Source organism: Nelumbo nucifera, chromosome 6, assembly GCF_055504915.1.
Source record: "Nelumbo nucifera cultivar China Antique chromosome 6, China Antique-T2T, whole genome shotgun sequence".
NCBI lineage: Eukaryota > Viridiplantae > Streptophyta > Magnoliopsida > Proteales > Nelumbonaceae > Nelumbo > Nelumbo nucifera.
The window spans coordinates 53726287-53798375 of record NC_142654.1 but is presented as its reverse complement, the minus strand read 5'-3'; the positions used below and the strand labels follow the sequence as shown (position 1 = coordinate 53798375).

Here is a 72089-nt window from a genome sequence, read left to right as displayed (position 1 = left end):
TTATAGTTGTGTCTCTGTTTTTGTAGGCGGACCTCTGTTTTGATCAACTTGTTTTAAAGTTGAGTGAGACAATTTTTACATATTACAAAAGCTGGGCAGCAAGGTAGTTCCTGTTCCTGCATATTTTTTTTCCTGATTCTTTAACTTCCATCAATCAAGACTTTCAATTATTTATCTGTTAATGTCTTTATTTGGTTGTCTAAAACCCTTCAACACTGAGCTACTTGATCCATCGTTCCTCTTTGCCTTGGAGAATGGTGAAAAATATTCTGTCATACCTATGAGATTCAATGCACTGTTAAAGATGACTAGTGTAAAGGTGAGAGTTTGTCTAGTTCTTTATATCTCACTACAAACCTTCTTTCCATTCTGATATTCATTTGCCTATCTAATTACAAGGTTGGTTCTATCACAGGGATTCAGACTATCAGCATGCTTGATAGTACTTCTCTAGTGTTGGGATGATCATGATACCTGAAATAGTTATGAAATTAATTGGGTAAAAGCAACAAAGGAATAACCATGAAATTTTTTGATATCAATACCTGAGTTTTCTAGTTGGATAAAACAGTCAGCCAATTCTCTTTCTGCTGTATTCTTATATGATGGAGTTGAGGTTGTATTCAAATTGTTGTTGTCCTTCATGTCAATATTGTTAAGTGGCCTTTCCACATCAAGTTGAGGTGGAAACAGGATTACTTATATTTAAGCAAAGGAAAAAAAGAATATTATTCATTTCATTCAGCTAAGAGGAATTATTTAAGCCTAAACATCTGAGAACGTGCTATTCTTTTCTCGGGAATTATTTAAGCAAAAAATTAACATTTTTGAATTTTCTCGAGTAAACAACGTTGGCCTCAATTCTTTAACAACGCAATGGGAAAATTATTTGTGGAAAAGTAATCAAAATAATAAATCTCAATTAAAACAAAGAAGCTGGAATAGCTCAGTTGGTTAGAGCGTGTGGCTGTTAACCACAAGGTCGGAGGTTCAAGCCCTCCTTCTAGCGTTTTTCCTTCATTCTTTTTATACTAATAAAAAACTCAATTGAGATGTTTAGCAGAGCTTCAACATAAAAAAATTCTATAAATTTATTGGGAATGTTAACTTTATCTTCTAAAACAATTCCAAACCTGGCCATTTGGCAATCCAAATTCATGGGTGGGTTTTGATTGGTCAAAATTCTTCTCATACGGCATCATAAATTTTCCCTTCTTTTTTTTCAAATTAACATGTTAAGACAATATAACATCTGAGCATAAAGCTCTTGAGATTGCAAACCGAGTTGAGGCTTTGATGCAAGACTTTGTTATTATGCTTGAAATAGAGGTACCCTGAATTGTCACAGACAACATTGGATACATGCGAGATTTAGTAAGGTGAGTCATGAGTGTGCTTATGCAGTTAACTACTTTAAATAATTCAACGTCTTGAGTCATGCAAAAAAGGTCCTAAATGCATCATTTGGTTGGGTATTTTTTTGGGAAAAAAAATAGATTGGAAAATTTGTTATTAGTGGATAATAAGTTATGATATGTCAAGGTAATTATTTAATATGGTTTGAGTTTTTCTATTTAAGAATTGATCTGAAAAAGCAGGGTCTACCAAACATGATTCCGATTCCCATACAAGGTTCAAAGTATTGATACGTATCGGCCCGTATCAGCCGATACGTATTGTTTCGAGACCTCGATATGCCCCTATAGTGGGTGTATCAGGGTTCTGACTGGTTCAAGGGGTGGAGGAGCTTTAAACTGCCCCCCCCCCCTGAACCAGTTTAAAAAAAAATAGAAAAAAAAGTAAAAAAAAAAACAATATCGATATCGCCCAATACGCCCTACCAGCGTATCGATATTTTGAACCTTGTTCTCATAATTGAAAATTAGTGCTTTGTACCAAATACGTGCACAAATTCTCAGAATCCAGAAATCCATAATCCATTCTTTTTTGGATGGATTCTAAGGATGAGAAATAGGAGAGTTGATGCCAAATGCGACTTTAATGTCTGTTATTTTTTTGGTAGACAAATGCCAAGCGGGCTAATACAACATTGAGATGTGGGGTAGAGGTGTAAACCGGATCATGCCGCCCGTGGCCTGGCACGATTTTGAGCCGGCCCGACTCGGTTTGATGGTCCATGGGCCATACCGTGGCACGACATGATTGTATGGGCCATATCGGGCTTGGGGTTTCAGGTCGACAAAGCCGGGCCGGCACAGCCCGCATTGTCGTGCCATGCCGCTCGAGGCCCGCAAGTTGGCACGGCTTGGCCAGGGACACAACCCATATATATATATATAATAACATTTATATATATTATATATAATATAATATATTATATAAATTATAATTATATAATAATATATAGTATATAACATATTAATAAAATAAACAATTGTTTTCAATGTTATATACTATTTTATTTAATTTTTGTATATATAAGCAATTGTATACATCAAAGTTCATATAAAATTAAAATTTTAAGTTTTTTTTTCAATTTTTTAAATAAGTAGCTTTGGCCCAGTCCACAGCCCAGCTTGGCCCAATGCTCGGCCCATGGACCTACCCGGCCTGTGGCCATGGGTCGTGTCGGGCTGACCCCCAAAATATCCTAGGGGAGGGAGGCATGGCCCACGGGCCGACACAGCACAGTCCGCACTTTGTGCGGTCCGCACCTTGGGCTAGGTTAGCTTAAACCCAACCCTAAAAAGGTTAGGTTGGGTCAATCAAGTTGGTGATTAGGTTAGGGATAGGGTTAGCTTTTGCGAGCTCAATTTCACTTCAACTTAGTTAGGATTGACCTCTTGAGCAACCTAACCCAACTTGAACCCAACTCTACGATTACTAATAGTAGAGTTTTTGGGTACCTGGGCAACATGCTTATTCGAGTAAGTGTTTCTTGGGCAAAAGATGCCTGAGTAACTTTGATGTCATTATTCTTCTGTGTTTTCACTTACTCAGGTAAAGAGACAAGCATGAGGGGATTACCATTTTTGGGGGGCAAGCAAGCAACTTACCCACCCTTTAGGAGGGTATCGGTTTCTCAGGTAATCGATGCTCTCTAGAAAATTTGATTATCTTGGAACCCATTATAGAGGTGTAATAAAGCGAAGAAGTTAGTCAATTAGCTGATTGACCAATTTACCCCAACAAGATATTAACAAATATATATAATCCTGCTATCTATTGTCATAATTCTCTCATGCCCTAATCACAATAAGTTGTCATCAATGGTTTTTATTAGAAGTGCAAATCAAGCCATGCTAGGTCTGGCTCGCTATTGTAGGCTTGGATTATTAGGCATGTGGCTCGACACGACATGACACGATAAAGTGGCTCGTGTTGGCACTGGCCCGCTGATAACTCTGTATTTTGATGTCTTAAGGGCATCATTTCAGGGTATTTTAGACCTTAGACTAGCTAATTTGTACTTTTTTTCGGTTAAATTCAATATTGTGACCTCTGAGGATCCCTGTGCAAATTCTAGGTAAAAACTGGGAAAATTACAGAATTTCCTACAGATTTTGGGAAGCTAGTGCAAATTCCAATTGAGAGAGGGAGTGTTTTGTGAAAAACTGAGCACAAGAGGGCGCCTCCTATCTGCTAAACCCAGATAGGCGCCTCTCCTGTGAAATAACTCTCTCTTTGAAGCCCTAGGCGCCTCTCCCTCATCTCTTTATCTCCTAGCTGCCCCCAACTCTGCAAATCCCCACCTTTCACTGCAACCTCTCTCTAATCTCAACCATCCAAGCCTTAGTAGCCCCTCATACCCTTAGATATCTCCCTAGACAACATCCTAGCCTTACACATCACTCCTTAAACCTCAACCAATCACCTTAGGGCACTACATCACACCAACTAATCACATTTCTCCAGCTCTAGGCACCCAAATCTGCTCTCTCCATTCTGGGCGCCCAAATCTCATCCCTACATAATATTGAACGCTCTCTCATTCTCTTCTCAGACTTAGGATCACCTTAGAACAATCCTAACCCTCCATTCTCAACCCTAAGGCACCCACATTTCTGCAAAAACCCAACTGTTGCCCCTTTCTTTCTCTCTAATCCCAAACCTATCCTTTTTTCTCTATAAAAAGGACCTAAGGGGTCTTGAGAAGGGGTTGGATTCTGCCCCCAGGTAAGAGGGAAGGCTATTCTTGAGAAGTTCAAGGGTAGAGGAAGAGGAGAACGCCCAACTAGTTTCCCATAGTTTTAGATTTATTTTTTATGCGTGTTTTTATTTTTCGTTCTTTAATTTCCAGCTTTTATTTTATTTCTACAATTTATTTTTATCAAATTTAATTATTGTCTTCCTTTCTGTAGATCTGAAATTCGGCCAAGTAAGACGGAAGGCCCAACTCGAGGAGTTCGAGGGTCAAAGGATAGATCTGGAGACTGCTACCTCTGATTAAGTTGCAAATTTTTTATTTAGTTTTTTTTACTTTTGTTATTTATTTATTTTTTTGCAATTTTTAATTTCAGCATTGTTAGAATTTTATTTTAATGGATTCCAATTCAGTTAATTAAATTTTGTGTTTCTGCAATCTCAAATCTTGTTCTTTTGTCCAGATTAAAGTACGTAACAATTTTTCCCTCACTTCCCTATGGGATACGACCCATTTCTCACCACTAATTGCGTTTTTTAGTTATTTTGAGAATCAAAAAATTTATAAATATTGAAACTGGTGTTCTGAAGTGATTAACGACACGCTTCCAGACACACCACCTGCAACATGACACAACATGGTCTGGTTTGCAGCAGGTTGCATCAGCTTGCCCAGTAATATAGCCAATGGGGGTCCCTAAAGGTTAGTTTTGGCTTTTCTTTTTTTTTTTTGGGGGGGGGGGGGGGTGTTACATGCATGAATAGTGATGACCCCCAAAAACTATAAACAACTAGTTACATGGGTATTTATGCATTTTGTCTTTGAGGGAGAAAAATGACTATAATGTTCCACATAATTATATAACAACTAGTTTGGGGTGGGCATTTAGGTAAAGTGATAATTAGCTTTATGAATGGCCAAAATACCCATCCCAACATCTAAAAATGGCTAATTTTTCAAGATATATTGGTTAACTAAATTAATTCCAACTCCTTTGAATTCCCTTATCCTCTATCATTTTCATCACACCAATTCTCATACTTTTCTCATACTCTCATATACTCTCTATATACACTCTCATACTCTCTCTAGTTTTTAATTCTCAATAGTTGAAATCAAGTTGAGATTTTGAATAAGCATGTTACCCAGGCTCTTCTCAAAATCAATTTCCCAACATGTTTAGGTTTGATGATATTTAGTCACATTATGACAACACTGATATGGATGCTAGTGGTTCTATGGTTAATGTTGTTGGAGTTGCCACCCCTAGTACTACTACTAGGGGGAAGAAAAAGGTTTGTAAGCTAACTAGCCCAGTCAGGAAATTATTTACCATAGAAAATGTTGAGAGGAAGGAAAAAAGAGTTGTCTATCGTAAATGTAGGAGTTATTTTAGTTATAGTAGTAAGGGTGGTATTAGCCATTTGGGTAGACATATGGCCACTCATGAAAAATGAAGATAATACAATCACAATCACAAATTGGGCATGGGTTTTTTTGGTAATTTTCAATATTCTTAAGAAAAAAATGAGATAATATTTATCAAAATGTTGTACATACTGAACAACAATTTTTATTAGCTGAAGACGCTATGCTAGAAAGATTTTTGCGACAAATACTATTAGAGTATATGCTTTAAAATTTTTTATTCATTAAATTAAAGTTTAATTTCTACTTTATCAACACTTAATTCTAAAGTTCAACTTCTGATATTTGGACTTCTAAATATAATATAAGTTATATTTGTGTTACTGACATTTTATTGATGAAAATTAGCTTTACAAAAAAGAAAATTTGTGTTATACTAGACTTGAATGGCACATACTATCACAATAATTGTTGCAAGTATTTTAAATACTTTAAATATGGAATTGAAAATAAAGTTCTTCTATTAGTTTTGATAATGCTAGTAATAATTAATGATTAAATGATAAATATTTTAAAATCTCAATTAAAATCTTGTTTAAATGGAAAATTATTTCATATTAGATGTGCATATCACATCTTAAATTTATCTGTTCACGATGTTTTAAATATTATTTTCATCATATTTCTAAAATTCAATACTCATTAATTAAAATCTTGTTTAAATGGAAAATTATTTCATATTAGATGTGCATGTCACATCTTAAAAATTATATTATATATTATTTTCATAATATTTCTAAAATTAAAAATTGTATTATATATATATTTCTAGCAGGGACTCGTGCGATGCACGAGAAATCTAAAAGATTTAATAATTTTATTTACTATTAATTAATATTAAATTAATAATCAAAATTTGTTGTTAATTAACTAAAAGAATTCAAAGTTATTGCTAATATTTAAAATTTTGATAATTGTATTTTTCATATAATGGTGATTTACAAAAATAATTATTGTTAATTTAATATGAATAAATATTTTTAATAAATTTAGTTTTATTAATAATTTGTAGTAATTTTAATAATTATTATTTTATTATTTTTAATTAAAATTTTGATTAATTTTAAATAAACAATAATAATTACAAAAGCTAATAATAATTAATTTTACTAATAATTAACAATTTTATAGGAATGACAACTGGGTGGGTTTAGAGCGAGGCACCCCATCTCTGTCCCTACGCCAGTCAAGACACTCTACTCCATCCCCGCCCTGTCCCTAGTCAGGCAGGTTCAAGGCAAGGCAACCACTCCCCAATGTCGGGCGAGTTTAAGGGCAAGGCACTCCACTCCTCACCAGGATGGGGAACCCTCGAATTTCCCCGCCTCGTCCCCAGTATTGGGCGGGTTCAAGTAGAGGTGTAAATTGGGTCGTGTTGGGATGGCATAACACGACCCACATGTGGCTCGCACAAAGTGTGGGTCGTGCCGTGCTGGCCCATGGGGTGTCTTGGGTTGTGCCTCCCTTCCCTGGGATAATTTGGAGGGTTGGTTCAGCATAACCCACGAGCTAAGCCCACATAGGCCTGTGTCATGCCATGGGCCAGGCCAAGCTATGAGAGGTCCATTTAAAAAAAAAATGAAAATATGTTTAAATTTTTACTTCATATGATTTTTGATGTATACAATTATTTATATATACAATTAGACCTATTCATGGGTCGGGTAGCCTGACGGCCGGGCTACTCAGCTTGGCTTGACCCATTATTTTTCAGGCTTGGACAAAATTTCAGGCCCTTGAGCTCAAGCTCGAGCTTTCTCAAATAAGCCTGACTTGATACTATTACATATATAAAAAAGTACTTATGTTATATATAATAAATATAATATATATACATATGCTTCTTAAATTTTTAATAAATATAAATTTACTATTAGGAAATATAAATTAGTTTATTAATTTATTAAATTATTACTAAATTAATATAATATTAGTTTATAAAAAGTATACCGAAAATAAGACATTTTGTGTACAGATTGGGCTTTATATTAGGGTTGGGCTTGGGCTAAAGATCTAGGCCCAATGGTCGGGCCGAGCTTGGATTCGGGCTTACACATTTTCTGTTGATAAAGAGGCTCGTGTTAATTATAAAACTATGATTTTTTACAAATTAAATTTTTTATTTAATTCTAGTCTAGTATAAAAAATATATATATCATTTCTATATATATTAATATAAAATTTGTTATTTAAATATTATATAATAATATTTACCATATAAGCATGTAACTTCCAAGTTGAGCTTATTAGGGGTTATTTAGCTTGAGCCCTATCCGCTAAAGCCATCATTGGACTCCAAAAGTTTGATACCCAATTAGACTTTGAATCTGATTATCCCTTATAATGTGTGGGCATGGTGCATATCTCAGCTAAACCTAACTCAAAAGAAAATGGTTGCTTGAGCCTACAAATTTACAGATCTAATAGTTAATTAAGTTATAAATGATTTGTTACTTTTTATTAATTATTAAAATATTGTAATTGTTAAATTATTGTATTTATTTAAAATATAGTAATTTATGGAAATTATCATATTTTTAGAAATATTACTAATTTATTGGCTAAAACTAATTAAATGTAATTTTCTGGTAATCAAATATAACTTTTTCGTAATTAAATGTAATTTTCTACTATTTATAGATTAAATTATAATTACTACGAATTACATTTTAAAACAATTAGTGTTAATTATATTACTATTAATATTTAAAATTCATTACTTTTTCATTATTATTCATAATTTTTGCAATAAAATACATTTAATTTATTTTATAATTATTTTTAGTATTTTAATTAAGCTTTAGGTTTTTCAGAAACTTTGGATTTTGAATTAATTATTGGTGTTTTTTCATTATTATTCAGTGATTTTTGCATATGAGTATTTTTAAATAATTTTCAGCATTTATTTTTGCATATTAGTCACTACAAAATTAATTTGCATATGCTTTCATTAAAAATAAATTAAATAACTAAATAAATACCATAGTTAATAAAAATACATCTAATTTTCAATATTTTACAATAATTTCTGGTTTGGGTATTTTTTAATAAATTTTAATAATAAAATACTTTTAATTATAATTTTTAAGTATTTTCAGTAATTACCCTTATTAATATAAACTATTGTTAATTTTCAATATTTTTTAATTATTTTTAGCATTTTAATTATGTTTATGTTTTTCAGAATTTTAATTAATTGTTGGTATTTTTTCATTATTATTTAGTAATTTTTGCATATGAGTAATTTTACAATAAAATACCATTAATAAAATATGTTCTACATTTTAAATTTTCATTAATTTTTATCATTTTTAATGAGTTCATTATGCACAAAAAAGGTCTCAACTCATAAGTTATCTAATAATATTATTAAAAGTTTAAAACTATCAATTAATATTTTTATATTTAAATTTCTTATTTTTATTAGCATTTATTAAGTTTGATTTTAAGTGAAATTGGAACACACTTTTAATATTTAATAAGTTTTGTTAATATTTATTTTTAGTGAAAGTTTAGTGGATTTTGAAATTAATAATTATTTAATTATTTAATCTCAACCTATTTATATTTTTACTATTCTCTCTCTCTCTCTCTCTCTCTCTCTCTCTCTCTCTCTCTTAAATGAAATAATAACATGCATTAAAATAAGAGGCCTTGGAAAACCCAAAGGTCTCTCTCTAATAGTGTGTAGCTTTATTAATCTAATCAAGATAAGCAATGATTATTGTTTTATATTTTAAAACAAAAGAAAATAAGAACAAATGCAAAAAATGGAGAAAAATAGATAAATAGCTTCTCTCAAAGGCGAGACATGCTGACATGGACAGGCCAATTTTAATATATATATATATATATATATATATATATATATATATATATAGATAGATAGATAGATAGATAGAGAGAGAGAGAGAGAGGTAGGTAGAAAGATAGATACATAGATTGATACTTTACATATGGAATTGAAAATAAAGTTTTTTCTATTAGTTTTGGCGATGTTAGTAACAATGATTCAATGATAAATATTTTAAAATCTCAATTAAATGGAAAATTATCTCACATTAGATGTGCATGTCACATCTTAAATTTATGTGTTCAAGATGCTTTAAATATTATTTTCATCATATTTCTAAAATTATAAATTGTGTTATATATACTAGAAGTTCTAGACAACAAAACAAGAATTTAAATATTTATGTCAAAAATATAGTTTAAAATATAAGAATTTTGTATTAAATGTTCAACATAGGTGGGATTTCACTTATTCTATGTTAAAAAGTTGTATTTAATACAAATATATTTTTACTAATTTTTATAATGAAAAAATGACACATGATTTTATAACTGATGATGAATAGGAAATGGAAATTTGTATAAAAAATTTTTTACAAATTTTTTATAATCCAACTAATGAATTTTTGAGTGTTTATTACCCAACTTATTGTATTTTAATTAATCATTTATTTATGATTAGAGAATATTTTGAAAAATATAGAAGTAATTTAAATTTTCATAATATTATTAAAATAATGGAAGTTAAATTTTAAAAAAGATATTGGGAAAATATTTTCTCCTCTGTATTGCTTAGCTACAATATTAGATCCTATGATTAGGAAAGATGGTTTAGTATCTTATTGTGAAAATATGAATACTAATATTGGAATTAAGAAGAGGAAATTAATAATTTATTATTTAAAATGTACAATTTATATGAATCTCAATTATTAGGGCATAGAAAAACTTGTACAGGTACAACTTCCACTTTTGAAGCATCTAGTTTAAGTAGTGGAAGAGAAAGATTTTGGTTTTTAATAAATAAAAGGAAAAAATCTGCCATCACATCATCACCAAATTTATTTATTGAACTTAATTTTTATTTACAAGCTATTTTTTTCTAATTTAAATGATTCCCTCAACTCGGAGGAATTAAATAATTTTGATATTTTAGCCTGGTGAAGTGAACATGGAAAAATTTATCCAATTCTTAACACCATGGCATGTGATCTACTAACCCCTCTAGTGTGTACATTTTTATTAGAGTCTTATTTTAGTGGAAGTATTAGGGTGTTGGATAGAGAAGATGCATGAATGATGAAAGCTTGGAGAAGTACATATGCTTGAAAGGTTGGTTAGATGTTGAAGATAGACTACAAGATAAAGGAGGACATGACACTTCACCTGATGTTCCACTAGAAGTAGATGATGTAGATTAGGGTCAAGGAGAAGGAGGTGGAACTTGAAGAAAATGATGAAGTCAATATTTACTATCTAACATTTTTAAAGTTATTGTAAATTTTGTTTAAATTATTTGTTATTTTTTAATACCATTGTGACTTTTTATTTTCAATTTTATTATATTGATTTTATATTTTATTCCATTGTATAGTTTAACTTCAAATGAAATAAAATTTCTAAAATTTTATTTTCAATTTGTTGTCTATTTTCTGTTTTGTTAAGTATTTTTGTTAAATCTTTATTTTTCCCAAAGTTTGTATATCATCTTTAGACTTAACAAAAAATGAAAAAAAAAACAGAAATGTAAAGAAAAAAACAAAAAAAAAAGAATGGTCTAGCTTAGCCTAAGCCCACAACCCGGCCCAAGCCTGTGGCACGACACGGCTCGACCCATGCCCGCCTAGGCTTGTACCATGGGTCATGCCAAGCCTAACCTATTAAGGATCCCAGAGGAAGTAGGCATGGACCATGTAGGCCCGTAGGTTGGCACGACAAGACCCGCTAAAGCATTGACGACCTACAAAGTTGTGTCATGTTGGTTGGCACACCCCGATTTACACCTTTAATTTTCATTACATAATTTTATGCTTTATCATTATAGATTTCATGATTTTAGATTTTTAGGTTTTCAATAGAAGATTTATGATAATTCATAATTGACTCTTTGAGACATTCTTTAAAAGTGTGATGCATATATCATCCTCAAAATTGAGTTTAGGTATATTTAATTAAGTCCAAGAGTTTTTAAGAGCACGGGAAAAGGTCGGATTGTACCCAACCCAAAACCAATTGAACCTAAAGCCAATTTGGGAATGGGTTAGGTTGGGCTAGGATTAGGTTTGATTGATTATGGTGGCATTTGATAGATCTGAATTCAGGTCTGAAATTTAAAAAGAAGTAGAAATGATTTTGTGCTTTTTAGATTAGAGGTTTTGAAAGAGATCATTTGGATTGGAGCAACTCTCCAATTTGAAATTGTGAAGTTTACTATTTTACTCTTAGAAATAGATTTTTTGAGAATATTATAAATAATAAAAGAATATTAAATAAAAATAGTATTCTATTAATAAACAAATATTATGATTTTTTGTTATAAACAATTATTTATTATTTAATTAATAATAGTATTTACTATTATTATTAACTAGTAATAAATAAAATATTTTAGTTATTACTAATAAACATATTATTAAATATTAACTCTTATTACTATATAAATATTAATATTAAACATTATTATTTATTTAAATTCAAACGATATCATTTAGAATTTTATAATAATAATTATTTAATAGTAATATTTTTATGATTATTAAATAACTAAAGTACTATTAATTTTAAATAAATATAATTACTATTATTATTATTTATTTGAATAAAGAAATAATATTTATTAAGTAATAATAAATATTTATAACAATATTGATTTATTATTAGTAAATAATATTGAATAAGTTATTACTATTATTGTCAACATTCGATTTTTTCTTAGTCTGCTGCCTAAACCTCAATTCCCTCATCCTGATCAAACCCTTATGATCCTTCCAAAACACCCCAAAACCCAAAAATCCCAACTTTCAGCCCAAAAGCCCCCAAATACATCGTTAAACCTCTCTGATACCAATCTGATGGCCCTGATCAACCCCTACCTACACTTTTACCCTCAAATCAAACACTACAATCAGACTCAAGACCTCTCAAAACACTTAGCCATGAAAATTTTGAACTCAAGATTCCTCTGTTCACCCCTCCATCAAACCAAGATTCCGTTACGACAACTCTCGTTAGCTTAAACACTCGAAACACAGATTCCCTTGATCTTAACGCATCCAAACCGATAAAACTATGGCATTAAACTCTAGATACATCAAAACACATTCTCATAAAGTTTCAACCCCAGATTCCCCCATTTACCCTTCCATCAAACCAAGATTCCATTCTAAAACATCCTGTTGACCCAAATTCCTATGATCTTGACCCTCTAAGACTAATCAGACTTGACCATCAGATCCTGGACACCTCCAAATACCCACTTGTAAAATTTCAGCCCAAAATGCATTTGCTTACCCCTCCATCGTACCTAGATTCCACTTCGAAGGTCTAGATCGATTGAATCACTACCCTTCTAGATTTGTCCGATCCAGGCCCTGTTAGGCCAATCCAACTTTACAATCACCTCAGACATCACAAGAACCCTACCCTATGAAATTTCACCCAAAACTGCATTTGCCCCTTCATCGCACCTAGATTCCATTTCGAAGCTCCAAATTGACCAAACCAATGTTTTCCTAGATTTTCTTGATCCGGGCCCAGTTGGCCCAATCCAATCCTACAAATCAACTCAAAATGTTTGGAAATCCCACCCTGTAAAATTTCAGCCAGACATTAAGGCTAACTTCTTTCAACATTTCAGCTCCCTAACTCACCAATCCTCTATTTCATAAGTCGGTCAAGAAGAGTGACGACAACAGCGACCCAAGTCCCCATTCTTCACTCGAACGTTAGCCACATCTGAAACATTGTCTTCACCAATGAAACTCTTGATTATAGGCCCGATTCAGCATTGCACTTAGAAGAAAATGATCTAGAACGAAGGTAGCTTGGCTTCCCCCTATTGCAGCGTCCAATCTCAGGCTATCCACGATTCGATAATCTCTTCTCTTATTGTAATCCACCCCCTTCCTTTAGCTTATTTTTGGTATTTGGATGGTGGTCGGAGTTGGTAATGAGACCGTCGTTGAACTAGGTCCCATTAAGATCTTGAAGCCTAACTAAATATATCATAGTTTTCTTCTTGGTTTTCAGTAGTATGAATTCGTTTATCTGTTAAGACGGAATGCCAGTTTATTCTATGCATTTTTACCTCTTCTTGTGTTCCTTGGGTTATACCAATTAATCATGCCTTTCATTTTACCTATTCTTGGCTTCGAGTGCCATGTGTCACCTCCATGGCCTGCCTTATCATCTCGGCCACATCAACATCATGTCACCTCCGCGGCCCACCTTATCTACTCGGCCACACCGGTACCACGTCATGTGGATAAGCACAACCAAGACAGGAGAATGGATTAAGGCAACTATACTGGGGATTAGATTTCATCCCGAAGACCTTGGCGGATAACCTCATTCCGACAACCCCAGAAGCTTCATCCGACCAAGACACGGACCTTTAGCTATAAAATGGTGCCTCCCGCTCAAGGTAAGGGATCCAACTCTTGACTTCGCTACTATTACTCTGCTCGAACCAGCACCGTTCTCTAATAGCTCAGCCTGACCACCCACCTTCTTCAACCGACTTGAGCATCGGAGTATGTACCCAGGGATAACTCCTCGGGCCTCTAACCAGTTTCTTGTTCGCAGATCTTGGTTTATGGCTTCGTCCTTCCACCTTGGCTTTGCCCAATTAGCAGGATTATCTGACTGCAACCTTAGTTCAAGCACTACCTTGGATTGACCAGCATCATATTGGTGTAGTCTGTAGGAAATGCATAAAAAGCCTTCCCAAAATCCCTCTTTACCGCACAATCAAGAAAGATGCCGAGAAACACCTCTAAAAGATTGACAGGCCGATCCCCATCTCAGGGATCCCGTTCTAATCGCAGCCCTCCGCACCATGAAACCCAACAACCTCAGGAGCAAGCCACGGTTGACCCTGTTCAATTCCAAGCAATGCAAGAAAAGGTTGACAAAATCTTGGCGATGATGCAGTCACTGGGGTCTACGGTGCCACCCACTTAGACCGTCCCCCCTCTTGCCCTGATGCATACCACGGCTGATCCTCACCCTAAGGACACCAAAATGCATCGGTCGGACAAAGACAGGGCGTGGCCTGAGCAAGAAAAACAAGATGTCTCAAGAAGATCGAGCTCATCTACCCGGTCCCGCGAACACGATAACCACAATAGAACTCACTAGTCTGCTCGAGTTCCAGCCAAAGAAAGGCTCAACAAACGGACGCCGCACCAGCTGGTCTCCATTGCCGAGTCCAGTTTGGTCAAGGACCGCCCAACACCACCCAAGAAGGAGAGGGTCATGCACGTTGCGACTCCGGACAACAGGGACACCAAGATCCGAGAACTTAGACAACGCCTAACTGAGTTAGAGCGCAACCAGGCTTAAAGAAGTGCAGCCCCTCCTATGATCCAACCTTTAGGGCCGACCAGCTAGCCCGCCAACGAGCCACCCTTCATACAGGATATCATGGACGAGCTCCCCCCAGCTAGATGGCGAGCACCACTGTTCGAGAGGTACGATGGAACCACGGACCCCGATGACCATATTGCGGCCTTTAAGCCCAAATGATGTTGCACGACTCATCCAAAGGCTTAATGTGTAAAGCTTTCATGGAGACCCTCAAAGGAGTAGCCTTGACTTGGTATTCCTCTCTCCCCCTACGCTTCATCTCCTCTTGGGAGCAGCTAGAGAGCCAGTTTTTGGCACAGTTCACAACAAGATAAAAACACTAGAAGAATTCAACAAACCTCATGCAAGTGCAGCAGAGGAAATGGAAATCCCTCAGAGACTACCTGGCGAGATTCAACACTAAGGCACTACAAGTTCGGAACTTGAACCAATCGGTGGCCGTTACAGCCATCCAGTACGGTCTTCGCCTTTCCCCATTCAACTTCTCCATCTCAAAGAACCCTCCTCTAACCATAGCCGCACTAATGAGTCACACCTAGAAATACATCAACACGGAGGAAGCACATGCATAGTTAAAAGACGAGGAAGAGTAGCCCGACAAGAAGAGAAGGGATACCGAGGAACACTAAATAGAGAGGGTGAACTGGGACCACAAGAGACAGGATCGTTGGCCCGACCGCAGACCGAGGACACCTTCACCAACCTATAGAAACCTCACGGCGCTAAATATGTCCCGGTTTGAAGTTCTTATGCAAATCCGCTATTGTAGCTACATCCGGTGGCCCGAGAAGATGAAGACCCAAGGTAACAAGAGGAACTGTGACAAGTATTGTGAGTTCCATAAAGACCACGACCATGACATAGATAACTGCTACGATCTGCACACCACATCGAGGGCCTGATCAGGCGCGGGTACCTTGGTGGATTCATCGACAAGGACGAGAAGCCAGCACAAGAAGAACCACATCCAACAGCCAGACCACAACCTCAGGCTCCCCCAGTCGATGTCATTGCCATGATCTCAGGAGGGATTGCCACTGGAGGAGAAAGCAACTCGGGCCGCAAAAAGTATGCGCAACTACTCGAGATCGACAACAGAGAGCAAAAGAAAAGGCACGAAGACTTGATCACCTTCACAAAGGATGACCTCCGGGGGGGTCCAGACCCCGCATGACGATGCCCTGGTGATCACAGTTGAGGTGACCAACTTCGAAGTGCGGCACATCCTAGTTGACACAGGTAGCTCAGCGGACGTCCTCTTCAAAGACGCATTCAAAAAGCTCGGCATCAACAGAGACCGTCTCGTTCCCGTCAACACTCCCCTAATGGGATTCTCCGGGGAGTCACTCATGCCAACTAGGAGGATCACCCTCCCTCTTCTGACCGGAGACAACAACATCACTGCCACGACCATGGTTGACTTCATCGTCGTACAATGCCATCCTCGGCCGACCGACCTTGAACGCTCTACGAGCCTTTGTCTCCACATTCCACCTCGTGATGAAATTCCCGACCCAATATGGTTTGGAAGTAGTGCATGGAGACCAGAGGGCTGCACGACAATGCTACTTGACCTCCTGTTGAGGACCACACCCTACCGCAGAAACATTGACGACCGAAAGTATAGATCTGGGGGACGACATGAAAACACAGCGTGACCAACCCATCGAAGACCTCATCCAGGTGCCACTCTCCGAAGAAGACCCCGAAAAGATGGTCTAGGTCGGCTCTCTCCTGGGAGATTGTCTTCGAGATGATTTAGTATAGCTACTGAGGGACCACACCGACGTGTTCGCTTGGTCAACAGTAGATATATCGGGGATCGACCCGAAGGTCATCACCCACCGCTTGAACGTCGACCCACACTACTGACCCATCAGGCAAAAGAAGAGGAGCTTCATCGCAGAACGGTGGCAGGTGATCAACGATGAGGTCTAGAAGTTGCTCGATGCCGGCTTCATCTGGAAAGTAAAGTACCCGGATTGGCTGGCCAACGTGGTAATGGTGAAGAAGGCCAACGGGAAGTGGAGGATCTGCATTGACTTCATCGAACTGAATAAAGCCTATCCCAAGAACATCTTTAGCCTGCTGAGGATCGACCAGCTCGTCGACGCGACGACGGGGCACGAACTCCTAGTGCTTTATGGATGCATTCTCAGGCTACAATCAGATTCAAATGCACCCAGACAACTAGGAGAAGAACGCCTTCATCACTGACTGCGGATTGTACTGCTTCAAGGTGATGCCATCCGGCCTCAAGAATGCCAACACTACCTATCAGCAGCTGGTGAATGAGGTATCCAGAGATCAACTCAACTACAACGTTAAAGCTTACGTAGATGACATGCTGGTGAAAAAGCTAGAAGGCCGAACACCACTTAGCCAACCTCAAGGATGTCTTCAACACCCTCAAGAAATATAGAATGAAGCTGAAACCGACCAAGTGCGCCTTTGGGGTTGGCTCCAGCAAATTCCTAGGGTTCATGGTTATGTAGAGAGGAATTAAAGCCAACCTATAAGAAATCCAGGCCATCCTTGACATGTTGTCACCTCGGACCCACAAAGAAGTGCAGCGCCTCACCAGACAAGTAGCCGCCCTGAGCAAGTTCATGTCAAAGTCCGTAGACTGATGCCTACCCTTCTTCAAGACCCAAAAACACGTAAAGGACTTCCAATGGACCGAGGAATGTGAACGGTCCTTTCAGTAACTAAAGAGGTACCTAAGCTCGTCGCCTCTCCTCACAAAACCAAGTCCAAGGGACAAGCTATTGCTCTACCTCTCGACTGGGGATGAGGTGGTTAGCTTAGTACTAGTCAAGGAAGAAGACCGGGTACAAAGGCCAATCTACTACACTAGCAACGTCCTCAGCGGCGTAGAAACCCGATACACCAACTTAGAAAAAGTGGCCTTGGCACTAGTCACCTCGGCGAGAAAGCTCAGACCATACTTCCAAGCTCATAGCGTTTGAGTGCTTACCAACTAGCCCCTCAAGCAAGTCCTACAGAGGTCGGAAGCATCTAGCCACCTAGTCAAGTGGAGTGTGGAGCTAAGTGAATTTGACATCAACTATGCTCCTTAGCCCACCATCAAGGCTCAATCATTGGCTGATTTTCTCGCAAAGTGCACCTTCACCACGCAGGACTTGGCCCTGACACCATAGATTTGGACCCTCCATGTGGACGGTTCATCCAACAAACAAGGTCGGTCGCCGCAGACCGACCTCGACTCAGTGGTACAAATGGACACCTTGGCCTAGCCGAGTATTGCGCCGACAACGCTTCTCATCCTCCCTGTCCAACATGACCCATCCTGGATGGACCCCATTGTATAGTACCTCTGGGATGGCACACTACCAAAAGACCAAACAGAGGCCAAGAGACTCGCGCACAAATCAGCTTGGTATTGCCTCATCCAGGGACAAGTCTACCGCCGCTCACACACTCTCCCCTACCTAAGGTGTCTTCCCCCCTACGAAGCCAACTATGTCCTCAGGGAGATACGCAAAGGTATTTGTAGAGACCACCCCGACGCCCGAACCCTAGCTCACAAGGCACTCCGGTAAGGGTACTTTTGGCCAACCATGAAGCAGGATGTAGCCCAGCTCGTCAGGAAGTGCGACAGTTGTCAAAGGCATTCCAATCTCCACCATCAGCTAGCAGTCCCCTTGAAGCCGATCACTAGTCTGTGGCCCTTCGTGCAATGGGGAATGGATATCCTCAGCCCCTTCCCCACCGCGGTTGCACAAAAGAAGTTTCTCTTAGTGGCAATGGACTACTTTACCAAGTGGGTGGAAGCCGAATCCCTGGAGCGCATTACCGCACATAATGCCCAAAACTTCTTCTAGCAAGGTATTTTTTGTCAGTTCGGTATTCCTCGGGTTCTTATCACTAACAATGGAGCACAGTTCACTAGTAGCAAGTTCGAAGCCTTCTGCGTAGACCTGAAGATTGACCACATAACTACAACCGTTCATTGACTGCAGAGCAATGGCCAAACCAAAGTGACCAACCGAACCCTACTACACAGCCTCAAAACCAGACTCGACTAGGCCAAGGGAAGGTGGGTTAAGGAATTTCCGAGCATTCTATGGGCATACAGGACCACACAGCAGACAACCACTATAGAGACACCCTTCATCCTAGCCTATGGGGTCAAAGCCATGATCCTCGTAGGAATAGGTTCGCCAACTCTTCGGACCGAGTTCTATGACGAGGAGTAGAACGATGAAGACCTCCGCGCGGAATTAGACCTGGTGGAGGAAGCATGGGACCGAGCATACATCAAGATGGTAGCACAACAACAGAGAATGGCCAAACCGGCGATCTCGTTCTCCGCAAAGTCATAGTGATCGCACCAGGAAAAGGAAAGCTTGGACCAAACTAGGAAGGACCATACAGAGTTAAAAGAGTCCTCGGACTCGGTATCTATAGACTAGAAGACCTCGACGGAAGACCCATTATGAGGAGTTGGAACACCGGGAACCTAAGAATGTACTACTAGTAGTTCAAGATTAATAAACTCAATTTTCTACATTAAGTTGTTTAGCATTCATGGCACGACACACACGGCATGCACACATGACATGACACATACCGCACAGTACACGCCGCACAACACACTCCTCCCAGTCCAATGCTTAACGACTGGAACAACCACGCAATGACTTGGCTGACCCACGACGGCTAGAGCCCGTAACGCATAGCCATGAGCTAGCTCGGCAGTGTATAGCCGGCCAAACCAGTTGACTCGACCGAGAATGGCTAGAGCCTAATGCGGGGAAGAACGCTCCTGCCTCCTAAGGCCAGAGGGCAAACTCCACACACTTCACTGACTAAACATCAGAGCAGAGCTAGCCGGGAAAAGACCACCCTAGTAAGAGCCCAAAGCTCCCCGAGACCAAGTGCCACTAAGCATCCCCAATCGATGAGAGCTGGGCTCAAGACCTCAGCCAGGGTAAGACTGAGGCTTACCATTGAATTCGGAAAAAAAAAAAAATGAATGCTACACAAACTCGGAACCAAAAACATCCTTTTCATTAATCATCAAAAGTTTGTACCAGGATTAGGGCTCGACATACCGAGCCGCTTACACCATTAACAGGAAAAAAAGACAAAAAGAAGAGAGGATCAACATCATAGAAACAGAACAGGAACAAAACAACAGTAGCGTCTCAGCCCACGATGGGGCACTCCTCAGTCTCTCCAGCCTCCTCGGGCACTCCAGCAGCCGCAACATCGCCCTCGGTAGGTGTCTCGGGATCATGCGGACTCAAACCCTGCACGACCTCAACCGCACCAAGAAGCCAACGCAAGACTCTATCTTGGTAGAGATAGAACCCCGTCTCCCAAGAGGTCGAAACGAAATCATCCATCTCATGCTAGTACTCCTAGGAGGCCTTGAACCGAGCAACCGCCTCCTCCTTGGCCCGAGACACCCACTCATCGGCCTCCTTCCTTAACGCCTCCTGCTCACCCTTCAGACTGGCGATGTAGTCCTTCAGCTTACAAACCGTATCAGACCGCTCCTCAATATCGCGCCTCAGCTCGACCACCTCGGCCTCCAATGCAGCCAGCTGGGCATTTGTGGCTTCGAGCTCGGCCACCCGAGCCTCTGACCGCTCCACCTTGACTTGCCCAACCTCATAGAGGCGTCTCACCGTTCGAAGACGATCAACCACGGCGATCGCCAAACAAGCATTCTGCAAAAAGAGAGCAAGTATCAATAGGAGTAACCAACCAAACGAAGTAACTGATACAAGCAAGAAGACTCACTGAAGTTGCATGAAGCACGAGAGTGCTCTCCAGGGCGCTGCTTGTGGACTCGAATAGTTCACGTCGCATGGTCGGCGTTAGTAGACCACAAAGTAGCTACTCGACCGCCCCTTCCCTCCCCAGCCCATCCTCTGGTCGGATGTTCCACCGCAGCACATAGACCACGGAGTTGTTGCCCTTCGACACATTATCTCGTGGAGGGGGAGAGCGAACAACAGAAGTACCCTCCTATGGGTCAACCACCACGACTTCCTTGATGGACAGCCTTGCCCTATTTTGTGATCGAGTGCATTCCATGGACATCGACTACACCTCCGTAGAATGGGGCTGGGTCCCTTGAGCCCCTCGAGACCGCGCTCTATCAGCCGCGACCCTCATGTGACGGTGGATCTCCTCGTGGTTCGCCATTTCGGCACCTGTGTAAGTGAAATGATGAATTAGTACAAGTCACATAGCTCGGAAAGAAAGACAGTGGAAAATTGGCATGACAAACAAATTGACCTCCTTGTTCATCAATCCAACACTGATCAATTTCGAGAAGGACGTGTAATCCATCACATTGACCCCCTCAATCGTCCCTATTGCCACCCTTTCTTCCTCAGTGAGCCAGTCCAGCTTGGGCTGCTTCACCTTGGTCCTCGGCTCTGGAGCTCGATCGGCAGAGGCAAGCCTCCAGGATAACACATGAAGAAGAATTTCTCCTTCCAGTGCTTCACGGAAGATGGGGTCCCGACCGGCACCTTGATGCACTACTTGGTCGAGTAGTAGTAATACCCCTGTTGGTGATGCTTCAGTTGAAGGAAATAGGTGATCATCCTTAGGGTGAGCTCAATATTGTGGATGAAACAATACAACATGAGACTGATGAAAAACCTGAACGAGATAGGCATCAGCTCTACCGGCAATACCCGGTACCACTTAAACACCTCAAGCCCCTCGTGCAACGGAAACCTCAGCCCAGCCATCAGGCTGTGCTCATACACACAGATCTCCCCGGCTGAGCATCTGTAGGGCTCTCACCAGCCATCGGACATCTAGTCTCAAACTCACCAGGAATGCAGTACAAACCTCGGATCCGGGTCATGTCTCTGGGCGTCAAACAGCACGACGACGTGGTACCGAACCGACGATTGGCATGTACAGGAAGATCGACCACCCTAGTTGACGACCTCTACATCCTTGGCTTTAGTAAATCTCTCAAAGTGGAACCCCCCAACGTCCTCGACCTTGGTCCCTTGGCCACCAGCCTCAAGAAAGTGAAGCGGAAGCAAAGGAAGCCGAAGAAGAGGAAGAAGATCGGGAAAACTCAGTGGACGAGGAAGACATCTTACCAAACTCCGAGAGTTAAGACCGCAAACTGAAGCAATCACCACGCAACCGAAGACTACCTCTCATTGAGCTGTGAAAGTGCTCCCTTCGCAAATGACAAAGGGGAAATGCTCTTCACCCCCTTTTATAGATATCCTTGTAGTCCAGATCAAAGTAGATCAACGGCACAGATTAGGTGCTGCTCTCTGACACCTCGGGAAGACGAAATGATGTTGTCGTCCTTCGCATGCGTGAAGCCTCGAAGAACGAGGCAATGCTTTTGACAACCCATTTCGGAGATGGTGCGAAAATCGACCCGGATGGTTCAGTCCAAAAAATCGGTCCAACCCAAGCCATTTGACCCCAACGACATGCTCAATAAAAACCAACTTCAAGTTCCTTAGCCGAGGACCGAAGTACTCTTCCATGACACACCTCGGCTGAGCACTTCACTCCTTGACTTCAGAACTAGGGGAGTGGTGTTTGGGTTATGGTTGAGCTGGCTTCGAGTGCCACGTGTCACCTCCACGACCTGTCTAATCATTTCGACCACATCAGCATCACGTCACCTCCGCAACCCACCTTATCCACTCGACCACGTCGGCACCACTTCATGTGGATAAGCACGATCAAGATAGGAGAACGGATTAAGGCAACTCTGCTGGGGATTAGGTCTTATCCTGAAGACTTCGACGGATAACCTCTTCCCGACAACCCCGGAAGCCTCATCCGACTAGGACACAGACCTTTGCCTATAAAAAGGTGCCTCCTTCTCAAGGTAAGGGATCAAACTCTTGACTTTGATACTATTACTCTGCTCAAACTAGCACCTTTCTCTAACAGCTCAGCCCGACCACCCACCTTCCTCAACTGACTTGAGTGTCAGAGTATCTACTCGGGGACAACGCCTCGAGCCTTTGACCAGTTTCTTGTTCAAAGATCTTGGTGCACAGCTTTGTCCTTCCACCTCGGCTTTGCCTAGTTGGCAGGATTATCTGACTGCGACTTCAATTCAAACACTACCTCGGACCAAGCAATATCAGTAATCCACCCCCTCCCTTTAGCGTATTTCTGATATTCGGATGGTGGTCGGAGTTGGTAATGAGATCGTCGTTGAACCAGGTCCCATTAAGATCTTGAAGCCTAATTGAATCTGTCATAGTTGTCTTGTTGGTTTTCAGTAGTATGAATTCGTTTATCTGTTAAGACGGAATGCCAGTTTATTCTATGCATTTTTACCTCTTCTTGTGTTCTTCTAATGATGCCAATTAATCATGTCTTTCATTTTATGTTGTTTTCTCTCTGTTCCCTTGGAGATCAAATCTGGTCCGTGTAGAAAGTTAATTAATTATGAAATGAGAGAGATAAGAGATAAAATAAAAAAATGTATAAAAAAAGAAAAATAAGGAGAGATAGGAGGGGAATATTGGAGCATGAATTATCTTTTTGTTTGCAGATTTAGAATGAGAACAGGGTCTCGACTAAGAAGACATGTTAACTCGGTTAAAAAATTTCTAAACAATAAAAAATAATAAAACTAAAAAAGAACAAATAAATAAATTGGACAAAAGTGTGAAGTGGGGTTTCTTGGTCCAAACATACTTGGGAGACTTTAGGGAAGATAAACTACTGAAAGAGAAAAGTAATATAAAAGATCAAATGAATATAAAAATAATAAAATAAAAAAATAATGTAGAAGATTAAAAATGTTAGAAATTAAAAAACAAACAAAAATATAAAAAAAATGATTAAATAAATTCAAAAGGAAAATAATAAAGAAAAACATAAAAAATATAAAATAAAAAAAAATAAAAAAATAAAAAATAAAAATATATAGAAATAACTAGGTAATTTCTCTTTTGTGATGGTTCGTTATTGATATATTTTGTTCCATTGATTATTAATTGTTCTTAGTTATTTGAAGAAATATTTTGTTAGGGCTTGTGCATGTATGGAACCCATGTGGGCCCCACCTATCGGACCCGGGAGAGGGGCACCTAACCCCTCCCCTCTCCCATCCAAGTCTTAACCAGACTGGTTTAACTAGTCCCGGAGGTCCCATCACCTCTATTTCCTTAACTGATGAGTGGCAACTCCATTTCCAACCCAAGTGAAACGTTTTCCCGACGCTCATAATTATTATTATTATTACTATTATTACCATTATTAATAAATATTATTTCTAACTACTATTATTTATTAAAATAAGAATATTATTTATTATTAATTAAATGATAAATATTTAGTAATAATATTTATTATTGTATACTATTTTTAATATTATGAAATAATATTTAACAATATTATTGAAATATAATAATAATAGTATTATTATTATTGTTGTTGTAATCATTAAATAGATGACAATAATGAGAGCATTAATGTCATTTTATCACATATGAAATGTGTTTGATTTTAGTAAGAAATGAAACTAAGTATTACCAATTCAGATATGAATTTGTGTTTGGCATCTTAAAATCAAAAGTTTTTAGACCTGAAAAGTATTACCAATTCAAATCTGAATTTGTATTTTAGTTCTTCTAATTAAACCTAAACCCAAACATTAGTGGCATCTTAAAAGCAAAGTTTTCAGACCTGAAAAATGTTATCAAATGCCACATTTGGATTGGATCAAAGATTATGGGGTGCTCACGGTTTGATTAACCAAACCATGGACAAATTTTTGAAACCGATCCGATACCACTAGTTAACCGGTTGACCAGTTTTGGATTTTGACCAATTTAGTTCTTCAGTATATATAATATTATATATTATTAATAGATCATTATAAAATAGATAATTATAAATATAATATATGTATACATTTATATACATAATGCATATATATTTATGTATAATACATAAATAATATGTAACATATATTAAAAAATATAATATATAAATATATATCGATCAATTCAGTTAACCGTTGGTTTTTTTTAGGTTAATTGAAAACTGAATCGATCCTATAACATTTTAAAAATATCAAACCAAAACCAAACCGATTGATGCGATTAACCAAATTTTTAGGTTCTATTTTTTATGATAACCCTTAAATTGAAAATTATGGTTGGGGGTTCAGAACCTTGTGCTTAGGATAGGGTTGACCTCAACCCGACCTAATCCGGTCCGAGTTAAACCACTAAGCCATCCCCTGTCGCCGGTCGCCCAACCCTGATTAAGGCGGGAGGGATTCCAGAGTCTCCCCAATCCTTTGTGGTTTGTCAGTAACTCGGTATATATATGTCGCTCCATATTTGTTAGTCCTCAATCGTAATTCGTCCGTCAGTCGTCTTAGTTTACAGGGGATTTACAAGGGACAGAATGCTGAAGTTTCTATCGAAGGTGAAGATCGAGTTCAATGCGCTGGACCCACGAACTGCGGCGTGCATGGAGTTCCTGGCGCAGTGCAATGCACGAAAGGCCAAGGAGTCGAACCCAGCCTGTCAGTTGCTGGTGAAGCGACGGACAGACGACCATCCACCTCAGATCACTGTGACTTTCGTCAATGGTGTTGAGGAGGTTTTTGATGCTACCTCCACCGCAGCGCAGAGCATAAGGACGATGATTCTGGAGAAGGGGCAACTCCTCGAGACTGAGCAAATGTTTCGTGAGGCTGGTGAGGCCTGGCCTGTCATCATCCCCGAAGAGGAGCTCCGCCAGCACGCTCCTGGAACCAAGGTACTTCAATTTTCTTCCTCTTATGCTTCATTTTGGTGTTTAATTATTGTTGGTTGCTTCCTTATTTGTGGCATTTTATCGAACTCTTCTTTGGGTACGCCAATTTCATGAGTTCTACTGTTGTTGGGTTTGTGTATCTCATCTTATTGTTTCTCTTGCTTCATAATCAATGGCTTTGTTGAATTTCGCATCCATCCTGCACATTATATTCTTTTTCTTATAGTCTCCCATCCAAAAGTTGGTAGTTTGATACAGTGAAGTTCTATTATATTTGTATTTTTTATTCTGATCCTTCAAACTTAGTTGCTTTTGTTTGTGCCTCCCCTGGATCCTGGATAGCGGAGAACTTCTCAAATTTATTTCATGTCTATTTTTCGAACAGTCATTCATTATGGATTTGATGCTTCACGATCATGATGCTCTGTTCAATGAGTAAGCTAGATTTGATTCAATTTTAAGGTTGCTCTAATCACTAGGTCGTTCTTTATCTCCCAGATTTTAGCATCTCCGGATAAGGGAAAAAAATTTATTCTATACTTTACATTTTTCAGGAGGAAAAAGGTTCTTAGAGTTGAATTTGGATGTCATTCTTTTTTCGATTAGTAATTGGGTTATCCTTCATTGGTACCACTGATTTCTGTTGACTTTGACTACAAATTTACATATTACTTCTGTTGAATCAACATTTCTTGTTTTGCGTATTACATCATTTACATTAAGTGAATGTAATTTCATGTGCAAGAAGCTCAGTAAGAGTTGAATTTATATCACTGATACAGAGTTTCGGTCTATGGTGTCGTTGGGCTTCTGAAGGTTATGGTCATTATCAAGAGGCTCTCATAAATAATGTTAACATGATCTGGCAATCCATGGAGATTTTACTTACATATTAAAGAGGCCCTTGCTCCATTGGACTTCTAGTTTATATAGGCTTATGAAAGTGGTGGCAAAAGAGCTCTATTTGGTCATGTGTTATGATAGTGATGACATTTTTGTATATATATATTTTTTGTACCTCGAACCTAATTGAAGTGTCATTGCGTAGCCTCTGATTCAGTGAATCTATCTTGGGGTTTTATAATTGAGCAACTCTCTCATACATAGATACAATATATGCACATTTAGGCAATTGAAAAATATTTTCTTGTATACAGGAGGGGTGAAATTAGAATCTGAGAAACCTGAGGAACTTAGGCTATGTTGGGTTTGATAAAAAAAGAAAGAAACAGAAAGTTGAGGGAAAGTTCTTAACAAAATTTGTGGAGTTCCTTAAGAGCTTTCCCTTAACTTTCTGTTTCTCTCTTATTTTCTACCAAACTAAAAACAACCTTAGGGTCATTAGATAATTGAAAAGTAAATTGCGATGGTTTGACCTTGTCAAATGAGACACAATTAATTTATAGTAAGGAATGATTTGATTCAAACTCGGGGTTTCAAAAGGCAAGTTAAAAAATAAAAACAAAAGAATGCTAGTTTAGGTAGTGAGAAAAAAATTTGTTAGTTCAGCCATCAGCATAGGATATGACCTTAAACAAGGAGCATAGGAGCGCTTCTGGTTCTAGTTTAGGTGGATGGGACAAGGTAGGTTATGATGGTGAAACTAGTGTTCTTTAAATAGTTTTATCAGAGCCAATCATAATATGAATATTTGTATTGATAAAAAAAATCATGATAAATATTGGATTTTTTTGGGACTGCTAGAATCTATTATTATCTTTGAAGTGATTTTGGTTGTCATTTTGATGGTAACTGGATGTAGTAAGGTATTTTAGAAACATATGAAGTATTTATCTGTTGCCTAATTAGATTAACAAAGCTATCCTCCAGTTATCCCTAGTTTGTGTTCCTTGTACTGTATGTAATTGTACTTCATCTTGAGCCAAATGCCACTGTGCATCTGAGCATGAATAGAGCAATTGAATAAAGAAACTGAAGAACTGACAGATCTGCATGCATTAGAGACTATACAAGAGTGTAGAAGAGGGGTTGTCAATCAGCAAGAGAAGTGGAAATAAGTGCGACCATTGGAAAGAACCCAAGCCTTTTTCACTTTATGGCTGATAGAGATGCATGTATCCATTGCATGGCTCGAGAAGTAATGAAATAATAAAATTTGATATCTTAAGATAAATACAAGAAGAGATTTACCCACCCCAACATATTTGATTCCTTCTGCAGCAAGTTTCAGATTTTTACTTGTTTACTCTGGATGATATTGATTCTGCTTTCCAAAATGTAACGGGGCTGACATACTCTCAGAACATATTTGATTCCTTCTCCTATAAGAAAATTATAACACCAACCGCATTTGTAATTCTATCAATTAGCCAATAATTAAAAAAATCAGTTTCTTATACCCCTACATAGCCACAATTTTATGACCAATTGTATATCACATTTATTTATTTTTCGATAAATGATTAAGATTTCATTAAGAAAAGATCTGGAGATACAAAGAACAAGAAGAAACAGAAAACAGAAAAAACAAATTCAGACTACAAATGAGCCCAATACAATTGTTCTCTGTTTGCCCCTTGCTTTGCTAGATAGTCAGCCTAAGCATTTGCTGATCTTCCCACCATTTAATATTAACAGCCAGGCTCCTTATCAGCCACTTAATTTTTTTTTTTTTTTTTAAATTTCATTCTTAAAGCTCCACATGATAGACTAAGGGTTTTGTAGCCAGCCCACTACCACTTTGGAATATTAGTAGTTGTTGCGCACAAGGTTCAAAATATCAATATGCCCGATATTTTGAACCAGTCAGACCCCCTGAACCGGTCAGGCTCCTTCTCCACACCCTGAACCGGTCAGACCCCCGATACACCCACTGTAGGGGCGTATTGGAGGGGTCCCGGAACGATACGTATCGGCCGATACGGGCTGATACGTGTCGATACTTTGAACCTTGGTTGCACACCTAGCTGAACTGTAAGCTGTACACCCTGGATGGCAGCTAGCAATTCTTTGCTAGTAGAGTTCCCAATCCCCAGGGGACCCAAGTAAAGGAGGACCACATTTCCAAATCATTCCTCAAAACCCCTCCCATTCCAGAGGGTCCTGGATTACCTTGACTGCTACCATCCGAATTCAGCTTCAAAAAACCTTCAGGAGGGGATTCACAACTCAAACTGATTCTAGTCTTTAAAGGGGAGCAACTTGCTACTTCTGACCAATTCCTCCATATATCATTAAAGGAGAATTGCTGGAATGAATCCAGTGATTTTATCCACCAAATTACCCTATGCAGAATGCACTCCTTCAATTCTTGTATTTTCCTCTCCTCCTGGAAGATTCTAGCATTTCTTTTTTCCCACACTGTCCATATCAGTGCAGCTCTACCACACCTCCATATGATTCTTCCTCTTTTTTGATGCCATGGAAAGGTAGAAGGATCAAAAAGCAAGCTTACTTCTGGTGGCCTATTCCACCTGCACCCAAACATCAAGAAGAGCCACTCCCATAACTTTGCGGTAAAGGAGCAAGATATTAGTACGTGGTAACAGTCCTTGCCATGAGATCTGCAAAGGATACACCAGTTAGGTGATATACAAAGGAAAGGTCTTCTCTTTTGAAGAATATCCAAGGTGTTTATTTTCCCATAATACACTTCCCAGTAAAAAGCCAAAATCATAGGGGGAATAGGCTTGCACCAGATTTCCTTAACAGGGAAGGGCTGGTTGGAAGGGGACTGAGAAAGGGACCTGAAAAAGAAGCACACAAAAAAGACCCAGTTGGCTAGGGTGCCCAAACACGTTTATCTACTTCAGAAGGGTCTAAGCAAACTTTGTCAAGTCAAGGAGGCTTAACAGACTAGGTAGGCAATCAATTTCCTCCTCCCTTAAGCCTCTACAAAACCCAAAATCCCAGTTAGGTGCCAATGGATTTTCTAGGGGGGAGACAAATTTAGAAACATGGTCTTTTTTATTATTTTGTTCCATAGGATTTTTTTAGGACATATTTTAACAGATGGATTACTTAATTCCAAATTCTGCAAAAAAGAATAAACAAACCTACATAGGGATCCATAGCATTAGACATGAAGGACTCAACAATCCTTTCCGTCAAAGGAAATTTAGTGTAGGCTAGTTCCCCCAAAGATTATGGTGTTTTGTTGGGAAGTATTCCATGGGAAAGTAAACACCCTCAATAACCTACAAAAGAGAAGACATTTCCTCTGTATTTATCCTAATTGGTGTATCCTCTATAGAGCTCACGGCGAGGATTGTTACCACCTACTAATATCCTGTCCCTTTTCAGCAGACTTTTGGGTTTGGCTACTTTCATTGTTTGGGAGTAGTTGGAGTCTACCAGCAGACGTTCACATGCTCTTCAACCATTCTACTTTCCCTTGGCCTACAAAAAGAGGGAGACTTATGTGGAGATGTGCTCGTGCTGCCCTGATTTGGACTCTTTGGGAAGAAAGGAATGCTAGGATTTTTCAAGAAAGGGAAAGGAATAGTCAGGATTTGAAAGATTGTGTGCTGAATAGGGCAATACTTTGGCTGAAGACCTTGGAAATTTTTCATCAATTCTCCTTCAGTGATCTTTGGAGAAATTGGTTAGCAATAGCGAGGTGTTCATCCATAAAGGACAAAGCAATTACAAGCTGATTTCCTCCATTTGAAGGCTCACTGAAGTTGAACTTTGATGGAAGTAGTATGGGTAATCCAGGATTATCCGGAATGGGGGGTGCTTTGAGAAATGAAAAGGGAGAGATTCTGTTGCTCTACTCAGGCCCCATAGGAGTTGGGGACTCTATCAAAGAAGAGCTATTAGCTGTTGTACAAGGGTGCAATTTGCAAACCAAATGGGGGTACAACGCCTAATAATCGAAGGGGACTCCAAAGTGGTGGTGGGTTGGTTGAAAAATCCTAAAGAGGCTATATGGCGCTACAAGAATGAAATGAAGAAATTCAGTTGGTTGACAGGGAATATGTTGGTTACTGTACAGTGGGTGGGGAGATCAGCAAATACTTTGTCAGATGTGTTAGCCAAGCAAGGGGTAAATAGGGAAGAATTGTTTTGGGTTCAGCTGTGATTTTTGTATTTCTTTCCTAGTTTACTTGTAAAATTCAAGGAGGGGCTGTAGCTTGTGCCTCTTCCTCGGATGTTATATGAATTCACAACTCTAAATCAACTTTTGAATTAATAAACTTATTATTATTCATCAAAAAAAAAAAAAAGAATGGGAAGTGGTTTAACATTACCAAAGTTATATTTATTATTTAAAATCCTTCTAATTTCTAAAGATAAGTGATTTCTTTTTTTTTCCCTTTTTTAGGAGAAATTCATTATTTTGAAATTTTTTGACTCTACTACCTAGCACTTATGCATTCACAAGGACACACACACAGACTATATAGCCTGCAATATATGTGGATCTATTTATTATTATTGACCTTGTCAAAATATCTAATCAGATATTTGATGGCAATGGTTATTTTCAAAAACAAATCATACCTGGACCTTTCATGTACTGCAATTACATTTTACCTGTATATGTATTTATTAACTAGGGCTCTACATGGAAAAGAGGGGACTATTTCGCCTAATTTTTGTATATGGAAACTAAAAAATACTGCATATTATCTTCCAGCAGAATACGCATCTTGATTGTTGCAACTTGCAAAGCAGATAATTTTGACAAAACTCAATTAACATTTCATTTATCTGACCAGAAAGTTTTATTCTACAAAACAAGTTCAATTTCAGAAAATTGGATATGCCTATTCATACTTGTAGATGTCTAACAGGAAAACAACAGAAAAATATGTGAATACACCTTTTATTGTTACTGAATTTGAATTTGTAGATGTCGTTAATTTGATTGCATTGTTCAGATTTTGTATAATTTTGTTCAATGGAATGGTGTTGGTTGTAAAATTTGAATATTTTCTTATATTAATGTATAAGGCAATTAGATAATGCTAGGCACTTTAGCATTATTTAGGTGTTGCTCAAGCCAGAAAAATGAATGAATAAATATCAACACCTATTTCATCATCATCATCCAAGCAGCCTTATCCCAAAAAATGGGGTCAGCTACATGAATCCTGTTTCACCATTCTGTTTTATTTAAAGACATCCATTGTTAAATTATGAGTGCTTAAATAATTTCTCCTTATTGGTTTACCGCTAGCCGTTCTATCCCCTTCTTATGGGCGCTGTAACCATCTTAGTCTACTTTCTCTCATTTTATCACCTATTGGAGCTACTTTCAGGTTTCCGAATGACTTCATTTCTGACCCTATTCTGCCACACTCATATTTTTTCCTTGACTATCCAAAACTATAATTGGCCTTGCAACTGCTTTATCAAATTTTCTCTTTAACCTAAGTGGTATTCTCCTGATACATAAGACTCTGGATGCATATCTCCATTTTGCCTATCCTGTTCTATTTATATGTGTGACATCCTCCTTAATCTCGCACTTGTTATGAATTATCAAGCCTGGGTACCAGAATAGGTCACATTGAGTTATCTCTTTGATCTCCTATCCTAAGTGTACTCTGATTTTCCTTTCTATTATTATTAAATTTACTTACCATATATTCTATTTTTTACCTGCTTGTTTTAAAACCTCTTATTTCTAAGGTATTTGTCCAAAAACTTAATTTTGCATTTAATGCTTCATTAGTTTTATTGATTAAAATAATGCCATCAGCAAACAACATGCACCATGGGGCCTCCTGCTGAATATATCAACTCTTATTTATGCATGTATATAACCATGCAAAAACATTGTGGAATATTGTCTTAACTATAAACTAAACAACCACAGATAATGAAATGACAATTTTCAAAACAATAACAATATTTTTGAATAACATTCCTGGTTCAAATTGAAAAAAAAAACACATGCAAATACGTTTTAAGCTTTACATAGACTCCTATCTAATGAAAATGGGTTATACACACTTGTACCAAATACCAATATATAAAGGGGGCGCATTAGTAGTTATTTGCTCCCACTAGGATGTTTTATCTATAATGCCATCTTAGTTAGTTGTCTAGGCAATAGGCCTACAAAAAGCCTAGGCAATCACCTGGTTGATGATTTAGTCTAAACTTTACTCACACTGTCTTGCATAATATGTAAATTAAAGAAAAGAAACCAAATAACCCTTTACCACATAGATGTTGGACCATTTTGGGATCCAACTTGGACTTGTGTGCAAGTTATGAATTTGGTTGCAATTTTTTTTGACTTTGGTTCCATCCAAATGGACTTTTTGCATGATAGGATCATTTTTTTTTTTTTTTTTTTTTTTGTATTTTGGTGTGTCTTGACGGGGAAATATAGGGATTTGGATTAGATCTCCTCCATCAAGACACAAGTGTTGGTGCCATATGCAGAATTTTATTGTCTAGAATGACTATCTTGGCTAGGGAAGGTTAGTGGTTTATTGGTTAGTAATTATTAATAAATAACAATGAAGGACCTCCCCATACTTTACCAACTAGGCTAGTGGTTTATTGTCTAGAAAGCATACTTTACCCTTATATGCACTCATCTTACTTGATCAGGACTTTTTCTGCCAACCAACTCAGGTTCCTGATTTTCTTGGAAGAATCTGTAATTTTGTTTAGTTTCATTTTTGCTCATAGATGGGCATTAAAATGCTTGATGAGCTGTAATCCATCTAAAGACTGTTGCCAGTTGAGCCATCCAGGTTGATTGGTTCATGGGCCATATGTATACTGGAGAATAAAGCCATGAATAGAAAACTTGCCTTTTCATGAACGTTTCAAGATGGTTCTCATTCATTTGTACTTTTGTATTTTTGTCATCATAAGTTTGTATGGTTTCAGGAGAAACATTTATTAGGAATGAACACAGATTCATAGTACTTGGATTACCATTATTCCCACCCTCCACTTGTTGACAGAGTGGTTGAGCTTGATGAATCTGATAAGAGAGTGGGCAGAAACTTCTTCCATTGGTCACACTATTTTATATCTGTATTACTTTTCTGAACCCATTGAAAAGTTTCACCCATCTATATACATGTATAGGGCAATGGCTAGGATAATGCCTTTTTGCTCCCTATTGAGTGCATGGATGGAACAGAAAGGAGATTGATAGAAACAAAGTCAGTAGTTTGTTCTGAAACCACTAGCAGACATATGCAACATACACTGGCAAAGAAAGAAATAGTACTCTGTTATGATACATTTTTGTGGCCTTCTTTTTGGTATTACATAGTACACATAACAGCTTGACAAGGGAGAATTCTTTTTCTTTCCCAAGTGACAGGATTTGGATCAGGTCTGTTCCATCTAAACCGTATTTTTTGTCTAGTCTGCAGTGCTGGATAAGATCCTAACTAGGGACAATCTAGTCAGAAGAGGTCTAGAGGAGGAGGATATGGCTTGTTCACTGTGTAATGGAGATGTGGGTCTTCTAGCCATTTGTTGTTACACTGTGATTATTCTTACTGGGTTTGGATGAGTCTGTTGAAATTGTTTGGTGTTAAAAATGTGCTTCCTGGCTGATGTGAAGGGATTCATAGGGGCTTGGTTTCTAGGAGGCTTAACTAGGGCTGGAAAGGTAGCATGGAGCATCCTCCTTGCTGCAGTTTTCTGGGTAATGTGGAGTGAATGAAATAGTAGAATCTTTTAAGGAAGACAAACCTCAAAAGAAGTTCTCAACAGGATTTTGGGGATAGTGCATTCTTGGTTGGAAAACCACTCATTGTTCAAAAATAGACATGTTCCTTTTTTTATTTTGATTTCCTTTTTGTAAGGAGTTTATAGTTTTTGTTTTGAGGGGTGGCTGTATTGGACATACTGTTTCTCTCTGTACAGGGGCTATATTGTATTTTGGCTATTTGGTCTTAATGAAATACTTTACCTTACAGTCCAGAAAAAGAAAAAAAAAATGTATTACACATAACAGGGGGATTAAAGGGTGGGGACAGAGCAGGGTGCACATTAGGTCCACTGACCTTACCATTGAGAGCCTGCAGTTATGTGGGTTTGATCCCATGCCTCCACATTCGGAGGGACACCAAGTGACCATCTCAGCTATTAGGTCATCGCCATACATTTTTGTAGTTGGGAGGTTATTATTGATCATTCTTTTTGAGTGTATCCTGGATCAGTTGGTTGGTTGATTTTCCATCTTTCTCATTCTTATTTATTACCATGTGTAGTTTGTGCAATGAAGATCTCGGAACCGTATATATTATCTTCTTTTTCTTCTTTCTGGTTGGATTTCTTTGATTGGTGAGTGAATTTAGAAAGTGGGGATGGGTGTGCTTTTTAGAATAAGATTTGACTTGTAAAAAAATCTGACTTGAATTGGAAAACTGAAGAGGCAATAGGGAGTTATTTCACATGAAGTTAATTAGAGGGGCAGCTATTTCACATGTATATACTGTCAAAGTCCATAAAAAATGTTCAAGGAAATATCCCAAGTTAAATTTTGATCAAAGGAGTTAATTTAAGATCAGGGCATTTATGTTGATGTTAATGCCTCTGAATTTCAAGGTAAACTACTGCTATGGTATGGAAGCTCAGGTCCTGTATGAATTCATTTTCAATGATTTAGTTTAGGGAAGGATTTGAAGAAGATGAACTATTTTCTCTTTTAGGTTTTCATTGTCCTTAAGGCATTTCTTTGATAGATTTTTTATTCCTTGACTTCAGAGAACTGATTCAACTATAATTGGACCCTCAGCTCTTTTCTAGGATTGACAACTTTTTTTTTCCCCAAAAACCTATGCTTGTGGACCAAATGACCATCGACTCAATTAAGTCTCATCCCAATCATTTAAGGTCAACTGCTATTCTTTTGTTATTGTGAGTTCTGAGGTCTTACCTCAGTTAGGGGTGATCATGAAAAACCGAACCAAACCAATAAGACCAAACCAAAAATTCTGGTTAATTGAACCGACCAGTATACATATATTTTATATTATATATTATTTATGTATATATTTCATATATATTTTATATTATCTATATATTATAAATGAATATATATGCATTATATATAAATATATATATTTATAATATATAATGTATTATTTATTATTTATAATCTAATATTTATATGTATTTCTAGTTTTTTATTATATACTTATATATTTATTTATAATATATATTATAAAATCAAAAAACCAAAAAATTGTTGAACCAACTGATGGTTAACTGAACTGATCAACCGGTTAACCGATCGGCTTCAGTTCGGTTTTGGTTACTGGTTTTCCAAAAACTGGTACTACTGGTTCGGTTTGAAAAATAGGCCCACGGTTGGTTAACCGAACAATGAACACCCCTAACCTCACTACTACAAAGCTCACCTTTACCACATCTTGCCACATATCGGAGATTCTCCTAGGCCTTAGGTTTCCACTAATATGCTTGTCCTCGCTTATGATGCACTTGTTTTTATAGAAGGTTATTTTGTTTGCCTATTATGTAGGCATCATACTTTGTACCCACCCAATTATATTTTTGTTTTTCAATAAAATTCCTTATGCCCTAAATTAAAAGTGATATCCTCATATTTTCTTGAATTTGATCTAAGAATAATTATAACTCATTAATGGATTAATCCTTAAAGGTTAGATCCTCCAATGTTGTGAATACACGCTAACAGAATTATGCCTTGCTTTCTTTTTACATTTAGGTTATGATTAAGAACTGTTGACAATTTTAATGTACTCATGTCAATCTTCCTCCCCATTCCAGCCAAGGAAGGCAGAAGAGAAAAAACAATGACTTCACCTCGCTAGTGATTGATTTTCTACTGGCTTCATCATCAATACACATCTGATCAGCCACTCTACTAGAGGTTTTCATCCTGGTAAATGAAATAACATAAGGTGGTGATGGTTATATGCATTATTTGTTCATCCCCATGTTGCATCCTGACATTGACCATTCAGCAGATATGGATTGGTTCATAGTTTTTTAACATGTTACAGATGTGTACCTTATATTAATGCAACTGGTATCGTGGCTGAACTGATGAAATTCGATATGATTATATTTAGGGTTATTTGGATGCGATTGGATGCGATTTGATAAAATCCATTTATAATTGGATGCGATTTGATAAAATCCATTAAGGGTTATTTGAATTTATCCATTTATAATTGGATGCGATTTGATAAAATCCGATATGATTATATTTAGGGCAAATTACTTAAATATGCCCTGTCAGGTGGCTCCACTTGACACAAATAGCCTTCTATTGGTAAAACGTTTAGGGTCATCTATCCATTCTAACACATGCATAATACAATTTATCATAATCCTGGTTTTGCGCCTCCATGTTTGAAAGAAAATACCTTTCTTCTTTAAACTATTAAATCCATACCCCAGCTCACCATTAGTTGCCTCTCCTCTTCTCTCCATCTTATTTTCTCTTCCTCTCTTATTTTCATTTTTTTTCTTTAATTTCTGCTACATGTGGAACCAGTCACATCCATCAACCTTTCTTCTTCTATCTCTCTTCTCTTCTTTTTTGTGAAACTACAAGGTATATTAATTTAAGTAATTTGCCCCTATATTTAAATAAATTTAACTAAGCCTCCTGACAATGGTTAAAAGTATCAATACTCTTGATATGCAACCGTGACTTTCCAAAGGGTGATGTATTTTTTTTTATTTGCTCAGTCCAGTATTTGGCTATTTCACAGATAAGTACATTAAGAGGTGTTCTAACATTTAAACATATAGAAATCTCCCAACTCCTAGTAAATAGTGTTTTAGTGGATTTAAAAACCAATACATACTGTACGATATGCACTGATATATTGTGATATTTTGAACTTTGATGCCAATATATAGGGCCTACTACATTAATCCTGTTCATTGTTCTGCTGTTTTTTTTCCTTCTTGCAAATCATTCTGTTCTGTTCAGTACCATATTTATGCAATATGTACTAATAAAGTTGGTTTAAATGTTGTATGGTTACAACATCATAGGTTACTTAATTTTGTTTTTTTTTTTTTTTATTTGAGAAGTAGAATTGTATTGATGTGTTCAAAAAGAAATATACAAGTGTGTTAGTTCACTGTACAAATGAATACCATTAAGGCCTCCCAAAAAAGTCAATAGCCAAAAAAGAACTATATAAAGGGTCATTCTTGAAATGCAGATTAATACTCAGCCATCCTCTAAGGTTTACCAATGATTTGATTGATCAGCACCTCTTCCTGGTTTTGCTTTTATTCAAAATCCTCCTATTCCTTTCATTCCAAATTGCCCAAGTAACAGCCAAGGGAATTGCCGACAAGGGGATCTGCCCTTTTTTGTCATACCTTCAACTTTCCGGGTCTCAAAAAGGGACTTGACTGAACCAGGGAGCAAGCTTGGAGGGAAATGACTTTGAGAAAGTGAGACCAGATTTTAGCAGAAAACTTGCAATGCATAAACAAATGATTAGAAGTCTGTCTCTTGGTTGCACAATTCGCGTAGGGAGTTAGGCAAATTCAGACCTTTCCTAATCAACATAGCTTTAGTGAGGCATGTCTTCTGCAAAGTGCAACCAACTAGGAGAAAAACTTGATTTTCAATGGAACAATCCCACTTGTATGGCTTTACTAGGAAAACTGTTGGTGGATTCCGACCTCAGGCCATTATAAAAAGATTTAACTGAGAAAGAACCGGTTTTAAACCAAAGCTATATCCATTGATCTGGAAGCTTGGATTTATTCTTGAGTTTTGCAACAAGCAGAGCGGGTCGAATATTTGAAACAGCTCCTGATCATTAAAATTCCTTCTAAAAGAGGGGGCCCAAAGCGTTGAATCACCTTGCATAATAACATGGGAGCCTGCCACCAAAACCTCATTATCTGAACTCTGCCCACCTCTACCCACATAACATCAGTCACACATGGGAACATCTCATCCTCCTACATAGTATTATCACGGGGAGATGTTTCCAATGAACGGAGGTAGTGTGTTGTAAGTTCTTGTGGGCAGGAGATCCGGAGTTGGAAAATTTTCCATAAGAGGCAAATCTATGCACCGTCTTTCTAAAACTCCAGTCTATCAATCTCCCCTGCCTTGTGCTCGTCCCCATTAACAAAGTGAGGGTAAAGTTCTATAAATTCCTCGCCAAACATCACACCCGTAAGGATGGTCAGAATTAGGTTAGCTGCATCTCAACCATTGTTTTGAAGGCCATGTTTCTGTGCAATAATGACCCTCCACAGATCATTTGATTTATCACAGAATCTCCATAACTACCTGCCTAGGAGTGCCATGTTGGAGAGATATAGTTATGTCAAACCATCCTCTTTGAGGGGTTTACAAATCTGCTTCCAATTCATCAAATGATATTTTTGAGTCCTTCCAATTATCATTTATAATTTATTTTGTTTTTGATATATAATGTCAAACTTATTTTTAATTTTTTTTATTAATAATATATAATATTTTGATCATTCGTAGTTTAGTTTATTAATATCATTATTCCAGTACAATCTAAATTTGGCGGGTAATAAATGGTCTGCTATCTATTAACAATTGAATCGTTCACCATTCTACTGCAGTTCTAACTCGCGGGCGCATATGATATGCCATGTCAGCTCTGTACACATGGTGACATCTGCTGATGTGGCTTATCACGAATTGGCCCCAGTATTCATGGAGGTTATGCGCTTCAGTAAGAGTACCCCTCCCCTTTCCTCCAAGATCAGGTCAAGACCGTCTCTTTATCAGTTTCCTACTGCATGGTAGGATGATGGGATGCATTTTGTCGTTCATATCAAGGTTTTAAAAACTGATCCGGAAACAGAATCGTTCTGACCTCTGATTTTTGGGTTAATGGTTCAACCACTCAGGTTGAACGGTTCAATCCGTTAGAAATTGAAAATCCCTCTTAGACACTAGACTGTTACAGGGAAAAACCCTCTGTTACACACCGAAAATCTTTTTGTTAATGAACCAATGGTGATCATCAAGAGTGAAGTGGAGGGAAAAAATTGAGAGAAATGAAGGAAATATAAGACGGCATTCTGAAATCTGAACAAAAAATGGGAATAATAGATGGAAGGTGTAGGTAAGATTGGGCATTCTGAAATTTAAACAAAATTTGGGAGAACCAAAGAAGTTGGAGTAAGAACCACCTTTTTAAGAAATCTCCATTGCAAGCTAAAACTCTGAAACTGAAAGTTGCCGCTGCTACCCATGTATCAGCCCTAGCCAGTGGGTTCGATACAAGTTCGTTGCCGCCCAAAGGTCACTGTTTTACCTAAATCTCCCACTGCAACCTGCAAGAACCTGCCGGTTTTGAACGTCTTTGCTGCTGTCCAGAGGTTTCTGCTTCAAGAAAACCCTGATCAGTGGTTGCATGTGGTCGATTTTATTTGCTGCCGCCAAAAAATGTTGCCGCTACAAGCCTATTGTAACTAATCAAATTTCAAAGAAGATTAAACATTGAAGAACATGAAAAGAATTGGAGAGAAATGAACTGTTGCAGACCGTAAGAGGAAGAAAATGAGAAAAATCCCTAAGTTGTCAAATGGGTCTATCAAGAGTTTGGGGCAAAATCTACTTTGGTAATTTTTTCGGTTTATTTTAAGTTTAGCAACCTGCAAACCGTCACCCGGGTTGAACTGTTTGATGGTTCAACTGTCTGAGTCGATGGTTATTTGACTAATTCAACAATCTTTTAAGAAAGCGGTTCATGGATGAAACAGAACCGCTAACTTGACCGGTTTCCAGGTTAAGTGGTTCGACCATTTGAGTCAACGACGGTTTTAAAACCTTGGTTCATATAGTGCCAGTGAGCAATTTGAATTTTCAGCTAGCACTTCAACACTCTTTTAACAAGATTCCCTCATTCAGGAGTACGGCAACCAAACTCTCCAAGAATCTGAGGCATACGCCATCTTAATTGGAGACCAGAAAGAAACAATGGTAGAACAATGATAAAAGAGTTTGAACCACCTAAACGATTGGTGGGTACTTCCTAGATAGTCCCTGCAATTTCAAAGCTGGTTGCTGAATAAATTACCTGTTTTAACTGTTTTGCCCACAAACTCATTACTTATGATGTCCTTTAAATTTAGAACAGCATGGTAGAGCTGAGCTGTCTGGCAAACAAGCATATACAGAATCCAGTGACTACCACATAGGTCTTTTCACCGTTGAATTTGTACATTATTGTCTATTACATTTAACACACTTATTTACAGAAGCCTAAACTGGCTGGAATTTCAAAATTCCCTTCCACCGAACCAAGGGAATTATTTACAATAGATCTGAACTTTAGCCTCATTAGCGGTCTTCCCTCCGTACGCTATTGGGATCAGACATCATATCCATCATCATCTTCTCTGGTGAATCATCCCAACTAGCAAAAGTTTTCAAGTCAACCTGCAGAATAGGAAGATAAATACAAAATTGGTTTCATTTGACCTTCATGCCCTCTTTTAAACAAATGACAAATTAGGGTTCAGGGGTACTGGTTTTCTAGCCTACCTTGCGTCTTTGCTCTGTAAAGAGTTGCTCTCTCTTCTTATATGTAATCTGCTCTTCCTTGGCTTTTTGCCCACTTAATCCCCAAACTTCCACCTCTAGAATTGAAGCTTCAAGAGGTAGATATCCCTGATACATCAATCAAATAAAAATTCCAATCAGAAAGGTTGCATCAATTCAGGTGTAAAATGGGTTGAAATTTCTACACGAGCAAAAATATGGTTCAAATATTTCAGTTTTACCCTTTTACATTTAAAAATAGATCCTAAAGAGATATCTACTTGACAATCATTTGGAAAGCATACACATGTATAAGCTACAAACAAGACAAAGAAGCCAAGCGTACAGAAAATAATGATCCTACAAAAGCGCAGCTCTTTCATATACGAGATGCACAAGTATATGGATCTCCTACACTTAATGTCTTGTACTGAGGAGTACACCAATCAAAATTCACAGGGTGATTTTGAATGGTCAAACACTCAAACTTGAGATCTTCCGGTATTATACACACACCCACTCTCACGTTTGAGACTTCGACCAACCAAAACCACCCCATTGAACTTGCATTGGTTAGTGTATGATGATTCAATGCTACTTCTGCATCTATGGAATATGCCAAGGCTGTCTTGTTACAGAGGTGTTACAATGCCATGACTACACAATTTGAAAATGACCACTTCTCTTGTTTTAAATGGGGCTGCTAATGGAATGCATTTGATCTGATTAGGATTTGAACCCAATTCATTTAAGTTGGACTAAGATATCCATTTAAATCAGATTGGATTGGATTTGAAAATGTGATCCGTTTATTAATTGAGTTGAATTTAGATATTGCTTCATCTACTAGGTTCTGATTTAATTTTAATGTGTGTTTATGTTATATATACCTTTATATAGAATTTTAATTTAAAATTCTTTAGGCTTAGGTGGGATTTGGGGTTCGGATAATCCTATTTTTGCCTTTTCACAATACATGGCTTCTTGTTTTGTTTGATTTTTTAGATTTATGCTAATCTTGAAAAGGTTTACTGAGTTTCAGATCAAAATAACAGGAATAAATAAATGGATCAAACTCCAACCTATGTTCCGCATATTTGTTGGGTATTAAATTGAATTCAGAAATCCCTGATTTTTATAGGCTTGGATTAGGATATAACCCTATCTGAATTCAATCCCATCCCTTTCCAGCCTAGTTTTTAGATTTTGTGATGAAAAAATTGACATGTTATTACTCGATTTATTTCATATTGAATATAACCCATTCAGTAATGTTGCTGTTCTACCTGATTGGGGACAAGCGAACCAGGTTGATAACTCTTATCAACTGCATGATGGCGAATAGTAACTCTAGAAAAATCTTCATCAATAAATATTCTCTCATTCTCAATGGTTCCTCCAAAAGCAATACCAACAGGCTTTGGATTCGATTGATACACTCCACCACTGGGAAGCAAATGGCTGTATACGAAGTTCTTTTCCTTCCCTGTAAATAGTTGAGAACCCTGCTCAGCAAAATTTTGTTGCAGAAATACAAATGCAAGTGAATATGTGCATGCTCTCATGTGTGTGTGCATGTCTATGAATGCATGCATGTATCCCTGTGTATAGTTTTCACATACCAGAAGGTGAAAAGACCTGGAAAATTGGGCTTATAGCATATAGATATCCAGAGCTACCATAAAAAATCTCTTTGTTTTCAAAGCCCTGTTGAGTGACTACACCAATGACCCATCTCCCAACATTGGTGATACCCTCATGAGCACCTCCAGAACTAGCACAGACTAGCATAAGCAATGATCCATTATAACCTTCAATATTTGACCAGAATCGGTTCAACCCTTTCCCATGAAGAGATGACCTGCATGTAAATCGCAGACCAAAAAACATTTCTTAGATTATTCTTCAGATTACCAGGAATGCTAGTAAACAACATCAAGTTGCGAATATCTGTAAACAAAGCCTTACAGTCATGGTAGGACTGATTAAAAGACACAGGACAAAGTTGGACATGTCTTCCTATGGGATCACACCTTGTTTGTAAGGTATTGTTTTAATAGAGTTGCACTTGGTGTTGAGTAATGTTCCTCAGAGGTTAATCAAATACTTTTTTATAGTAAAATAAAATTCAATTAAAAAAAGGAAATAAGGGATATATAAGCCCATGTTAGATGTAGTCAATGCAATGAAAACACTCCAACACAACCCTCATTAAACACCTCCAAACCCCTAAAAACAGAGAAACACACAAAAATAACAAGAAAATACATCAAACAATGAAACAAATTAACCTCCGCATCATGAAACAACAATATCAACATGCAGTGCCTTAACCCCTAATATAAACAAAATTCCCTACCACTACCTCTTTCTTCATCAAAGTCACTGAAATCAACAAATTGGCCACTCCATTGAATACTATGTATACCAGTGTTTTAAAAGGTGTGGGAAGCACACGTGGAGGTACACCTCCAAGTAAGGCACTCCCAAAATGCCCTGAGGTGTGTATGCCAGAGACATTGATGCCTCTGATGAATACGCCTCATTCGCCTTTTGCATGAGGTGTGCTAGAGGCATACACCTCGTGTGCCTCACACACTCCTCATACAAAAAGACAAAAAAAAGAAAGAGAAACGAAAGGGAAAGGAAAAGAAAGGGGAGGGAAATAAAAGAAAGAGAATGGATTTGCTCGCTCGCCTCTGCTTCAGCAAGATCCCCCCCCCCCTCCAACTAGTATTATACATCTTCATTCTTCTTAATATTATAAAAAAGGAGCAGCCCAGTGCACGAGGTTCCCACCAATGCGGGGTCTGGGAAGGGACAGATGTACGCAGCCTTACCCCTACACATACAGAGAGGCTGTTTCAAAGATTTGAACCTTGGTCACCCAAGTCACAATGTAGCAACCCAACCATTGTGCCAAGGCCCACCCTCATCTTCATTCTTCTTAATATAAAAGATCTTTATTCAAATAAAAAATAGAGAGAAAGATGAGATTCCCTTCCTCCTCCTCCCCCTTCTTCCTCCTCACCCCCTCCTCTTAGGGAGGCTTAAGCCTCCTTGCATTCAGGAGGCTTACACCCCTTATGTTCTGAACTACGCCTCATGCCTTTTTTCTTTTTTTTTATCAATAACGGAAACTTTTATTAATAAAAGGAGACTACGCCTCATGCCTCCAAGTAGTGGAATGCCTTGTGTCAAGCCTCCACATTTTAAAACATTAATGTACACAAAATGCACCAAGGAAATGGAAGGAGTGAAACCAAAATGATCAATTGATCAGAGATAATTTTTCCATTTCTTTGGTTGTTCATTAACAACATCAGTTCTTTCTGAGCGAGAGATTATTTTCGTTTCATTAATCTTTATCATTCTAGTAGAAAAATTCACATTCTTTATAATATATATATATATATATATATATATATATATTATATGCAACTATAAGAGTTTCAATGTAAAACTGCATGCTGTAGAATTAAATTACTACATCAAATTCAGAAGAAACCAGCAGGTCATTCCCCACATGCTAGACAAAGAAAAGAATACCAAAGGCAAATTAGTATTGTCATGACGATTTTTCTTTTTTTGAGATAAAGGTAACTATCAATTCATTGTCATGAGGATATTCTCCGCAAAAAATTCTTGACCAATATGGCTATCCAACAAACAAAATGAGGATTCACAAGATTGAATTGGTATTCAAGTAAAAAATGTGATAAGCATTCTCAGGTATGTTTTCATCCTTAAGAATGTCAGTCATAACTTGTAGAAAGATAGCAACTCTTTTCTTTAGTTAGACAGGCTTAAAATAAAGGTAACACACCGATAAATAAGGTTTTCAAATGTTTCATCATTACTTCCAGGAAAGAATGGTCTTAAAATCTCTTCACTTAAATTGCTTCTCAGAGTAAGAGAAATTGCCCAGGCTCTTCCAGATGTCAATAGGTGTCTATCATACACCTCTCTCAATGAAATGTCACCAACTGAATAACTAGATGGCTCCAACTTATCCTGCCCATATTCAAGAAAGAAAGCATATAACAAATCTTAAAACTTCAAAATAGAGAGCCAAATCCAAGGGTTTCAGGAAAATTATAATGAACTGACATAACCATGGTACAAGAAGTCTGACCCAGAACACATAAGATGAACTCTTTGATCACATGAAGATTAAATTAGAAAACAAGCTAATTCATTCATAGACATATGCAACTAAGAGAAAGTTAAATCGCATCATTGGAAACTGCTGGAACCATAAACAAATGGCACAAATGTCCTATTCTACCAGCTTATAAATAGCTTTTACATAATGTTAACATTTGATACCACCAATGCATTTTTAACTGTAAAGGACAAAAAGAATTATATTGAAGTTTAGAAAGCAGAGTAGCACCCAGAAGATGGTAATTTTACTCGTTTAAGCTTCCTACCATTATTGCTTCCAACCAAGGGGCCTTTGTGCAAGGGAGGCAAATTGTGGATTAAATACTGATAGCCAATGAATGTGTGGAGGATTTGAGGAGGTCAGGGAGGAAAGGAGTGGCCTGCAAGCTTGACTTAGAAAAAGCATATGATATGGTGGATTGGTCCTTCCTGAGAGAGGTGATGGGTTGCTTTGGGTTTGGAGAAAGATGGTGCAAATGGGTGATGGGATGTTTGAAGACATGTCAATACTCTATATTGGTGAATGGGACAGTAGTGGATTATTTTCTTGGCCTTAAGGGGTATTAGACAAGGAGGCCCTCTCTCTCCTTTCCTATTCACCTTAGTAGCACATGTTCTGGGGAGATTGACATCAAGAGCAGAAGCAAGAAACTTAATAAGAGGATGAAGAATTGGTAGAGAAGGGGTACCAATCACTCACTTACAGTTTGTTGATGATACAGTCCTCTTTTGTGATGGAGGTGACTTGGGGTGGATTAGGAACCTCAAAATTGCGGTGCAACTATTTGAGCAAATGTCAAATTTAAAGGTAAATTTTGGGAAAAGTTGCATAGCTGGAATCAATATGGGGGAGGGGGAAGTGTCAAAGTGCTGATATTTTGGGTTGTGCGATCTCTAGTTGGCCTCTAAAATACCTAGGTCTCCCCTCTAGGTGATAACTTTGGGAATGAGAGTTTTTGGACCCCGGTGGTGGAAAGATTTCAAAAGAGACTTGCCTCTTGAAAACAAAATTATTTATCCATGGGAGGAAGAGGCAGCCTAATTAGATCCACTCTAGCTAATTTACCTGTGTATTTCTTGTCAGTTTTTAAAATTCCCAATGGAATAGCTAGGAAGTTGGAGAACCTAATGAGGGATTTTCTTTGGGAGTTGGGGGAGGAAAAAAGAAAGATCATAGAGTTAGGTAGGAAGTGGTGTGTAGAAGCAAAAAGTTTGGGGGATTGGGAATTGGGAATGTGCAGAAGCGGAATTCGGCTCTCTTAAGAAAATGGCTATCGAGACTTCCCAATGAGAAAGAAAAGTTGTGGGCCAAGGTAGTGGTGAGTATTCATAGACTAGCGCAAATGGCTAGGACACTGGAATTAGAGCAAGGACTACAAGAACATCCCCGTAGAAATCTATCCAAGCCATCCACCCCTTGCTCTTGCCTTGGATCAGGTATGACTTACACTCTAGGAATTGTATTAAGTTTTGGGAACACGTGTGGGTTGGGGACTCCCCATTAAGGGATCAATTTCCTTGTTTGCCTTGAAAGAATCAACACCTGTGAGTTACTTCAAAGAAGAGTTGTTTATCCTCTTATTGGTGCATTCTTTGTAAGGTCGATGGTGAGAACTGCTACCATTTATTGATCTCCTACTCATTTGTTAAAACTTAAAGGTTTTGGGAATGGTTCTCTTCCTTTTTTGATGCAGGTGGATTTTGCTCCTACCTTCTTCGGATTGCCAAAGAAAAGGTAAGACTAATGTGGAGATGTGCAAGTGTAAGGGCTGCTGTTAGCTGGACCATTTGGGAAGAAAGAAATTCCAGAATATTCACAAGGAGAGAAGCAAGGAGGCCATCTAGAGGAGGTGATTTTTATCAGATTAGTAGATTGGCTTAAATCTATGGAGCTATTCAACATGTCAATGGATGATCTGTCAAAAAAGTGGAAAGAAGTTGCCTATTCAGCACCGGGTCAGGATGTCTCAGTTCCAGTTTGGTCCCCAAGCGGCCTTTACAAGATGAATTTCGATGGAAGCAGTATCGGTAATCTGGGGTCTTTGGGTATTGGGGGTATTTTCAGGGATGCGAATGGGAAAATAATTGCCTTGTTCTCAGGTCCAATTGAAGTAGGTGACTCCCTAAGAGCTGAGATCTTGGTGGCATTGGAAGGTGTATAGAGAGCTAAGGAGATAGATATAAGGAAGTTGATCACCGAAGGAGACTCCAAGATGGTGGTGGGCTGGTTTAAGTGGCTGATGAAAGACATGGAAGTAAAAGTAAATTGGGTTAAGAGATGTGCAAACTCCTTTTCTGATGGGTTAGCAAAACAAGGGGTAAATAGGGGTGCTTTGTTTTGGGTTCAATTGCATTTTTTTTTTCTTTTGAGAAAAGTTGACTGAATTCATTAGGAAAAAAGAGGGGTACACAAAGAGGGTGTACAAAGAAAACATACAGACGAGGATCAGACCTCTGAAAGTTACACAGGAGGGATCTTATCACACAGTACAGCACTTCTAAAAGAGCACCTAACTTTGCTAACCCATCTGCAAGAGCGTCAAAATCCCTTGGAATCCAGCACAGATGAACGTTTATATTTGCCAGCAGGTCCCTTGCTTATGTCAGAAAATGACCGTGTCTCCACGGCCCAGCTTCCTGTCTTCCTAACTACTTTATGGTGTTTGCTGAGTCTCCTCTATGGATCAATGCTGAATGCCTAGTCTGTTGATTAGTCTGATTCCTGTAAGTGCAGCCATCAATTCTGCCTTTGTGGAGTCAGCTATACCTACTGGCCCACTGTATACCCAGCAAGTGTTCCCATTTTCATCCCTTGAAACTCCTCCAATGCCAGCAGGTCCAGGGTTGCCTGAGGCACTTCCATCAAAACTTAGGGTCCAAGTTCCTTCCCTCCTATGTAAGGGGCCCCTTTTGATGGGGAAGAGGGGTGAAGGGGGGAGGAGAAAAGGAAAAAGCCAGAATCCCTGTTTAGGTCGTTTATAGAGACTCCTTTAAACTTGTCTGAGCTGGAAGTCCATTGATTACATTTAAAGGTAATTTTTTTCTGCTTTGTTTGTCTCTTGTTGGGAGAGATAAGAGAGGTTATCCCCTCCCTTTGTTTCCTTGATATTCTTCAATGAAATCTTCTGTTATTGATAAAAAAAAAAAGAAAAAGCTTCCGACATAATCCATTGTGATAAGTTAAACAAAAAAGAAACTAAGCAAAATTAAATTTAATGCTAGGTGTTAGTGTCGATTATATAGGGGCAGATTATTCTTTTTGTTTATGTTAGTATGAGGTGTAATGTTGAGTTAAGTGATGTGTCCCATACTTAAGTAGGGGCACAAGAGTCAATTTGTTTTTGATATAGAAAGCTATAAATATAACCTGGCCAACTAGAGTGTGTAGATTTTTCTCTCTAGTTCGACCAGCCTTTCTTTCTTCTCTTCACTCTTCCTCTCTCTTCCTCTCTCTTCTCTCCCTCCCTCTTTTTATCTTTTTTTTCTCTATTATTCTGAAACTAACGGGTATACAGATCTGAACTTTATCATGGTATCAGAGCGAGGTTAGATCAGTTCAGATCTGTTGTCTCCAGCGCACCCTAGTTGAGTATTTGCAGATTTCTCTTAGGTTTCTTGGAGTTTGACAAAAAGGCTGAAAAGGAGTGGTTGTTTTTTACTTCTGGAGGTTTTAATGCCTCCGATTGATTGTGGTGTGGTGGTTTCAGGTGGCTGGTAGGAAACCCTCCGATGGACCGAAGAGGGTTGCTACAGTAGTTTCGTGATCTATGTTCAGATGTGTGGTTCAGATAGGTGGTCAAAGGTCTAGTACCAGATATGTGGAGTGCTGGTGTGATATCTTTGTGTGTGATGGTTTCTTGTGTGGTGCCGAAAGTGGAGAACAGTGGTGATTACCATTGCGGAAACCTGTGATAGTGAATGTTTCAGCAATGGTCAGCCGTAAGAGTGAAACAGTGGTGATTGCATGGTTTAAAATGTCCCTAATTTCCCTAATATTTCCATAACATATTTTCATTTCCATAGTTAGAGACACGAAATTTTACTGGAATCGACATTTCCTCAATGAACACAACCAGCACTATGTGGAGATAGTTTACACAACATATTTCCATTTCTACTTCCATGGGTAGTGACATGAAATTTTATTGGGATCAACATAACAGTTGAATACTACCAGTACTTTGCGGAGTCCAAGAGTATTATAACATAAGTTGGTGACAATTTTCCAGATATGTGAAGTAATGATGTTATTTTATGCCTAACTTACATGATAACCACCTTGAGCTAGCTCAATATTCATTTCAAACATGTAGTTAAATATTAATTTTTTGTTTGTGTAATAGATTATATGGTTGATTTATTACAATCATTTACATTTTCTATGAGTTTAAATTTTGCTTTAACACATTCTATTGTGAAACTTTGAATCTTAAGGTTTACAAGGCAACTTCAGAATGTATTCTTTTGTCCATAACCATAGTTTCTTAGCTTTGTTTAATGATTTAGAACAAGATAGTGATTTAAAAAGGTGTGCCTATAATTCTTTTATCATTTCATAAAATATGATTCCATGTTTTGCATATTTTACACTGTTTCCACCATGTCTATGATTTTTACAATATTTCTTTTCTTTTTTTTTTTGATCAATAACTGTGAAATGTATTAATTAATATTAAGAAAATTACAAAGCAAGGGGGCTAAACAATCTTAGCTCCCTAGAACAATCAATGAGCATCAAATACAATTACAATAAGGCCCAAAATAAAGAGTTTCTGTTCACCCCTTGCCTAGCTAAACCATCTGCCAGTGAGTTTGCACTTCTCTTTACCCATTTGTACTGAATTTCAATATCCTTAGTCAGCCACTTAAATTTTCTTTTTTCATTGCTGTAATTCCATATCCTTGAGTTATCCTCTTTTAACCAGTTCACCACAACTTCAGAGTCTCCTTCAATGATCAGCTTACTAATTGATAACTCCTTGATTCTTCGTACCCCTTCAAGAGCTGCAAGTATCTCAGCCCTCAAAGAATCTCCTTCCCCAATTGGTCCTGAAAACATAGCTAACAGATTCCCATGTTCATCTCTGATTTTTACAATATTTCTGACATGTTTCTTATATTTGGATGACCGACATTTCCACCAATATCGACATTTTAAACCTTGGGTGATCATTCAGCTGTAAGAGTGCAGTGTGGTGATTGTTGGTGAGTTCGGGCAACATATTAGTGTGAGAAAGAAAAGAAAAAAAAAATTGGGCAGCTATGGGAGATAGTAGTGAACACAAGTCTGTTATGATTCCCCCTGATTACTTGAATATGCAAATGACCTCCATCAAACTGAATGGAGAGAATTGCGTGCCTTGGGCCAAATCTGTTGAAGTGTTTCTCAGAGCTAAGAAGAAAGTAATGCATGTGAGAGAAGACAAACCCCTAGTTGACTCTCAGGAGTACAATGATTGGGAACAAGAAGATGCATAGATTATGACATGGTTATGGAACAGCATGGAACCTAAGATTAGTGTGAACTTCATGTTCTTAGACACAACTAAGGAGATTTGGGATCATGCAAATAAGTTTTATTTAGGGCAGGACAATAACACTAGGGTATATTAGCTCTATCAAGAGTATTTTAATCTGTAGTAAGGTAATCGGAGTCTTGAGGAGTACTATGCTAGTCCAAGGAATCTAAGGAATGAGTTAAATGTGTATCACCCCCTTACATCTGATGTCAAAATTCAGCAACAATAGAGAGAGCAACTTGATGTGACTAGATTTTTGGTGGGATTGAAGTCTGAATATGAACCGGTGAGAGCACATCTTATGAAAGAAAAAAGTGAATTATTTTCTATTTTCCAAAAGTTTCATGTTGAAATTCGCACTCAATTTGGTGTTCATATTAAGATCCTACGTTCTAATAATGGCCGAGAATATTTTTATACGCCCTTTCAACAATATTTAGAACATTGTATTATTCATCAAACCTCTTGCTCTTACACCCCTCAACAAAATGGGGTAGCTGAAAGGAAGAACTACCACCTCTTGGAAACTGCTTGGTCCCTATTGCACCATATGAATGTACCCAAACGTTTTTGGAGTGATGCTATGCTTACATCTTGCTTTCTTATTAACTGAATGCCTATGTCCATCCTTGATGGTCAGTCTCCCTTCTCTGTTTTGTTTCCTACATTGTCTCATTTTCCTCTCACCCCTCGGGTTTTTGGGTGTGTGCTTTGTTCATAACCTTGGCCCTAGACTAGACAAATTAGATGCACGATCTACTAAGTGTGTCTTCCTTGGCTATTCTAGGACCCAGAAAGGGTACAAGTATTATAATCCTACTTCTCAACGTTGCTTTGTTTGTCTTGATGTTACCTTCTTTGAGTCGGTTCCGTTCTTCTTTGGGTCGGATGTCTCTTCTACTCTTCCACTTCCAGTCCTTGTTGCGGACCCCATTCCACTTGTTCTAGCTTCGACCATAGTTTCCAAGGCACCAAGGCGAGGCTAGGCAACAGGGGGCGCCTTGTCGCCTAGGGATGGATTTTTTTTATGTAAAGATTACATATCCTAGGGTAGTTCCTTAGGTCCCATAACCAACTTTCTTTAATAACTATCCATAATTTTCATAAGAAAATTATAAACTTCATGTTTAAGTCTAGAAAATCAACATATTTATGAGAAGAAAAAGAAGAAAGGAAAGAAAACTCAAAAAATATAGGGGCTGAACCCCTATTTTTGTTATAGGAAAAGAAGAAAAGAAAAGGTGGAAGAAGAAGAAGAAGAAGAAGAAGAAGAAGAAGAAGACGTGGAAGAAGAAATGTGTTGATTAGACAAAATTTTATGTTCTTGCCTTATTGGTTCAGATTTTGAAGTCAATGAGGGTTCAATACAGCAGTTAGCAATGTTTAGGTTGATTGAACCCTAACAAATAAGAAAGTAATAAAAATAAATTAGTTTATAAACACAAAAAATGAATATTTTTCTTTAATAATGTTTATTTTATAATTATAATCTCAAAAAAATAACAATATAAAAGTATTTTATTACACAGTATGCAAAACTGCTTGGTGACTGGGCTAGGCAAGCCTCCAAGGGTGCCTTGTCGCCTAGGCGTCGCCTTGACAACTATGGCTTCGACTATGTCTTTGCCTCCAGTGCCACTCCCCACTACACGGCCACCTATCAAGCAAGTGTATATGCATTGACATGCACCAGCTCCTCCATCTTCTTCATCATCGACGGAAAAGTAAACATAGTTGTACCCTTATCTCTAATTATGTTTTTGTTTCTCACCTTTCCCCTTTCCATCGACAGTTTGTTTTGTTGTTATCTTCTATTTCTGTTCCTAAGGATGTCCAAGAAGCCTTTATCTCTCCAAGGTGACGTCAAGCGATGAAAGAACTTTCTGCTTTGGCTCATAATCATTCGTGGGATCTCACCACTCTTCCCCCTAGTAAGCATGTTGTCGGATGTAAGTGAGTATACACTATCAAGTATTTGCCTGATGGTAGTGTTGAGCGATTGAAAGCTCGATTGGTTGCCAAGGATTATTCACAGTTATATGGCATTGACTACATAGAGACTTTCTTTCCTGTTGCCAAGATTGGTTTTGTTTGTGTTTTGATCTCTCTAGCTGCTATGTATGACTGGCCCTTGTTTCAACTTGATATTAAGAATGCTTTTTTGCATGGTGATCTTCTTGAGGAGGTGTATATGGAGCAACCACTCGGGTTTGTTGCTCAGGGGGAGGATGGTAAAGTGTGTAAGCTCAAGAAAGCTATTTATGGACTTAAACAGTCCCCTCGTGCATGGTTTGGAAGATTCAATGTAGTGAAGAAATTTGGCATGAAACAGTGTCAGGTCAATCATTTAGTATTCAGCTATAATTCTAGTGCTAGGAAGATTTTGTTGGTGGTATATGTAGATGATATTGTTATTATTGGCAGTGACAGGTTCAGGATTGATAGGTTGAAGACTTTTTTGCATGATCACTTCCAGACAAAGGACCTTCGTAAACTACGATATTTCTTAGGGATAGAGGTAGCGAGGTCCAAGTATGGTATTAACTTGTGCCCGAGGAAATATGTCATTGACCTATTGGAGGAGATAGGGTTGTTGGGTGCCAAACCAGCTGAAACACCCATGGAATTGAATATCAAGTTGAGTAGTGATACAAGTGAGGAGTTTGAAGATCCAGTTAGGTATAGAAGGTCGGTGGGTAAGCTAAACTACCTAACCATTACTTGGCCAGATATTTCATTTGTGGTTAGTGTGGTGAGTCAGTTTATGCAGAATCCTCAGGTTCCACATTGGGATGCAGTTCTAAAGATTGTAAGGTATTTGAAGGGAACTCCTGGTCATGGCTTGCTATACAAGAGTGGAGGAAAACTTGAAATAGAAGGATACACCGATGCTGATTGGACTGGTTCTGTATTTGGCAGAAGGTCCACTACAGGTGTAGGAGCCCGAGGGAGTGAGTGTCCAAATTCTATTGTCATCCTTTGTTGGCTCTAGGAAAATCCCTTCAAGGATGGATAATAAAGCTGAAATACAACCTAATTCTGTGTCCCTTATATCTCTTCTCAACCCCAGGTTCCAACCGAATCCAGAAGGTGAGTTAGAAGGTACAAGGAAGGAGGAAACTAGTTAATTTTTAAGGGTAGATAGCAAAAATAGTTGGAAATTGATCTTTCAAAGGGGAATCCCCAACCCAAACATGTTCCCAGAATTTAATTAGGTTATCTGAGTGCAAGTCATACCTAATCCAAGGAGAGAACACGTGCAAAGTAGCTTGAATAGCTTTCCAAGGGGATTCTCTTGTAGTCCTTGCTAGAATCCCAGAGTCCCATCTATTGTCTACCACCCCATGAATACTTCCCATTATCTTTACCCAAAGTTTTTCTTTCTCCAATGAAAATCTCCATAGCCATTTCCCTAATAATGCTAAGTTCCTATTCCTTATATTTCCATTTCCCAAACTACCCTCCTTCTTACTCCTACACACCATCTCCCACCTAGCCCTATGGTCCTTCTCCTCCCCTGGCTCCCATAGAAAATCTCTCATAAGTTTTTCTAACCTGCTAGCCACCCTTACCGGAATCTTAAAGACTGACAAAAAATAGACAGGAAGGTTAGCTAATGTGGACCTAATTAAGGTGATTTTCCCTCCAAGAGACAAATAGTTTTTCTTCCATTTCGCAAGTCTCTTTTCAAACCTTTCCATAACCAGAACACAAAATTCATCTCTCTGAGGATTATCTCCCAATGGCAAACCAAGGTAGTTTCAGGGCCAATTAGATACTACACACCCCAAAATGTCTGCACACTCACCAACCTCCCCTACCCCCATATTGACTCCAACTATACAACTTTTTTCAAAATTCACTTTTAGGTTTGACATTTGCTGAAAAAGTTGTATAGTGAGCTTCAAGTTTCTGATCCTATTGAGATCCCCTCCTTCACAGAAAAGAATTGTGTCATCTGCAAATTACAAGTGTGTTACCGGTATATTCTCTCTTCTAACTCTCCATCCCCTTATTAAATCCCTAGAATCTTCTTTGAAGATTAATCTCCCCAACACTTCCGCGACCAGTGTAAACAAGAAAGGGGAAAGGGGGTCTCCTTGTCTAATCCCTCTCAACGCTGGAAAATAGTCCACTACTGTCCCATTCACCAAAATGAAGTAATGGTAGTTCCTAATGCAGCCTATCACCCATTTGCACCATACTCCAAACCCAAAATTGATCATCACCTCCAATAGGAAAGACCAATCAACCAAATCATAAGCCTTTTCCAAGTCCAATTTGCAAACCACCCCTTTTTTCCTGGATCTCTTAAAGTCCTCCAAACTCTCATTTGCTATAAGTATCTGATCTATTATCTGCCTCCCCTTCACAAAAGCTCCTTGGTTATTTGCTATGATTTCTGGGAGCACCTTCCTAATTCTAATAGATAGCACCTTAGTGATGATCTTATACAAGCTATTAACTATGCTAATTGGCTTGTAGTCCTTTGGATGGTTTGCATCACTTTTCTTAGGTATCAAGGCAATGAAGGTGGAATTATCACTCCTCTAGTATGGAATTCATCAAATACCAGCCTTAGGTCCTCTTTTAGTATCTCCCAACAATTTTGATAAAAGGCCATCATGAAACCATCTGGGCCCGGTGCCTTTGATCTATACATAGAGAATACTGCCTCCTTTATCTCTTCCAATTCAAATTTTTTTCCAGCCACTCCCTATCTTCTAGCTTCAGTGTTGGCCATTCCAACCCCTCGAGCCACACCCTATTATTTAAAGGTCATCTAAATATAGACCTAAAATGATTTGCAAATGCCCCTGCAATCTCTCTTTGATTGGAAATTGTTGCCCCTTCAATCTCCAAACTTGAAATAGTATTCCTTCTCCTTCTTCCACTTGCCATAGCATGAAAAAATTTTGTATTCCTATCCCCTCTTTTAACCACTTGCATCTTGACTTTTGCCTCCAACTTATTTCCTCCTAAAGAAGATAGTCCTCTAGTTGTTTGCGCAATCTCCATCTTTGTCCCTTATCCTCTTCTGTTAGGCATCCCCTCCCTTATTTGCTATCCAATACTTCAATTTGTACAATCACATTCTGCTTCCTTTCCTCCAATCTCCTAAACTCTAAACGATTCCATTCCTTGATTCTGACTTTCAAAAATTGGAGCTTTTCGTGAAACCGCATCCCACTCCATTCCATTGTTGGATTGCTCTCCAACCACCTCTTTAACTTTCTTAATGAATCCTAGGTGTCCTAGCCACATGCTTTCAAATCTAAATGGTGCAAGGCCTGCATTTTTCACCTCCTTACAAATTACAATAGGCCAATGGTTGGAGGTCACCCTTGGAAGTGCTCTAGAGTTCAAATTCCCCCAATGTTCTTCCCAATCATTTGAAAATAAGAATCTGTCCAGCTTAGAACAAATTAGGCTAGCTTGGGTTGGACCATGTAAAACACCTTTGTGATAATGGGATCTCTTTAAGTTCATAGGCATCAATAAATTGATTAAATCTCCTCATACTCGTGGTTGGTCTCTGCGTAGGGCTATTTGTTTCTTCCAAGAATCTGATTACATTAAAGTCACCTCCCAAGCACCATGGCCCATCCCACAATCCCCTTATGTTAGCCAGTTCATCCCATAAATTCCTCCTATCTCTGTAGTCATTCGGCCCACACACGTTGGTTAAGACCCATTCAAATCCATCCTCCACTTGCCTAAACTTCAATGAGACTGGAAATTGTTTTATTAATTCCTCCATACCTACCAATACCTCATCCTTCCACATTGTCACAACACCCCCTACAAACCCCCAGGAAGGTAAGGCTACCCAACTAATCCCCCTACCTTTCCATACACTCCTTGCCCACTTAATGTCAAATTCTACTCTTTTAGTTTCTTGCAACAGTACCACATCTAGATCTATTTTCTTGATTGTCTCTTTTATTACTGCTCTCTTCCTTGCACTCCCCAGGTCTCTAGCATTCCAACTTATGATCTTCATTTAACTCTGTTCTCCACCCCTCAACCCTATCGCCCTCACTTATTTCCTTTTCTCCTTTCCCTTCTAGCACCAAGGCTTTTCTCTCCTTCCACATCCTTCAACAGTCTTTCAGCCTCACTCAATTTTCTCCTTTTGGCCTTAACTTCTTCTCTCTTTTTTTGAAGGAACACTTTTAGATCATTTGGATCTTTTAATTTACACCCCAACTTCTGCACAAGCAGTGGTGGCAAGAAGCAATGCAGAAGCTGAATACAGAGCCATGGCACATACAACTTGTGAATTGGTGTGGTTGAAAAATCTTCTACAGGAGATGGGGTACTCAATTAACACACCGATGAGCTTTATTGCGACAACCAAGCTGCAGCCCACATCTCCTCTAATCCAGTTTTTTTATGAGAAAACAAAACACATAGAAGTTGATTGTCACTTTGTGAGAGAGAAGGTTCTTAGTGGAGTAATAAGTACATCATATGTTAACACAGGAAGTCAATGGGCAAATCTGTTCACCAAAGGGTTGAGTCGGGCGAGAGTGGACTACATATGTAACAAGTTGGGATTATATGATATATACTCACCAGCTTGAGGGGGAGTGTTAGTGTCGATTATATAGGGGCAGATTAGTCTTTTTGTTTATGTTTAGTATGAGGTGTAATGTTGAGTTAAGTGATGTGTCTCATACTTAAGTAGGGGCACAAGAGTCAATTTGTTTTTGACATAGAAAGCTATAAATATAGCATGGCCAACTAGAGAGTGTAGATTTTTCTCTCTAGTTCAAACCAGCCTTTCTTTCTTCTCTCCCTCTCTTCACTCTTCTCCTCTCTTCCTCTCTCTTCTCTCCCTCTCTCTTTTTATCTTTTCTTCTCTATTATTCTAAAATTAACGGGTATATAGATCTGAACTTTATCACTAGGAGTGGGTTTTATAAAGAACATGTTGCATAAAATTGAAGAAAGCAGCAACTGAAAAAAGATGAAGATAAATTTGAACTACATTCTTGATATATAATGAAGAGAAAGGAAAATCTAATTGTGAATGCACTAACTCCTAATTAATAGGAACAAAGGAACATGATTGGTTTGTTGTGGAACTATGTTACCGGATACAGCATGAATACAGCTAGAAAAGGTTTTGGATATGGAATTTACAATAAAAACTTATGCATCCACATGATATGGCACACTTTTTTTTTATTTCTTTTGAAGGGCTACACAACGGGGGGTAGCCCATCCCCCAACCCAGGTGCAGGTGGGTTTCGATCCCAAATCTCCGCTATGACCAGCAGGAAACCTTACCAACCAGCTGGTTGGCACCTTGCTGGTAGAAACAATTTGAAGGTTTCCAAGACAAATGTTTTTATTCATGGTTGTTTGGCTGATAATTGAAACTATGCACAAGACCATCAAAACATGTATTGGTGCAGCCTGATACTGATATGAAGTGTTTGAAATGACTAACATTGGAAAACAGATGCTACCAAAAATAGGTAAATCTTTCTTTCTTATACAGAAAAAAGGGTTTGCATAAATAAGCTGATACATATGACACATCTTATAAATAGTATGAATTCACAAATCAAGATATATGACAAAATACGTTTTATTTATAAAATGGAAAGGTTTTGATAAGTCTCTGAAATGTAGGACAACATTGTACATGTTGTGGTCAAATTTTAGAAAATGGAAAATCCTTCCTGTATAGCTGATACATTTTCTTACAAGATAGGCTACAACCTGCTCCAAGACCCTTTTTTTTATTTCTTCAAAATTTCAAGATTTTAGATGAAATCTAAGAAAATATCCTATTTCAAAGAATCTCCCTTCTCTTGATCAAGTTTTGAAAAAAAGAAGATAAAATTTATTAAAGACGCTTATATGACGACAGATTAAAAAAGAGTGCTAGAACTTTGATTTAGTGGTGAGAATAGATAGCACCATAAAGAATATACTAAATTTACTGAGGAAATATGGTACCTCCAATAAAACACATCTTTGAAGCCTGTTGTGGACAAATTGGTTGAAGCATTGTACAAGGTTTGGAACTGTTTTCAAGGCCCACATATGAAACTTTCCTGCAGGAAGCTCAAATTCCAAGCTTGAAATGCTACAGTCCCATATATTTAAGTCATTGCCAAGTTCTGCACATGACGTGACTGCTGATAATATTAGATGCTTTATATCTGGAAGATCTATTTTTGCTTGTCCCTTGGAAGACTTTAGATATCTTGAACTCTGAAACATAATCCAACATATCCAGAGAAGCATGAGCACATCGGCAGACACAAGAGAGCCACTTATTTTACCATCAGTTTCATCAGATTCAAATTCTAACTTTGATGGATGGCCAGCTTTTGCACTTGTTACAGCATACAACCTGTACAAAGTATTAAGTGACATTGAGGCTGACATCCTATCGCAGCACCTAATATAACCTCTCAAAAACTCAACCCAATGAACTCCTCCTTTATCAGCCCTGAAGAAAAGGTCAACTATGGAGGTACCTAAATGACCAACTAGCCTTGGAAAGCATTCAGGCACTGGAGATGCTTCATTTATTGGATTTGTGATGACCACAGTTAAACAATCCTGAAGGACCAAAAGGTCAGAAATATGTAAGGATAGTACGGAAGTAAAAGCTGAGAACTGATTTCCCAGTGAGAGTTGTCAAGATAAAAGAAACATGTACGAGGGAAACCTTGTAAATTAACAGCAAACAAGCATGAAAATAATTCATCCGATGAAAACTACTACTAGATTGCAGTAAAAGAACCTAAAGTCACAAATGCATTTGCTTGAGCAAAAGAAATAATCAGTTCAGTTATAAGAATGAACCGAGAAAGCCACAAATTATCAGCATTATAGAATGGGAACCGTGATGGTGCTATTGTCTTGAAGTTAAACGGTTTGGCTTGTCGCATTTCATAGTTCTAGGACCTTTGGCGTATTGGTTGACTACGTAATATCTTGCATCATAGCCCACGTTCATTCTTCAAGTACGTTCCAAGAGTGTTTGCTGGAGAAAAGTGAATCATCTCGGAAAGATCTACCTGGAGCTTTATGGTCCTGAAAGTTAAACAGTTTTCGTTTGACGTGTTACATAAATCCAAGGCTTTTGTCGTATTGATCGGGTACGTAACAGAGGGTCTCCTTCCCAGGGACCAAATGAACCATCTCACAATCTACTATAGAAATCAGAGAAACACAGCATAGTGCTGATTGATAAACCCACTCTCATAAACAAACAAGGGATCATCGCAAAGAATCTTTAAATTGAATAAAGTAATTCGTTGATAATTTTTACTCTTCAGGAGAAAATCCACTTCCGTCTGTGTAAATTATCAACCGTGTTTATTTAACAATCGGAAAGAATGATATTCAGCTCCTAATCCATCAAATTCGTTAACGAACAGAAATTCAAAGAAAGGTGGACTTGGAAGGGGGGGGGCGCAAATTATATATTAAGACCTTCCTTCATTTCGTATAATTCAACGGCCATTGATAACGAACTTGTAAGTTTAAGGAGGAATTCGGGATTTCCGAGAAATAAATAGGAAAAGAAGGATGAAGTTTCTACCTGCAGAGATTTGAGCGGGATAGTTTGTGTTTGAGGATTGGAGAGCTTAGAGAACGCGTTTCGAAGCATCGGAAGAGCTCCCGTGGAAGCTGCTTGGTTTTCAATCTCTTGTTGCTCCTTTGGGATCTGCTCTGTGGATGACGAAGCGCCCATGTTCCCTCCCTCCCTCTGTGTCTCACAACTGTTGTATCTGTGGAGTTTACAGAGGTTCGGCCAGAGAAGTATTCGGCTTGGGTCAGTGCAACGCCCGTCCGAACAGCCTTTACAGCTTGGAAATTTGGAATATCTCGTAGTTATGTGCTTTATTTCGATACCGCATCTGCTCCTTACACAGGGTGTTTCACACCGACCTCATACGCACATCCTACTATGCATTGATAACATCTTCTGTACTAAGTTATTATTCACGCTAGATGTTTCCAATGCACGGTGGATGTGCCTGTAAGGCGCTCCATTTGTGAGCAGCAAATCCCGTTTCATTTATTTCATGGGGTTGGAAAATATTCCCAATGCAAAATTGGAAAAATATGTTCAAACGGTGTGAGATCACACCTGCGCCCCCACGAACTCCATGCACATCTCAGCGGGAACAGGATCTGCTCCTCACACAATGGCACCTCACAGGCACATCCACCATGCATTGGGAACATCTCCTGTGACTATATTACTTATAAGTGCGGGAGATGTTCCCAATGCATGGTAGGATGTGCGTGTGAGGTCGGTGTGAGGCGTCCTGTGTGAGGAGCAGATCCGATCACATCCTAGCGTGCATTAAGAATATTTTCTGAAATTGTGAGTAAAAGATGTCTTCAATAAACCATTGGGATATGTTGTGGGGCGCCCTTAGTGGGGTGCAGATGTGAATTCGTGAGCACAGGTTTTTGAAGATATAATAATAGCAGGGAGATACAATAATGGCATTGGAAGATACAATAATAAATTTCAATACAAAAAAAAATATAATAATAAATTAGATTTTTGGGTTAAGTACATTGTAATCCAATGCAGAATTCCGAATGATAACCCCCCATAGTCTACTAGTAGCCCCCCTATAAACCGCATCTTGCCCGTGAATTTCACATCAATTCATGGTCAGGATTCATCCCCCTGAGTGGGGCTAAAAAATTTTGACCTAGACTGATCAGTCATTATCCCTAGATTTTTTTGGGTAAATTACACGAGATCATATCTCTGCCCCACAAGGAGCCGCCCAACAATGCCCCATAGCACATTCCCGTCATGTACTGGGAACATCTCCCAATGATAGTATTAGTTCCAATGATGTCATCATCGGGAGATGTTCTCAATACACGATGGGAATGTGCTATGGGGCATTGTAGGGAAGCTCCTTGTGGGGCGGAGATGTGAACTCAAATTACACGAGTGCCCTTATTATGGGTCAGCCTTGTACTTTAATATGCAACAAAGACCCTCCTCAACTTTTACACTTAGACAAAATTTCTATGTTATATAGACCTTTATGTAACTATTGAGAGTCAAGATATTATACATAATGTAAATATTCCACCAAAAAGCTTTTTTTTTAGTTCAAAATGATCAATATGTAGAATTAGAACAAGTGATTGTGGAGATTTGCACGGGAAATCCACCTTGAATTTTAAAGAGAGGGTTGAAAACATATTCATTCTGACTTAGAGGGAGAAATGCACCGGAGTACCGATGTATACCATGCACTTGAATATACATATGGTAACTTTTGAAGGAATTGTTGCACCAACAAGAACTAGAAGCGAAAGAAGTCGAGCTCAAACAACATGAAGGCTATGCATGTGAGGACGTAAACACAATCACATTTCAACTTCACATGTAAACTTGGCAGTTTATTCAACTATCAGAGAGCCGAGCTCTACGAATTTTTCAAGGAGTATCTCCTTGCTATTATTTTCTACTTAATCTAAACTTTCATAGTTACATGCTATTAATTTTCTTTGCCTAGTTTTATCCTAACTAATTTATCGAACTTTTCAATCTAACAGTAGTCCTTATTGTCAATCTTTTTGCACTTGAGTATCACTCTATTTTCACTCCACGCCGCCCTTGCTTTACCACTTATTATTATTATTACAATGAATTAAGTGACATTTCCTCTATCCGTATTTCTTCTTCCCTTCTTCTTCTCGTCTGTATTCCTCTATCCCAGCCTTTCTTCTTCCTTTCTTCTTCCTTTGCTTCTTGCTTTTTCCGGTTCAATGGAAGACAAAGATGCCCTAAACAAAGCCTTTTGCAATATGCTCCAAGCAAAAACCTTGCCAGGGATAGAACTGGTGGATATTCAGCCTCATCTTCCTCCGAACCTCCATGAAAACTGGAACTTCTCCTTTATCTGTCGTTTATTCCCAAGACTCACTGACCAATTTTCTAAACTCGAGGAAGGTCTCTACTCACTTTGGAACCTAAATCCTGACTATCTCCTAATAGCTCCCTTTCAGTGTGGCCATTTTCGGTTAAGATTCATATATGAAAATGACTTTGTTAATGTCGAGATAATGGACCCTGGATCCTTAACGGTCAATGGATTATCCTCAAACCTTGGGTTCTTGGTAGGCCCCAATACGAATGGCGCCTGAACTAGATTGAACTTTGGGTCCAACTACATGATCTACCCTATGAAATCCTTTCAGAAGCTATCGATCGTCCCCTCTTTGAAAGGATTGGACCTACTCGCAATATTACAGTCCTTCAAAACTACATACGAGTGAAAGTCCTAGTTACCATTGATCAACCTTTGAAAGTAGGTTGTTTTTACAGTCCTATTCATTGGGTAGTCTATTGGTATGAAGACCTCCCAACTACTTGTTTTATCTGTGGACGTGTTGGCCATTACTTTCGACGCTATTCTCAACCGATTCCTCATGTTTTTGGACAATCTTATGAGCAGTATTTTAACCAGAGACACATGCATTTGCCTGGTCCTTGGCTTAGTGCTGAAACTCTTATGTGTAGGAACTGGCATCGACCATCTTTCTATTCTTTTATCCATTCTCTAGTTCTGCCAAACCCCACTTCAAACTCCAACACTGCAATTCCTACTCCACCTATTCCTCCTCACCTCGTACTTCCTAGTCCACAGATACTACCTTAGCCCGAATTAGTTCTTTTGATCCTTCCTCATCCCACTCTACCAGTTCATTTACTCTGTGAATTTCTGCAGATACTTTTCACCTTGCTGAACACACTCAACACTTGTTAACCAGATTGTTTCCCACTTCTTTTTCTTTGGATCTTTCCTCTTCTCAAGGAAAATGACCTCTAGTAGACCTCCTTCAACAATTGGAAATTGAAACATCTCCTAAGCTCCCGATTTATGACCAACCTGAATCTTCCCATAGCAACCAAATAGAACATATCTTAGGTCATCGAACTAGATCTGGACACTGAGACGGCTATGACAGTTCATCCTTCTACTTTGCTTCCAAGGGAAGAAAATCCAGAACATACTTTAAATACGGTCAGTATTCTTCGTTTCTTCTTTTTAAGCTTTCTCTGACAAAGGCAGTGGTGGCTAGCCTCCAATAGCCACACGCTGGCCAATGTTAACCCTAAGTTGGAACTGCTGTGGGGCTGAGCATCCCAAGGTAGTTCAAGGATTAGGGGTTTTGATCAAGAACTTTAATCCTGACTTTATTTTTCTTTGTGAAACCAAAATCCCTACTAAAAAATGCAAAAACTTGTTGACATTTCTCATTTTTCTAACACTTATTTAATTCCTCCTAAAGGTCGAGCAGGAGGACTAGTCATCTTCTGGAAAAATGGTTTTTTTGTTTCCATCTTTTTGAGTCATCCGAGGTATGTTCTTCTAAACCTAAATTTTGTACCTACTTTAAACAGTTGGCTGCTTGGTTTTATCTATGGACCTTCAGTTAAAGCCCACCGCAACACTTTTTGGTTACATTTAAATCATCAACTTCAAAGTGCTAATCTTCCTTTTTTACTTATTGGAGATTTCAATGAGGCAAATCATATCACTATTCAGGATCCTTCTCCATCTGGCAAACCTATGAAACTAGCTTTTACCCAATACCGTACCTTAATCTTAGATCATCATCTGATGGAACTCTACATTCAAGGTGGTAGAACCAATTGGTCTAATAAACGTTCCATAGGTCTAATTAATAGAACTCTAGATCGAGCTCTAGCTAGTCCTGATTGGCTCTCAGCCTTTCCTCATGCTAGCCTCAATATTTCTGCCCATTGGGGATCTGATCACAACCCTTTACTTCTTGATACTTCTCCAAGGACAAACCAGCACCCGAAACCATTCAAATTTTTTAAGATATAGCTCTTAGATGAATCTTGTAAACCAGAAATTCTGAATGGATGGAATTATCTAGTTTCTGGACATGCGGCTTTTAGGATATCTTCAAAAATGGATTAGATTAAGAAAAAACTTATTGCTTGGAGAAAAAACAAGTTTTCTGATCCTCATCATTTGTTACATCAATTGGAGTCCCAAATTATTCACTGTGGGTAGACTACCCCTTGGGATTAGGTGACTTTGAATTCCCTCTATAAAAAATATGGACTCTAGCTCAATTAGAGAACTTTTGTAGACAAAGATCCCGACAACTTTGGCTAAATCTAGGAGATAGAAATACTAATTACTTCCATAAGAGTACAATTTGTCGCTAGAGAATAAATGAGATCAAAGGAATCCGAAATAATCAAGGGTATGGGTTACTGACCATAAGGACATTGCTAATACCTTAACTGACTATTTTGCGGACTTATTTACCCATTTACCCTCCTCTAATATGGATCCGATTTCTGATCTTTTCCAACCCATCATAATAGAAGATGATAATCAAATGCTCACTACTATACCTTCTGATGAAGAGATCAAATCAGCTCTTTTTAATATAGGAAGCTTAAAATCTCCTGGTCTAGATGGTATGCCGGCTTTAATCTATAAAGAATTTTGGGATGTGATGCAAGATGATATCATAACTTTTGCCAAAGAATTCTTTCAAAATAGGAAACTTTTGAAGTGTCTCAATCACACTTTTATCTGCCTAATCCTAAAAAAGGAAAATTGTACCACAGTTCAGGATTATCATCCAATTAGTCTTTGTAATGTGCTATTCAAGGTGCTTTAAAAAATTTTGGCTACTAGACTCCGTACCATCCTAGATAAATGCATTTCTCCTAATCAATCTGCATTTATCACTGGACGTCAAATGATGGATAATTCGATTATTGCACATGAGATGTTCCATTATTTAAAATATCACCAGAAAGTTATAAACTATGTAGCCATTAAATCAGACATAGCAAAAGCCTATGATCATCTTGAATGGTCCTTTCTTCTTGAAATCCTTAAAACCCTAGGTTTTTGTCTAGAATTCTATCAAATCATTCATGAGTGTATTTCCATTGTCTCTTATTTTGTCCTCGTTAATGGTACACCAGAAGGCAAATTTTCACCCACTAGAGGTATTCGTCAAGGAGACCCCCTATCTCCTTATCTTTTCATCATTGCAATGTAATACTTTAGTCGTATGATTTCCAAGGCAGAAATTAATAACCATCTTCAAGGAGTGAAGATTTCACCCAGGGCTCCTATTATTTTTCATCTTCTTTTTGCTGATGATATTCTCCTTTTCTTGAGAAGTCACAGGGATGAGCTTGAATCTTTTAAAAATCTCCTTCTACAATTCCAATCTCTCAAGTTAATTAGTTAATTTGGACAAATCTAGAATTTATTTTAGTAAGAATACCCATCCTAGACACGAACGTATGATTCGAAGACAACTCCAAATGAAACCCTTACTTGGAAAATCTAAATACTTGGGGCTACCTTTAATCTGGGGAAGAAATAAGAATTCTCAATTCTCTTTCCTCTTGGATAACCTTAGAAATAAGCTTAACAAGTGGAAAACTTCCACCATAGTCAAGTAGTTCAAAGAGTCCTAATTCAATCAGTCCTTCAATCAATTCCAAATCACTCTATGTCTGTAGCTCAATTACCCAAAGAAAACCATTTTTGAAATATATCAAATCATAAAAAACTTTCGGTGGAACAAATCAGAAAAAAATCCCCATCCCTACCATTGGACTTCTTGGAGTAACTTAACCATACCTAGATTAGCTGGTGGTTTGGGTTTTCGACAAACCAATCTCATTAATTTTGTCCTTCTCAAAAAATTATCCTGGAGATTCCTTACTAATCATCAAAAGTGGTGGGCACAAATATGGAAATCTAAATACCTACCAGGAAATATAAATTTTCCTTACAAAATTCCCCATCCTAGCTCCTATTTTTGGAAATTTGTTGCTCCTAAATTACAATCTTTATCATCAGAGGTAGGTTTTCTAGTTTCCAATTCCTCCATAGAAAATGTGGCCCACATTCCTTGGATCCAAGATTCTCATCATTTCCATGCGATTACTCAACCTATCCCTGATCATTTAAAAAACACTACCTTTTCAGATCTCATAGTAAATGGTCAGTGGAATCCCTCAATTATCCAAAATCAATTTGATTATCATCAAGTGTCTCAAATTTTAAATACCCCCATCTTACCAGCTAATTCAACCATTCAGTGGATTTGGACTAAACATCCTGCAGGGAAATTCAAAACCTCAACAGCCTACTATGACTTGATCCGAACGACTCTTCCTACTCTTCCTGATCAAGTTAAATCTTGCATTAAGTCAATCTAGAAACTTTCTTGTCCCCCTACATGCCAATTATTTATCTGCAGATTGATTCAAGATTATATCCCTATAAAGACAAAACTTTTTCGTGATCCTCAAGACTTATCTTGTGTGTTCTATCATCAACTTGCAAATCATCTTTTCATAGACTATTCCTTTACACAATCTATTTTATTTGCTTCTCCATGGAATATTAACTTGGCAAACTCAAATCCTACATCCTGGATAGATTGTATTCTTAATATTGAACAAAAATGCTCAGATAAAGAAATGTTTCGTTCAATTTTAGCCTGGTATGCCATTGCTTTATACTACATTTGGCAGGCAAGAAATGAAAAAGTTTTTAAAGATTCCCATATTTCTAATCTTTGCATTATCTGTAAAACCAATTCTGTTTTCCAAGCAATTGCATCGTCATCCTCACATTCAAGAACATATGCTCATTTTCCTGCTTAAATGTTTTTAAATCTGAATTCAAGTACTGATTGTCTTATCTTTACTGATGCAGGCAAGATAAATAATTCCTTATATTCTTATGGGATTATTATTCTTGATACTCATTTCCACTGCATCCAAATTTTAGGAGGAAAATAGGAATTACACTCTATAGAAGAAGTGGAACTTTTTGCGATTCACCAAGGAAGCATTCTCATACAACAGCTTGGAAAAGCTTATCCATCTTTTTGTTCAAATTCTAAAGTTATCATTTAAGCTCTACAGAATCAGTTTTCTCTTCCTTGGTCATCTTTAGAATTGTTGCTTAAAACTCAGAACTTATTATCTCAGTTTACTTCCTTTCAACTTCTCTATATCAACAAGAGGTATAATGTTCCTACGCATCAGATCGCACAATTATATAAAAATACACTTCAGGAACATATAATACTGAATAGTTATCCTCCTGATGTACATAAAGTGCAAGACTTTGTGTAGGTACATAGTGCTCATTCAGACCCTCAGATAACATCAAACATCAAGATTAGCACCGCCAAGTTGCGTGCGAACAACCTACAGTCAATCCCCATGTTGTGATGAACCCGCAACACACAATCAACCCTGCGATGAACTCACAACGCGTATAGCATAATCGCGAAAAACCCGTAGTCCACCAGGCCTACTCGGCACCCGAACCAAAGAAAACCTTGATTGAACCCGTCCAAGGGCCTCAAGCCTACTCGAGCATGCGATAAACCCATGCCCACTAAGGTTTGCGATAAACCAATGACTTATATACCCACTTGTAACCCAGATCAAGAGAAACCTATGCCGAACCCACGACGAAGCCCCCATGTGCGCCTGAAAGCACGTGAAACCTACGACAGTAAAAGACGTGATGAAGCACATGGAATCCACAAAGCGGCGCCCGCCAAGTGGTGACATCACTACTGCCACGTCAATTAAGTTAAATTGCGCAAAAGGTAGTAGCATACGTGAGTAATGAGGAATCTTGAGGAGAAGGAAAGCTAATCCTTGGGAAGATCCTCATGAGACATGTGGCAAAACCCCAATAGCGCACTTAATAATTGACAGCGGATCCAATATTCCCTTTCCCGATACATTGCAAATACTCTTATCTCCTACCTTTTAGGATCTCGGGATGTCCCCCATAAATAGAGGTCCTTCTCGTATTGGAATTCATTCAATCCTTGGCATTTGTCACCTAGCACCCCTGAGTACTCCCTCTCCAATTTCCCCATTTTCACATCCTTAATCCAAAAAACTCATTCCCTACTCATAGGCCTCTCTTTGTCTTTCAAAGAGACCATTCCCTAACTGCACCTTTACCCCTCCTACAGTAGAATCTTTGGTTCCGTCTTTGATCATAGAGAATGGCCTTGAGAAGGATTAACCTCACCACAATCCCTAAGGAGTAGAACAACACTCAGGACAACACCAATCTTGGAGTCAAAAACTAGCCTGAGATGGAAACACCCATCCAAGCTGATATCGAGATACTGTTAAACAACGTTTACGAGTTCGAGGCACTCTTCGAAGATCGACTTAGGAAGCTCAAGCAGAGCCAGGAGGAAACAAGGAGTGCCCTCCAGATCCTACTCAACCATTCAGCCCAAGTTGAACAAACTCCCGCCGCTACTCTTCCCGGCGTCCCCAACTCCAATCCTAACCCTAGCCGCCATGCTTCCAACCCGACCCCCGCCATTCCTGAGCAGTCCAACAGAGCTAACCCGACCCCGTTTCAGACAGGACACCGACAAACCCACTAGTCTTATGCCTTCCCCTGCATAGACCCGGTAACAGAGACCCCTCTTTGTCAGGACGAACTAAGAGAATACGTCCAAGAGTTGGTGGTTGAAAGCCATAACCGAGCCCAGGATTCGGCCGTCTTGCAGAAGCCTTATTTCGACCGCATCCTGTATAAGCCCTACCCTGATGGCTACACACCTCCCTAGTAGTGGCCGCAATATGATGGCCAGAGAGGTAGCCCGCAAGAGCACATTAGCAAGTTTGAGGATATCCTCAGCTCATTCGCCCTCGACGGGGATCTCAAGGTATGAGAATTCTCGAAATCATTGACCGGCCCATCGTACACGTGGTTCGTGAGCCTCAGCTCTGGGAGCATCGATTCATGGGGTGAATTAGCGAAGAGATTTCTATTGAAGTGGTTTACCTTAGAACAAAAACTAACAATGGCTGACCTACGGAACATGGAGCAAGGGCTAGGGGAAGATCTTTTGGCCTTTGTTATGAGATTTTAGAAGCTTACGCATTCCATCTTCGATGAACACGCTACTGAGAAGAGCTTCGTTGAGTAGTGCGTACAAGGCATGCGCCCTACCTTCAGGATTGGCATTGAGAACGTTGAAGTCAAAACCTTCAGCCAACTCTGGAAGTGCACGGAGAGGACAGTGCGAACTGTCAAGGACACCTCTTCGTATAATAGAAATGAGGTATATGCAATTGATAAAAGGCCCAGGAACAACGGAGGAACTAGACAAGGGCCGTATGAGCGCGATAATGCCCAAGGAAAGAGAAGCATACCTCCCCCCTTCCCTTGCACAAGGGAGGAGGTAGTCATGATAATGAACAAGCTAGTTGAGGACAAGGTCATCAACCTGCCACCACCACTACCAGGGGTAGACCCAGAGAAAGATAAGCGCGGTGGGAGATGGTGCAATTACCACTAGACACCACACCATGACCTGATGGACTGTTTTACCCTGAGAAGGTTGTTCGTACAGAAGGTGAAGCTGGACCAATTTGTGAAAAAGGACCCAGCTCGTATGGATACCGACCCCCTCCCAGCCCCTACCCAGGAATGAAGCATTAATGTGGTCGGAGTGATTGGTTAGTACCAATTTGACTCTCTGATAGAGAAACTAGAGCAGAGCGAAGAACTACAATAGTTCTTCACAAAGCATGAGGCCAACACGACAATGCAAAAGCTGACCATCAGAGCACTGACAGAAGTATTCCGGTATCCATTATAGCCCTATAGCCATGATCGTAGCAGCGTGGAATTCTCGGCAGGTGACATGTTAGCCACTGACCCCCTTCACAATAGACCCTTATACATAATGGCAAAAATAAGGGGGTTTCAACATGAAAAGATCAATGGTCGGTGTATGATCAATTATTAATATTTTCAAAATCAAGTACATATTTATCTAGTCACTATAGCTTTCTAACGGTCGATCATAAGTATTGTTTCAACCAGTACCATTTCACTATATCGCAAAACGATGTCGAAATAGTCTTACCAACAAACAAAAGTCCCACCATTGGGCATGATAGAAAGGTACAACATTTAAACATAAACATATTTAGACACAAAATTCCTAAAAACAGGGAACGTATAGTAACATGGACAATGACAGGAATACGAAGAAGATGTTTTGGAATACTGCAATGAAGTCAGAGCACCTCCTAGGTGCATGACGGATTCCATTGACATAGTAGAGGAGCCACTAGAAGAAATCAACCTAGTGGCCGACAGAATAGAGAAAAGGCCTCTGTACATATCCGCCAAGCTAGTAGCCGAAGACAGAGGAAAACTCATCGCACTTCTAAAAGGTAAGGAAGTATCCTTATCGCAAAAAACCTTAGAACCGGAAACTGGCCTAACCTGCATTCTCTCGCAGAATTCCAGGATGTATTCGCCTGGTCTTACAACCAGATGTCAGGTCTAGATTTGGATCTCGTCAAACGTTCCTTGTGTATAAACCCTAAATTCTAGCTAGTAAAACAACCGTAAAGAATTTTCAAGGCAGATGTAACACTGAAGATCAAAGAGGAAATAGAGTGGCTCTTGAAAGTAGGTTTTATCAAACCTATAGCACACCCTCAGTGGCTAGCCAACGTAGTCCCAGTGAAGAAGAAGAATGAACAACTAAGGTTAATACCTTCCCACCTAGTCCTTTAGCGATAGCACATCATCGAAATACTAACCCCACCTTATCGCAAATGTTGTGTTGACTTTAGGGACCTAAACAAGGCCTATCCGAAGGATGAATTCCCTCTACCCAACATGGAGGTATTGATAGACTCCACTGTAGGACACAAACTCTTCTCCTTCCTAGATGGTTACAATGGGTACAATCAGATCTTCATGGATCCTGTAGATGATGCCCTTTTACTACAATATGATGCTCTTTTACTACAAGATAATGCCCTTGTAGGAAATTTTTACTACAAGATGATGCCCTTCGGACTAAAGAATGTGGGGGCAACATACCAAAGAGCAATGACTAGTGTCTTCCACGATATGATGCACAAAGAAATTGGATGTTATGTGGATGACATAATTGTCAAAGCAAGGAAGAAAGAGGACATTCTGAGGTCTCGAGGAAGGTCTTCACCCGATGCAGAGAATTCAAGTTGAGGTTAAACTCATTAAAATGTGCATTCGAGGTACAGTTTGGGAAATTTTTAGGCTACCGAGTAGACCAGACAGGGATACATCCAAACGAAAGCAAAGTCAAAGCCATCCTAGACCTCCCGCCGCCAGTCAATGAATCCCATCTAAAAACATTCCTAGGAAAAGTTTAATACCTAAGGAGATTCATCACCAGTCTTGCA

The 72089-nt window shown here is 38.5% G+C and overlaps 2 protein-coding genes and 1 non-coding gene across 3 annotated transcripts; 2 read left to right on the top strand and 1 right to left on the bottom strand.

Moving 5' to 3' along the window:
* Window positions 1-935: 935 nt before the first annotated feature.
* Window positions 936-1009, top strand: TRNAN-GUU (transfer RNA asparagine (anticodon GUU)). The gene has a single exon. It is a non-coding gene; the product is annotated as a tRNA-Asn (tRNA).
* Window positions 1010-25211: 24202 nt separating this feature from the next.
* On the top strand, window positions 25212-36683 carry LOC104590110 (39S ribosomal protein). Its single transcript, XM_010248647.3, has 2 exons — window positions 25212-25672; window positions 36374-36683. The coding sequence occupies exons 1-2, from the start codon at window positions 25316-25318 to the stop codon at window positions 36401-36403; spliced, it is 387 nt and encodes a 128-aa protein (XP_010246949.1). The 5' UTR covers window positions 25212-25315; the 3' UTR covers window positions 36404-36683.
* A 3982-nt stretch (window positions 36684-40665) lies between these two features.
* Window positions 40666-60748, bottom strand: LOC104590111 (TLD-domain containing nucleolar protein). Its single transcript, XM_010248648.3, has 7 exons — window positions 60378-60748; window positions 58778-59389; window positions 44944-45131; window positions 42740-42978; window positions 42404-42603; window positions 41121-41246; window positions 40666-41015 (listed from the first exon to the last, which is right to left on the bottom strand). Exons 1-7 carry the CDS (start codon window positions 60528-60530, stop codon window positions 40917-40919), a joined length of 1617 nt encoding a protein of 538 aa, XP_010246950.1. The 5' UTR covers window positions 60531-60748; the 3' UTR covers window positions 40666-40916.
* Between the last annotated feature and the right edge of the window lie 11341 nt (window positions 60749-72089).

Bases quoted from the DNA above. Each gene is read 5' to 3' on its own strand.
- LOC104590111 (XM_010248648.3), bottom strand. From the start codon at position 60,530: ATGGGCGCTTCGTCATCCACAGAGCAGATCCCAAAGGAGCAACAAGAG. The intron at 45,132-58,777 runs GTACCATATTTC...GAATATGGGCAG, and splicing joins AAAGATGTGTTTTATTGGAG to GATAAGTTGGAGCCATCTAG. The intron at 41,016-41,120 runs GTAGGCTAGAAA...CCTATTCTGCAG, and splicing joins TTACAGAGCAAAGACGCAAG to GTTGACTTGAAAACTTTTGC.
- LOC104590110 (XM_010248647.3), top strand. From the start codon at position 25,316: ATGCTGAAGTTTCTATCGAAGGTGAAGATCGAGTTCAATGCGCTGGAC. The intron at 25,673-36,373 runs GTACTTCAATTT...TCCCCATTCCAG, and splicing joins AGCACGCTCCTGGAACCAAG to CCAAGGAAGGCAGAAGAGAA.